This window comes from Balaenoptera physalus (assembly GCF_965194825.1).
Source record: "Balaenoptera physalus genome assembly, chromosome: 12".
Taxonomy (NCBI): domain Eukaryota; kingdom Metazoa; phylum Chordata; class Mammalia; order Artiodactyla; family Balaenopteridae; genus Balaenoptera; species Balaenoptera physalus.
In genome coordinates this window covers 11888910-11960998 of record NC_138897.1, presented here as the reverse complement: position 1 = coordinate 11960998, position 72089 = coordinate 11888910, and the positions used below count along the sequence as shown (strand labels likewise).

The 72089-nt window shown below is 34.7% G+C and overlaps 1 long non-coding RNA gene across 1 annotated transcript; it reads right to left on the bottom strand.

The window, feature by feature from the left end:
* Positions 1–20167: 20167 nt before the first annotated feature.
* Positions 20168–35020, bottom strand: LOC309639124. The gene is made up of 2 exons (XR_014251486.1): positions 26788–35020; positions 20168–23672 (listed from the first exon to the last, which is right to left on the bottom strand). It is a non-coding gene; the product is annotated as an uncharacterized lncRNA (long non-coding RNA).
* Positions 35021–72089: the final 37069 nt, after the last annotated feature.

Sequence of the window (72089 nt, the reverse complement as noted above, 5' to 3'; positions counted from 1 at the left end):
TTCTTTTTTGAGAAATTTTGACCAAAATTGCAGAAAGAACTCATCAGTCGACAGTAGGTATTTAAAATGAGAAGTCATTATGTAGAAAGATCAAGAGAGGTTGTTAATTTCCAATTATGGTCTAACCAAAGTAATGTGAAGCACACACTATGAAAAAAACAGAAAGTTAATTTAATGAGAAATAAAGAAACAAATGTGGAATATAGCTGAATCCTATTACCTGATTGGCATTAGAAAAGACCCAGGAAGTCTTCCAATTAGTACTGTCTTTTTGTGTCCTTACCTAATAGAACCACATGTTTGTGGAGTCCCACGAGCACTTGTTCTGAATTTATCTGCTGCATCTCATTGATAAACAGCCATATACTTAGTGACCAAAATGCCCAATTAACGGTTGTCAAATCTTGTAGATTGGTAGCAAAGTACACTAAATAAGTGTCTGAAGTAGAATGAAAGAAACAACACTGCTGAAACAACACCTTGTTTCATTGTGCTTCGCTTTATTGCACTTCATAGAAATTGTATTTTTTACAAGTTGCAGGTTTGTGAAAACCCTGTATCCAGCAAGTCTATTGGCATCATTTTTCCAACGTCATTTGCTACTTTGTGTATGTGTCACATTTGGTAATTCTCACTTTTCAAACTTTTCAGGATTATTATATTTGTTACGGTGATCTGTGATCAGTGATCTTTGACATTACTCTTATAGTTGTTTTGGGGATACCACAAGCCAGGCCCATATAAGACGGCAAACTAATCCATAAATGTTGTGTGTGTTCTGACTGCTCCACCAGCTGGGTGTTCCTCATCTCGCTCATGAATCACAACAATATTGAAATTAGGCCAATTAATAGCCTTACAAAGACCTCTAAGTGTTCAAGTGAAAGGAAGGGTCACACATCTTTCACTTTAAGTCAAAGGCCAGAAATGATTAAGTTTAGTGAGGAAGGCATGTCAAAAGCTGAGACAGGTGAAAAACTAGGCCTTTTCTGCCAGTTTGCCAAGTTGTGAACACAAAAGAAAAGTTCTTGAAGGAAATTATAAGTGCTACTCCCGTAAACACATGAATAATAAGAAAGTGAAACAGCCCGATTGCTGATACAGAGAATGTTTTAGTGGTCTGGATAGAAGATAAAAGCAGCCAAGATTCCCTTAAGCCAAAGCCTAATCCAGAGGAAGTTCCAAACTGTTTTTCAATCTATGAAAGCCAACAGAGATGAGGAAGCTGCAGAAGAAAAGTTTGAAGCTAGCAGAGGTTAGTTCATGAGGTTTAAGGAAAGACGTCATCTCCACAAATGCAAGGTGAAATAGCAAGTGCTGATGTAGAAGCTGCAGCAAGTCCTCCAGAAGATCTAACTAAAGTAATAAAAATGGCTCCACTAAACAACAGATTTTCAGTGCAGACAAAACAGCCTTAGTTTGGAAGTTGCCATCTAGGACTTTCATAGCTAGAGAGAAGTCAATGCCTGGCTTCAAACATTTAAAGATAAGACTGACCCTCTCATTAGGGACTAATGCAGCTGGTGACTTTAAGCCAATGCTCATTTACCATTCTGAAAATCCTAGGGTCCTTAAGAATCATGCTAGATCTACTCTGCCTGTGCTCTATAAATGGAACAACAAAACCCAGATGTTTACAACATGGTTTACTGGATATTTTAAGCCCACTGTTGAGGCCTACTACTCAGAAAAAAAAAGATTCCCTTTATAATATTACTGCTCATTGACAACGCACCTGGTCACCCAAGAGCTTTAACAAGATGTACAAGATCAATGTTGTTTGCATACCTGCTAACACAACATGTTGATACACTCTGCAGCCAATGAGTAGTTTCCACTTTCAAGTCATTATTTAAGAAATACATTTTGTAAGGCTATAGCTTCCATAGATAGTGATGCCTCTGATGGATCTGGGCAAAGTCGATTGAAAACCTTGTGGAAATTATTCTAGATGCCATTAAGAACGTTCATGACTCACGGGAAGAGGTCAAAACATCAACGTTAACAGGAGTTTGAAAGAAGTTGATTCCAACCCTCATGGATGACTTTGAAGGGTTCAAGTCTTCAGTGGAGGAAGGAACTGCAGATGTGGTGGAGGTAGCAAGAGAACTGGAATTAGAAGTGGAGCCTGAAGATGTGACTGAATTGCTGTGATCTCAGGATAAAACTTTAATGGTTGAGGAATTGCTTCTTATGGATAAGGAAAGAAAGTGATTTCTTGAAATGGAAACTACTGTTGAAGATGCTGTGCAGGTTGTTGAAATGACAACAAAGGATTTAGAATACTACATCAACTTAATTAATAAAGCAGTGGCAGGGTTTGAGAGGATTGACTCCAATTTTGAAAGAAGTTCTACTGTGGGTAAAATGCTATCAAACAGCTTTGCATGTTACAGATAATTCATTTGTGAAAGGAAGAGTCAGTCAATGCTGCAAACTTCACTGTTGTCTTATTTTAAGAAATTGCCACGGCCATCCCAAACTTCAGCATCCGACAACCTGAGCAGTAAACATCCATCAACATTGAGGCAAGACCCTCCACCAAAAAAAAGACTACGACCTGCTGACGGCTCAGATGATGGTTAATAATTTTTAGCAATTAATTTTTAATTAAGGTATGCATATTTTTTTTAGATATAACTCTATTGCTCACTTAATAGACTACAGTAGTGTATAAATATAAATTTTAAATGCACTGTGAAACCAAAAAATTCATGTGACTCATTTTATTGCAATATTTGCTCTATTGCTGTGGTCTGTAACTGAACCTGCAATATCTCTGAGGTCTGCCTGAACTCTCTTCCTTTGTAGATGAAATTAAAACTAGTAGCAACCTGGAAACACATGCTAGTTGAGACAGCATACAGAAGATAAAGCGATGAGTGTAATGGATAAATAATTGGAACAAGATCTTCTGGATTTTCATCTCAATTCTGATGCTTCCTAACAGTGATGCCCTGGGGAATTCACTTAATCTCCTTAGGTTTGGTTTTCACCTGTGTAAAATAAGGATAAAAACTACTGTGTCTACCTCTCTGGGGCTTTGGGGGGACCAGGGTTGATAATATCTGTGAAACAACTTTAGGAAATTTATAGTTATCTTTAAATAATCAGTTTTGTTATAATCATCATCATAAAGCACTCTACCGTGTACAGTGGAACTTCTTTACCAAAGCTGTGTCTTTTGTCTTTTAAGTCAGATTCTAATGTGGGCTTCACCTTTGTATTCAGTGCTAACTGAAGCAGCTTATCCCCGGAGTCTGCAAAGTCAAAGCAGAGCATAAGGAACTGCAAGTACAGGTCTGAAACCCTACTAAAGATCAGGGAACTACAGAGAGTGTAGTTCAAGGGAAAGCTACCTCTTGATCACTTTCTCTGGAGAGTGAAAAAAAGAAAAAAGAACAAGGAACAAGAAGGAAAGGCAAAAAGACACTGCCACCCAGAATGGAAGTCTTGATATAATAATGTCTGAGCCTGGCTCCTTGAGAGTTTAATCACTGCTTACTTAAGGAGGAAGCAAAAGGAAGCTGTCACCTCAGCCTCTGAACAGCGAGGTCAGAAACCTGCCTCTGCTTTTTTGCGGCAATTAATCCCATTGCGTTCTCCCTGTCAGAGATCCTCGGTGGAGGGTGGGATCAAGGGTTTTATATATAAGGAATCTTTCGCCTTGTTGCACATCTAGATTCCAAGCAGAATGTGTATCTAGTATTTTCAGCAGTGTGTCTCTTCCATTCTACTTCAAAGTGTCCATTACAGTGGATAATGACAGTATTCTTAAAGAATACTTATACAAAAAGAGGAGATAAAAGAATCTCAGCACCCAACTACTTAATTACAGATGCAATGTGTTTCGACGCTCGGTTGGCATTTTGAAAACATTTCTGTGGTACCGTCAGTGAAGCCTGAATTTAAATACTGTGGTTCATCTGAAATTTGGGGCCCATAGTGATTTAAAATCAGAAATGAATCCAGTTGCTCCAATGTTTCTTCTTGCAGCAAATATAGAATTAGGAGCAAGGATTTGGCTTGGGAAAAATAAGAACCTACCTCAGCCCATAACAAATCAAAGCAAGGCTAGTTTTATTTCCTTGTTCACTTTTAGTTGATTCTAAGCAAAAGTGGGGAAAGAAGGAGTGGTTTGATTTTGGATGGCTTTATACTTCCCAACTCTCAATGGTTTACCACATCTTTAAGCAATCACCCAATGTCACTAAACAATTTATAGCTTTGTGGTATATAGCAAAGTTACAAGAAAAAGCAATTGCAACAGTAACTAGCAGTGGCCAAAGTCACATACTTCAATATCATGAAAATGTTGAAGATAATTTATTTATGCCCTTTTAATTTGTAGGTCAGAGAAATGAGATCTAGAAAAACTAAATGACTTACAAGGCCACAAAACTGATTAATGTTGAAATCAGGATGTGAACCCGTTTTTTGACTCCTGTATCAGTGAAGTTCCCAATTTGCATTATCTGTCTCCCTCTTTTCCACAGAAATAGTTCTGTACTAATGCTTCCAAACAAGAACTCATTGCTCTATAAACATGTCACATGCACTAGGCTGAAAGAATAAACTATGGTGGTAAAACATTTTTGTATTTTTCCTATAGTGATAGGTCCAGAACAAGTGGTGAAAAACTCATTTGACGTCTTTCAAAAATATCTGTTGTAAATAAATGTCCCCTTCTGAGGTGCAGAGACAGAGTTGAAACTCTATGAACAAACGTGCCAGTAATAGTGACTGTGCTCTGTGCTGTTTTTCTGTATATTCAGTAAGGAATATATATAAATAAGCTGATACAAACTTCTAAAGAAGAAAAATAAACATAAGATGAAATTATAAAAATCCAGTAATGCTTGGAAGTGCAATAAAATATTAGAACAAAATCATGGATCCTGAAATAAGCACCAACTACATATGCCCAATCATTAAAATTAAGTTAAAAAATTAATATATAAATAATAATGTATTTTTTCATAGATGGAGGCAAAAACCAACACAGTTACAATTATTCATATGGATTATTGTGATTAAGGCGGTTGTATATTTGAGTTCCTATTTTTAGGGATGACATCCCAAAAATCTAAAAATGAATAAAGAAGTAAAAACAAATGCTTGTATAATTAAAAATATTTGGCTTTCACCAAGATGTCAAATTCTCTTCACCTGACTGAAAATCCGTCCAATAGGGAAATAGGGAGTTTATTTAAATTTTATTCTGATATACGTGTATCTTGAATCCTGTAGGTTCCTGGATACATAACTACAGTAGGCTTTAATAACATCTCCCACTCCCCACCCCCCTAAAAAATCCACATCCTAATCCCTGGAACCTGTGAATGCTACCTTATTTGGCAAAAGGAAATTTGGAGATGCAATTAAGTTAACAGTGTTGAGATGGACAGATTATTCTTGATTATCCGTGTGGGTCCATATATGATCATAAGAGTCCTTATAAGAGTCAAGCAGAAGGAAATTGACTACAGAAGAGGAGTCAATTTGACCATGGAAATATGTGGCTTTGAGCCAAGGAATGGGCAGCTGCCAGAAGCTGAGAGAGAATAGATATTCCCCTGGAGCCTACAGAAGGAGCCAGCCCTGTCGCCACTGCGATTTTATCCCCCAAAGACTCTTTTCAGTCACCTGGCCTCTAGGACTGTAAGAGAATAAATGTCTATTGTTTTAAGCCACTAAGTTTATGGTAATGTGTTACAGTAGCAATAGAAAACCAGTACAATAGCAATAGATATGTTCATTAAGAAAGGTATCATCTAATCAGAAAAATATTGAAATTAAACAATGTCCTTAGCTGGAACTCTCAAGGAAAAGTTTCACTGAAAAGTTTAGTATCTTTTTATGATCATCTTGTGTTTCTGTTGTTAAATTCATTAGAAATAGGAACTATGTAATAGGTTATCTAACCTGTGCCCTGGAGAGAAGAAAAATAGACATTGGCAGGATTTTTGGCAATTCCTCATAGCTTTGAAGATGGCTTGTCCGGGACATCTGTACATAACTTCCGCAATAACAGGCTGCTCCCAGTGGAATTTAGTTCCAACTTACAACCTTCATTGCTAATTTTTTTCTCTCTATATCTTGTAACACTCATTTAAAATAAAGCTATTATTTAAGGTAGATACAGTGCTAGGTTTGCACATGGACATTCCCAGGATTATAATGAGGGTACCTAACAGTAAATTTTTGCCAGCCATGCTGTCATGAACAATCTTTAGCAGGCCTGGAGGAGAAGATAAATGAAAGCAGGTGAGATGTCCCAAGCTCTTATTCTCACATCTGCTCCCCCAGCACCATCCCCATCTATGTACAGGGCACTCCTGTGTGGTGTTAGAAGCCAATTCTAATCAAGACTGGGAAATCTCCAGGGAGCAATAATTTGAATCGAATAAAGGTCAAGCTGTTTACAAGAATGCAAATGTGAAGTTGTCTGCTCATTTTATTTTATGGACCCATTCAAAAACTGCCCTGGGAAAGAGAACAGGAGATTAAATCAAAAGTATGGTTTAATAGGTAGAACATAGAATTCGGGGGCTGAAAATCTGGAAGGGAATCCAAGTTCACCATTTTTTACTTTTCTTTCTCATGTATGGTGGCAGATACACACTAAGGTGCACCCTAATGAGTCACACCTAGGTATAATACCTTCCCCTTGAGTGTGGGTGGAATCTGTGATTTGCTTCTACTCAATAGAATATTGCAAAGGTGATGGGGTGTCACTCCCACATTATGTTACATTATGTGAGACTCCATCTCAGCAGACCAGACAGATTCTCTTGCTGGCCTTGAAGACCTTAGGTGCCATGTTGTGAGAGGACCTGTGAGTGAGTCACGTGGTGAAGAACTGAGGGAGAAGGGCAGCTTTAGAAGCTGAGTGGTCCGTGCATGCCAGCCAGCAAGAAAACAGGACCTCAGTCATAGAGCTGCAAGGGAATGAATTCTGCCAACAATCACGTGAGCTTGGAAGAGGGCCCCTACCCCAGGAAGAAACATAGCTGGATGGCATCTTGATTGCAGCCAGGGGAGACCCTAGAGGATTCAGCCAAGCCTCATCCCAACTCCTGACCCAACAGAAACTATGAGATGACAAGTATGTGTTGTATTAAGTCGCTAGGTTTGCGGCAATTTATTAAACAACAGAAAAAGAATACAACTGTAAAATTTGTAAATCAACTTCTTATAACTTGTCAAACAATGCATGCAGAATAACTTGTGCATAGTAAAACTCAGTGATTAGTTATCAATATTGTTAATTTACTATTTTGAAAAATAAAGGATTAAAACCATGCAGGATCTATAAGATCTGTAATTCTATAATGTTTTTCATATATAAGAGTGACCATCCTTAAGCTTTGAGAAATTTGTTAAACCTCATAATTTCCAAACCAAAATAAACAATCTAATTATTCTAAAGATTTGGAAGACAAACATTTTATCACTCAGTCAATGTATGTGAATTCCACTGTTTTACGTTTTGATATATCTAGTCTTTGAGACTGAAATCACGTTTTCTCAATATACATTATTTCATGAAAATTATTTTGAAATATTCACCATAACCATAACAGACACTTGTGAGTTAATTATTTGGGGAAAAGGGTTCATGGGCTAGAAACCTAGACTTTCTAGATCTTAACTTGGACACAACTTGGCAATGGTGGTACAAACACCTATCTGTTGGCCGGGCTTTGAGGTCAAAGGCCCAGGCTTACTTCTAAGTTCTGTTGTCACTTTTTATTTGACTTTGAAAGTCACCTAACTTCTCTTGGGACCTGAATTTCCCTAACTTTAAAATGAAAGTATCCTTAGTAATTATTGTTGATGTCCATGAAGATATTTTCTAAATTGTAACCTTCCATAAAATGCTAGTTATTATTTATTATTTTCTTTTTACTACTCTTTTATAAACATAAGCATGACAAATAAGAAAAAGAGGTGAGTCTCTGATGTGTTCTTATTTTCTACAATCTCAATAATGTAGTTACCTTCTTGTTCTGTGATAGTCATTTTTAAAAGTCATGTCATTTTTTTTTCTTTTCGGACAGTTGCTTCTGAAGCTCTCGCAGCCATTTTCCTTTCCATCTCTTCAGTTTCTTTCATTCAAGTGAGAAATTCCATCAAAGAAAATATCAACCATGGTAAGAATTTGAGTTAGATGATCAGCACATTTCAAAGATTTCTGATTATGCCACTATCACAGGGAAGTAGGTATCTAGCAAATTATCAAAATCACTGATCAGGTTTTAGAAGAAATTAATTGTGCTACATATTAAAACTTGTGATACAGAGTCACAGCTTTTATAACTCCTCAAAATCAGCATTTTGTATGTTGTAGTATTGTATATAGTGTAACAAGTATTAGTAGATTTGGAAAACAGAACCTCTGTTTCGATGAGTGGTTGATAGTCATAAAGATTACTCAATTTAACTTTGAATTCAGCACCTAGGAAGAAATTTATAACCATTGTCCCTAAGGAAGAACCCAGTAAATAATGTTCTAAAATAGCACATTTCTTAAATATATGGAGGAATATGTAATTTTGGAGAGTAGGTAATGACCTGTTTGCTTTTTTGTTTTGTTTTTGTTTTAATTAATCCCAGGATCCCAAGCAATTATTGCAAAGCTCAGCATATGATGGCAATTAGGTGAGCTCGGTGACATAGAAGTTGGAAGCACAGGCTTTGTCATTAGATAATCTGGGTTTCACAGTATGATTTAGGGTGAGCTACTTATATTCTCTTAGCCTCGAGTTTATCTAATATAAAAGGTAGATGATAATATTATGTTCCTTGTAGATTATTGTGAGGACTAAATAAGATAATGCCTATAAGGTGCCTGGCCCTATACATAGTATATATGAGTAAACAACTATAATCTTGGATCACAATGGAAAAAAAAGTATTTGCTTAGATATTTCAATTTAGATAGTCCTTGTATTGGTTAAAATTAGTCTCAGGACTAGTTTTTAACAGTGGTTTAAAGAAGAGAGTTTTGGAAGGTGGTGGTTTGCTTGTCTGCTTGTTTGTATTTCCTCTGACCTACCATTCAAGGGCAGGCAGTCTAGAACTGTCTCTTGCTCCATGGTGTCTCAACCCAGACTCCTTTGCTGTATTTTCATTCCCCAAATCAACCCATGGTTCTAGATCGATTCTTCACCTACCAGCTTTGATGATCACATCCAAATCAGTAGGAAGGAGAAAATGGAATCAGAAAGGCCAGCCCTTCCCTAAAAGCGCATTCCTTGGAATTTGCACATTCCACTTCTTTCATATCCTATATTTTAGTACTTAGCCATCTGGCCACAGCTATTCATATTCAAGGGAGCCTGGGAATTGTAGTTGTTTTCAGAGAATACATATGTGTAACTAAAAATCTAGGTTTCTCTTACTTTAGAAGAAGGGGAGAATGGATATTAATAGGGGATAAACATCTAGATCACATCTGCTATACAAACTTAACCACTTCAGTTGTTGTACACTCCTAGTAAAGATTAACTTCATGTACTCTTTATGCTAGGCAATTTTTTTTTTATTGAAGTATAGTTGATTTACAATGTTGTGTTAGTTTCTGGTGTACAGCAAAGTGATTCAGCTATATATATATATATATATATATATTCTTTTTCATATTCTTTTCCATTATGGTTCATTACAGTATATTGAATATAGTTCCCTGTGCTATATAGTAGGACCTTTGTTCTTTATCTATTTTATATACAGTAGTTTGTATCTGCTAATCCCAAACTCCTAATTTATCCCTCCCCCACCCTCTTTCCCCTTTGGTAACCATAAATTTGTTTTCTATGTCTGTGAGTCTGTTTCTGTTTTGTAAATAAGTTCATTTGTGTCATATTTTAGCTTCCACATGTAAGTAATATCATATGATTTTTGTCTTTCTCTTCCTGACTTACTTCACTTAGTATGATAGTCTCTAGGTCTATCCATGTTGCTGCAAATGGCATTATTTCGTTCTTTTTTATGGCTGAGTAGTATCCCACTGTGTGTGTGTGTATATATATATATATATATATATATATATATATATATATATATATATATATATACACATATACATACCACATCTTCTTTTTCTTTATCCATTCATCTGTCAATGGATATTTAGTTTGCTTCCATGTCTTGGCTAATAATGCTGCTATGAACATTGTGGTGCATATATCTTTTTGAATTAGAGTTTGATCTGGATATATGCTCAGGGGTGGGATTGCTGGATCATATGGCAACTCTATTTTTAGTTTTTTAAGGAACTTCCATACTGTAGTGGGTGCACTAATTTACATTCCCATCAACAACGTAGGAGGGTTCCCTTTTCTCCACACCCTCTCAAGCATTTGTTATTTGCAGGCTTTTTAATGATGGCCATTCTGACCGGTATAAGGTGATACCTCATTATAGTTTTGATTTGCATTTCTGTAATAATTAGCAGCATTGAGAATCTTTTCATGTGCCTATAGGCCATCTGTATGTCTTCTTTGGAGAAATGCCTATTTAGGTCTTCTGTCCATTTTTTGATTGGGTTGTTGTTTTTTGTTATTGAGTTGTATGAACTGCTAGGTAAGTATATTTAAATTTAAGTGAACACTGTCAAGATTGAGGAGAGAGGATACAGACCTCTTCGGATTGGAAGAATATTGAAGAGCATGTGGCCATCTTTATTTTTACATACGTGGCAATGATACAAACAGGAGAGGGAAAGCCCCACTGTTGAGCACATTTTGAGTCTTGGCTACATTATATCACTTCTGCCAACATCCCTTTGACCAAGCCCAAAGTCAGGGGACTGGAAAGTGAACTCCCTCACCAGTGAGAAAAACTGCAAAGTTACACTGTAAAGGGCAGAGAGGATGCGTATTTGTGGTCAATATGTCAGTTTACCTTAGGAGCTCCTAGTGTCAAAACATAGTCTACTTCCTTTCCTCTACCTTCATATCAAAAAATCCTTTCATGGTATTAAGGCAGCAGGTGTAACAGGCATTTCATCTATCTATGTGGAATGGGGAAGTGTTTGGACCAGGTTCCAGAGAGGGAGAAGTGTCCTAATTTTCACTGAATCTGGGTCCTGTTCTGCTGTTGTATTTACCACATACTCCAACTCTGTCCAAAGAGAAAATTGAGAGATACATGGAAGGAGAGAACCTTCTTCAAACTGGGTGTCTCATAAAGTTTCATATGAATTGAATAATCATGTTATTGTAAATAGAAAGCAATTTTAGTCATGAAATGAAGTTTCCTTTTACCAGAGAGAGGCAAGAATGGAAAGAGCACAATTTGTACCATTCACTTTTTGATGGTAATAGAATTATAATTAGATAGATCAGTTGTACCCAAATACATACCATGATGTTCAGGAAAGAAAAACTCAGTAATTATGTGTATATTGTGCTACTGTCCCATTAGGAAATAGAAAATCACATTCCTAGAAGAGCTTTCAATTAACACCAATTATGTATTATCACATATCTAGTTTCTTATAGTGCCATTGATTGTTAATATGGTACAATTAGTCCTTAAGTATGTGATAAATATTCTACTAACTGTTTAACGCTGTTTGGCATTCATTACCAATGAATAGTCATTTAATTAGTGCCAACTTATTCCATGGCAACAACACAGCTGAAGTTTTCTCGCTTCTCTGTGAATATATTCAGCTTTCTCTATCTTCACCTCCCAAGAAGACTTCAGCCTTTATAGTGAAACCCATTTAAAGAAATATCAATATATGTTGACAGTGTTATAGTTTATCTTTTTAAAGATGTTATTGTTTTATAAATAAAACATTTATTTAGAATATAAAATATATATTAGAATTTAAAATATAAAATATTTAGAATATAAAATATTTTAGAATATACATTATTTCTTTTTAACCCTAACTGAGAAATTATGAACAATGTTTCTGCTTCCTTTTCATCCTTAATTCATAAACTACAGCTACTCTAAAGAAAGCAAACTAAATTCCATAATTAAAAATCAATATAAGTACACCAGGATGATGTCACCCCTTCAAAAGACAATAGAAAGTTCAAAACTTAAATGAATATAGCAAAGAAAGGTATTCATTTGACTCTGAAATAGTGTGAATAAATTATTCCTGAAACATAGTTGTTTCTCAGAGGAAAGGTAAAAGTTACTTGGCAAAGGGCAGAAAGGAGCAAATGTATATGGTCATAGAATTGTCATATTCTATCAATATAGCTGACATAAACAAGGGGTTGAAATCTAGAGAATGAGAACACAATGATTTCAGGCTTCTACTCTTATCTTCACTTCCTTTCAATTTATACTTTATTTCATGGCAGGTGTTATTATTTATAAATATCTAACATGAAGACTGACATGAAATATGAAAACCTCCTGGAAGGTGTTAGAGATTTTTAGATGATGGTCACTCTCATTAGTTTTTCAGTCTTTACAGGCGCTTTGTATCAAACCAGTCATGTCGATTTCTTGATGTATTTTACTTATTTCTGAACATCTATAACTTTACATATGTATGCATATAACTGTTATTCTAAGTAAGTAGTAAATAGGATGAGATTAGAAGCTAGTCTTTTTCTTAGATGGAAGTTAAAATACCATGCACTTTGCCCACCCCCCCCCAAAAAAAACCCCCACAGTTCTTCTAAGACAAAACAAATGGGCAGAGGAGTATACCTGTAACTTACAAGACAGTAGCAGCTCTCTTAAAGGAAATCCTCCTCAAAATACTTTCTACTGATTCTTTTACAGTCTTGTTTTCAGCTGTAGTCCTGACAAACTCATTTGTAGCCACACTATGGTGATGTGCAAGCTTTACGTTTCTATCTCACAATTTTCTTTACTATCTATCATTTTTCATATCTTGATGCATCAGTTGAATTCTCTGTTTTATCTTCCTGTTGCATATCATAAAGTTGACCTCATTGAGGACATCAGAGAAAGTCCAGGATAAGAGATAAAACCCATAAAACATTAATATATATTTGTGCACTATTTAGGAAGGGAACAATTTTCTTCAACAGTCTTTAGGGTCCCTGGTTAGGTCTGAAAATTAAACTGACAAAGACAGATTAACAGGAGAAAAGCATATATATTTATTTAATCCATGTAAATTTTATGTGACACAGGCACTGTCATAAGAAAATGAAGACTCAAAAGAATGGTCGAACCTTAGTATGTTTATGCTAGATTTGATGACAAGTGGAGAAATATTGCAGGTCAAAGAGCATGAGGTAATTGTAGCCAACTGGGGGAAACATAGCAAGGCTTGCTTGTTTAGAGTCTTCTCAGTGTCCCTTTGCCTTCAGAGATGAGGATGCTCCTTTCGGCAGGGTATAGAGAGCACCTGCCACATAAAGGCTTTATGGAGGTCAGAGTAACTTTCTTGCTTCTGCCATTTTCTCAAACTTCTTCAGCTTAAAATAGTCAGTAAGCTAAGTTGCCATATTTTGAGGTAGTGGGTCCTGAACCCCATCAATTAACATATACTATGTAAGCAAATTCTTAGCATACCTAGAAAAAGAATGAGTAATTGAAGTTACCTGGATTTTATGAAGGACATTTTAATGAAGGAGAAAGTTTTGAGGCTGGGTATTGAAGACAGGTGGAAAGGAAGGAAACAGAGGCCCTCGAGCTCATGCAGAGATAACCCTATGCCAGTTCGGTTCACCACCCCCCCCCTTCCTGTTATTTTGTTCGTTTAAAGTTAAGCACACTTTTTTTCTCCCCTTCTCTCCCCAATACACACACTCACTCACTCACAGATGACCTCTTTTTTTCTGCTTTATTGTGATGCTTTTAACCTCAGAACAAAGAGTAAGTAATTTATCTTCCACATCTGCTGTATTGGACTAAAAAAGTGTTGTAATTAATTTTAAAATAGCCAAGTACTATAAAGAAAAGACATATTTTTAACTTTCATTATATACATAGTTACGGGATTTTTTAAAATATAAAAATCCCTGTAATACCACATAACTCCCTTCAAGATAAGGAATGTGTGCATGTGTGCATGGATATGGTGTGTATATGTGTATGTGTTTGGATATATGTATGAGTATATATATGCATATGTTTAAGGATATATATATCAGGATAGTCCCTAAAAGGGTGTAGGAGAATGGACAACTCAACTAGCCAACTAGGGCAGTCCCAGCAAGGATAAGTGCACTAGGAAAGAGGCTACGTGGGGCTCAACCCTTAAATGTGTTTTTTGGCATACCATTAAAGACAAGAAAATAATACTGAGTTATACTGATTTTCAGAAAAGCGGTATCCCCTGTAGCCCTTTTGCAGGACCAGAATATAAATGTATTATTTTGGGGGGAGTGATATTTGTTTTCATATCATAGAATTTATTAGGTGATTTAAACAGAATGTTTTTTAGTTTGTCATTTAAATGCATGAAAAATGAATTCATCCTTTCATACCTCTAGGTCGATGTTACAAATTTTGAGACATGATAAAAATGACAATAATTTTCTTTCATAAATGGTTATAAGAAAACAAAGGTGATCCTTTGCAGATAAATGCCAGTTTTGCACCTAGGTTTCTGTTTGGTGCCAGAAAGCTGAGAAAAATATGTAGAATGTTCTATTAAAATATCTATTCTTTCCACCAGTCTTCATGAATGCATACTTTTTGTCTTAGGCTATCCATTTTCTTCTGTCCTCCTTTAACCTACTAAAGTTTAAAATGATTGAAGGTCATTTGTCAGTTTAAAATGATTGAGGTCAATTGTTCCCTGCAGGACATGAAATAGTTAATAATTTCTTGGAGCTTGGTGTACTTAGGCTAGGTGAAAAAGCAGTAAGACACTGGCAGAGTTTGGGAAATAAAATTCCCATGAAGAACTCCACATTCCCAGATGGCTAGCAGCACTGAAACATGTGTCCATATTCAGCAGGAGATTTTTAGGCCTATTGATGCTTCCAGGCAACTGGTATCAAAATAATAACTTTAAGTCACGGAGAAATACTGTAATCGGTGCAAATCATTTATCTGTGAAAGAGGTGCATTTATAGTGATAGTGTAAGTAAAATGGATATTTTGTGCACTTATTCCAAATTTAGTATCATAGTCTATATAGTTCTAGATATTGTTTAATTCTCCTCCAAAGAGGTAAATACATGTTCTTCTCTTGAATTGCCATCACACAGCAAAGGTAAATAGTCCTCCGGCTCACAGGATGGGTATAATGGTTAAACTCTGACTTAGAAAGAATTTCAGTGTCAGAGATTTACCCAGAGTCCTCTCCATTCAGTTGGTATAAAACATTACATTATATAACATTTAAAATTGTCTTGTCTTCCTCCCTCTCCCTCTTCGCCCCCTGCCATCTCTATCTTCTCTCATTTTTCACGTTAACTAAAAAAAAAGCAACTATCCCTACTCTAGTTGTTCCCAAAGTAGGGTTTTCTGAATGTTTGAGTTGAGACACTGTGTAGAATTGGCTAAAAGAAATTTAATGAAGGAAAATGACTTTTGCTAAGACCAGGTTTCCTAAATTTAATTTTCCACATTTATTTTTAATCATATTCTTCATTATGTCTTATGAAAAACAATGTTTTTATGTAATGCTAATTTATATGTAAATTAGCCTCCAGGATATTCTAGAAAATTATTGCTTACCCTATTATGTAATTTTAATGACATTTTAGAATTCTAAAACAACAATACCTTATTAGCTTCAAAATGGGAGACTGAGGCATTTACAAAGGAGAACGAGAGTTCTTGATAGATACCTTCCTTCAGACAGAGATTGAGAATAGCTTCTCATACTCTGAAAGTGTGGGAGGGAAATAAATGAAACATGCCGGTGAACTCACTGTTGTGCTGAAAAGTCTTTGCCACAGATGCTAAAGGTCACCTTGGATATTCAGCTGCATTTGATTGTTTACATGCTGGAGTGGGGAGGACCCACAGGTCAAAGGTTTCCAGCACTATCAGAGGCTGTGCTGCCATTTTATAACAAACATTCTGTGATGTACCTTTACCCATAACTTCAAAACAACATATGATGTCTTCATTTTCATGTCACGATGAAGAAAGGAATGCAATATCTAATAAAATAATATGCCTTAATATGTAAATAATTGTGACCAGAGCAAATGTGGATGAAAATGGCATAGGACCTTGGCTCCACGTGTCCAGACAGTCTGCTTTAAATAATCTGTGGTGCAGCCTGGGAGTTAGAATTTGTTAAGGACTTTTCAGAAGATTCTGATATATAGCCAGTGTTGAGCTGATTGGTATAAAATACATGTAGAATTCCTTTGACGGTGACAGCCATGAATCTGCTGGTATATATTGATGACTCCAATGGGACAAGCTATGTTGCATCACTGACGTGATTATCTGAAATTATGAACATCTCTTAAAGGTATTTCTAATAAAACAATGCATAATCTTCCTTTGATTTTTTAAAAAATATTCATATTAAACTCTATAATGAAGTCTGGATATTTATATGTAAATTTAATTTCTGTTCTATTATCACATGATTATACACACATATGGCACTATAATGCTGAAAAGGATATCAGAAAATTGAAGAGGAACATACTAAGATGTTCCTTAACCTAGTTGCCACCATTATATCCCCAATCATGGAGAAAAGCAGAAATACCCCCATACTTCTGCAAATAGCTCCTCAGGTGGTATTGTTGTTGAGAATCATAGGGAAAATCTATTGCATGAACTGAAAAATATATTCCTTTCTAGAGGTAAGTCATCTATAACAAACATTACTTGAGTTACCTTTTTTTCTTCTTGCTTCCACTTATATAAAAGTATTCATTGTATTTTCAGTTCCTCATTTTATGCACACCTATTTTCTTATGTTTGCTTTGTCTGAGCTAATGGCATGTTTTAAGGGCTCACTTTCCAATTTCAGCTATATGTTAGCCACAACTTTATGTTTAAAAAAAGTAGGATTATATGGAAGTCTTATTGATTCCAATGTGGAAGCTTCTTTGATTTTACAGTTTGGATATTAACCCATGCCAAATCATTGACATATTTGACATCTTACATTAACTCTAATGAGATATAGCTCATTAGTTTAAATTAATTTGTTTGGAATATATATATATATATATATATTTATATATGTAGCACACAAGAATATATATGGCACATTACCTGCAATTTCAAAATTCTGTATACCTATATATGATAGTTCTCATTTTAGTAATGTTAATTTCTTCAGTAATTAACATCATGTGGTTAATTGTCTCTTCAATATGGCTGTGTTCCTAAGAAAATGTGAGAAACAATCTGGCAAATTATCATGCACGTGTGTATCCTTCTTCCATAGATGAAGGACCAGAACTGAAATAGATTTCACACTGAGATTCTAGTATAAAATGAACTGCAGTATTCAAGACTGATTTTTATCTTGGACTAGATCCTCGGTAGTTTCTAGTTCACTTGTCATGGAAAAAAAATAAATATGTAAATTAACGTAAGAAGCCTCAATAATTAAGAGATTATAGTCATTTTTAATGTTATTGGTTATTCTCTTGTACATTAGTATTGCATTGTTAGTATCTTCCTGGTTTATAACTGATTTTGTATCTATTCTCCAACGCAGAATGCAACAAATGCAGAATGATCTACTAGAGGTTCCCACTTTAGAAGGAAAGGATTTATTTGAAATTCCTCTCAAATGGTTGTTTAACAAGTTAATTTATTGTTTGCTAGTTGGTTCACTGGTTTGTTGTTTTTCTGTTGCCTTTTTTTCTTCTATTTTGTGAAGTAGTCACAATGTATGTTAAATGCTAGCCTATTTAATAGATTTGATGAAGTGAGTTTTCCTTGGAAACATTAAGGTCTGATTAAAATACTCATCTGGAGATTGAAAAATATAATTCTGGCAAAAATGAAAGTGATTTTTTTACTAAATGGGAAGAATGCCGGCTTTTGAATCAGTCAGACAAAGTTACAAACTCTAGCTCTCTAGAGCCTAAGGATAAACATAACCTTGGCAAGTTTTATACAACTCTAATCTTAATTTCCTCAAAAGTGAAGTAAGGATAATAATATCAGCTTTATGGAGTTTTTGTGAGAATTAGAGATAATATAAAGTGCCTGATACTTGGTAGATTATCAATAAAGGATAATAAATAACACATATTCAATTGCTACCATGTGTATTTAAACATTACAATTGCTACCCAAATATGAAAAGTTATGACTTGTGAATTTATGCCTATGTATATTTTTTAAATGATAATTCTGAATGTATTCCTGTGTATATTTGGTTTAAATATAATCCTTACTTTGGTGTATGAAAATATATCTTCATTTATTTTGTTTATACCCTAACCCTTCCTAAAATTAGAATCTTAGAGATTTTTTAATTAATATATTATATATAACAGCACTATCTTTAAATAACTCATAAACAGATGATTGAAGATTTTAGGGTATTATTTAAGACATTCATTATTTAACCCTCCTACATAAAGTCCAAATATGGCAGGTTTTACTAAGCTACATAGGTAAATGTTTGTATTCATTCATTTAACAATTATTTATTAAGCACTTATCTACGAAAAGTTTTGTGCATGAAATTCCTAAGTGACTTCCATTTTTGCTTGGGAAGCAGATATTGAACAACAAAGCATGAAATATTTTATTAAAATTGTAGTAAATGTTAAGAAAGTAATGCAGGATGTTATGAGACGTTTATAATGAAGGATCTGACATAATTTGGGGGGGGTAGATAAGGCTTCTTTGAAGAAAATATATCTGAATTGAGCTAAGAATAATTTGTAGACATTAATCAGGTGAAAATGTAAGTGTTGGAGGGAGACTTTCTAGGCAGAGGTACAAAATGAACCAATATCTTGAGGTAGGAAAGAGAAGAGCAAGACTGAGGAACTTCATGAAGACTAATGGAACTGGGAAGCAGAGTAAAGATTAGAGTTGTATAAGAGGCTGATGGTTTTTCAAGGCAGAGGAAATGTAGGCTCCTGTAATGTTAAGGATTTCTTTTTTCTTTATCTCATGAGCAATACTGAGCCACTGGATTGTTTTAGGCAGGAAAAAAAGAGGAATCTTAAGAATGAAAACAGAAAGGATATTTTAGGTGTAGCTAGACAGGAGTAGAAACATACCAGAAATATGGAACTATAAAATTGATAGGAATTAATGAGTGAGAAAAAGTGGTGTACATGCAAAGGGGGAACTAAGCTCGTGGAAACCTAGTCTACACACTGAAGTTCTGTTCACACTTCTGGAGCACTGACCCTCCCTTGGGACTAGTGCTACACACATAGGTAGTATCATCTCTCCTTTGGATGAAAACCCCACGGAGAAGCCCCAAGCATATTCTCGAAGCAGGCTCCAGGCTATTTGGACAGGGAATCTGGGGCTCAGGTAGCTAACACACGGTCTAAAAGGGCTTGGGTGGCAGACTCTGGATGGGTACACACCCTTGGCCTACAGACTCCTTTCCCTGTGAAGGATGCAGACCCAGACAAGGGCTAGAGTGGGGTGCTGTAAAGCGAGGTGCCCAGAGCAAGTGCTACTGCCATCGGGGTTATTTTAGCCATTCTTCCAGTGTGTAGTGATACCACACCATGGTTTTGTATGGCATTTCCCTGATGAGATTGAGAAATTTTTCAGGTTTATTGGTCTTTTGGATATTCTCTTTTGAGGTGTAGCTATTCAATTTTTGTGTGTTTTTCTTCCTAAGAGAATGCCTGATTTTTAAGAAATTTAATTATATGAGAATATGTATATGTGTATATATATATGTGTGTGTGTGTGTGTGTGTATATTCTTGCTATAATCCTATTATTACAAATACCTTCTCCCACTTGTGGCTTTCCTTTTTACTCTCGTAATGGTGTGTCTTTTTAATGCAGTCTGATTCATCACTTTCTTTCCATATGGTTATTTAGAAACTTTTGATTTACCTTTAATACAGTGATCATATGGAAATTATACAACTTGAATAAATACTATCTGAACAATCAAGTTCAACATATTCCTTCACCAGCTTTTGCTAGCAATTCCTTCATATGTTGTTGAATTGCTGTGAATTGCTCTTAGGTTATAACTATTCCACTTGCATCCATGTGATTCACTCGCTAACCTCAGCCTACAAACACTGCATTCTTCTTCCACATGTGACACACATACATTCATTCACACCTGCTCATGAACTCACACACATATGTTCCCATATACACACACTCAAGCACAAACTCAGGTGCTTACACACTCCAATACTCATACACAAACACACACTCCCACTCGATAAATACACACACACAGTTTCTCTAGTTTAGAGCAAGTGAGAGGTTATTACTCTTAGTAGTTTTTCTCTTAAAATTTTTAAAGATTCCTTTACCTATGAAATCATATTGATTTTGAAAGTTGCTTCTATATAGGAAATCTATCCCATCACCCGCTCTGATGCATCTGCTGACATTGTCAGAGAAGCCATTATGGCCAAAGCATCAGCTATTTTCTAAAATAGACTTATTCTGAGTCAAAGAGTATTATTAGGACATGAAGTAGAAATCAAAAGAAAATGTTCATGTATTAAATTTGTTACAAATGAGTAAAATTGAATTGCAAAGGCAGTTCAAGTTATACCATGGGTTAAGTAGACTACTGACCTGTCCTGAGAATTGGACATTTTAAAACATCTCCTATAAAGGAAAATATGCCATGATTTCCAGAGAACTGATTTACAAGTAGACTTTTTAATATAGAAATAAATGTGTCCAAAAATAAACTAATTATGATCTCAAAAGTATTCATTAAATATTTAGCAAGCCTACTTTTTTGTCATTCAACTTGGAATATTATCAAGGTGTCATTTATGTTCATGAAGGGAAATATTGATATAGAAAATAAACAGGGGTATAAGAACAGGGCATGTGCTTTCTGAACTCGAGAAAAGACAGATGCCAATTTCCCATTCTTAAATCATCCCATGTGTTCATATCTCTGCCTGGCCTGTTGAATTTACTGTATGGATTTCATGACAGGTGTAAACGGCAAGGTTAAACAGGGGCGACAGTTCAGCCAGAATTTCATGGTAGATTGTTCCTAAAATGTTTGCCTTTGTTCTGTTGTTTGCTTTTGGTTAAGAGCTGGGCCCTTGAGGTTCACGAAGATATGCCCTAGAGTCTGTTGTCCTTCCAACTTATCACCTGACAGCACTGATTGTACAGTGTAATTAAAAGTCAAAGCTAGCTTTGGGGATATATACTCTGATGAAGGAGCCATCTGAAATTAGGACTTAAATAATGAAGGGTTCAGGGACACGGAGGCTGGTATTTGTTATACATTTTAATAGCAGAAGTTTGCAGCTAATTGGAGGCTAACTAAATTCCTTGGACATATTTCAAGTCACGTCAGTTAATTTTGCTCCCCAAGGAACCTGATAGGACATGCAGCTTAGTACTGCTTTTTTCTATCTTAATTACCACATTGAGTTGTGCTAATATAGATTTACGTTTGAGACATGTTCTATGATTATAACCAGGCAAACATTGTTGGCATTTGTTTTCAATTTTATGAGCTCAGACTCTCACCCAACATTAAAAAATAATTGTCAATTTACAGATAAATTGAAATATTTTGAAATCATTGAAATACCATTCAAGTGTGCAATTGGTAGAAATTTATATTTATTGAATATTGAGACAATTTTAAAAAGTAAAAATGACAACTCAAGTGTTACTTCAAAGATTAGATTTACATATTTTCATGGTTTCAATATTCAATTGATTCTAAGCCATGATGTGCTAAATCCAGCTTATAAACACACGCTCAGATAGAATGCACCAGATTTTTAAATAATAGAGAAAGCTAAAAACAAATTAATTTAACCCTGAGGAGCATTGTATACTCTTCTTTAAAGCAGAGTTTTAGTCAGGAAATTGTGTAAATTTTGCTTACTACACTTGAAATTCCTAAGATATTTTCTAAAATACTTTGCAAAGCAGGTCACAAAACCTCATGAGCTAATACCTTTGAAATAAAAACAGCAGATTTCCTGGAGTGCAAATTTTGATTATAAGATTAATTTGTATTTTAACTTTGAAGAATGTTTTTAAAACTTTTTTGTGTTAAATTTTTATCATTTTAAATAATTCTTTTTTTAACTTAAAATACTTTGCCTCCATTGCAAAAATAAAATGTTTTGGCTTAAAACTAGATTAAGACAGTTCAACTGCATACTCTTATCATTGTTTATATAGTTTGTTAGTACAGAATTATGATGTTTCATTGGAAGTCTTATGTATCATGAGACCCAGGAATCATAGCGATCACTTCCTCTGAGCCCCTGATTTCCTTCCTTCGCTTCCAAAAAGTAACAAGAAAGGAATAATGTATGAAATTAAAGCCTATAAATGCATCAATTCTTACCTTATGATGCTATTATTTTGTTCTGTCATTAAGCATGTGAAATATCATATTTTAGTAGTGTTTTTATATACCAGAGGGAACTCTTGGTCATAAGGCAATTAGGTGTAAGCAGAATAGGTTATTGAGTGAGACAAAGTGCTAAATTAAAACACACACACACACAACTGAAAATTCCATTATGGATTTAATCTAAATAATCCTGTTCAGTGCACTCACTTGTGGGCACAAACAAATAATCCTGTCTTCCTTTTCTAATCCACACACCCTATAAAATACTTCCACAAAGAAGTATTTGTGGGAAAGGAAAATAACCACAAAGACCATGGCAAAAATTGCAAGAAAAATGGGCTTCAGGAAAAATATATACCTGAGTTCAAATACCACCTCAGTGTGAGTTTGGAAAATTACTTAGTCCTTAATGTTCGATTTTCTCATCTGGAAAAAAATGGGTAAAAATACTCAGTGCAGGAAATTGTTGAAGCTCTAATGAGGTGCTAATGCAAGACTCCTGGATAATATGTTGGTCCCTTCTTCTCTTCTATGTAAGAAATATTCTATATATAAAAATAAGAACTTCAGAAATTAGAGGACGTTTAAGAGATTTATTTTCGTAAGCCATTTTTCAAAAAGACCATACCTAAAATATTGTTTGTAAAAGGCTGAAAAATATCTTTTACTTTTAAAATTCTCCAGTCAAGGATTTCTCCCACTTCGGTGGTGAGTAGCCTTCATGAGGCTCCTTGTAATTAACCGAATTATCTCAGGCTGAATTTCTCTAGTCTCTCTACAATTGATCTGGAGAAAGCGTATCATCATTTTCTGTTCAAAAGCCCTTTGCACACTCAGAGAATATTATTTGGACACTTCTAAGCTATCTGCAATTCTGGCTCAAAAATACTTTTTATAAAATCAGAGAATAACAGCTTCATGAAAAAGTCAAAACAACAAACAAAACTAAACAAAACTGACATCCTTCCTGATTTCAGAAACTAAAATACCAGAGCCCCAACTTAGAGAAGGAAAGTAGGTAAATGTATTTTTAAAAGTTATCTGTGGTCATGGCTCCCCATGCCAATATAACTAGATGAAAAGTAAGAAAAAAATCACTTTGACGTTTTGGATATTTGGGGGTTTTGTCTAATAGAAATGTAGTGTAATGGGATGGATATATCAGGTTTTGATATAAACAGATCTGGGTTTGATTCTTGGCTCCTATTTTTTTCATATTTAGAATTTGTTTAATATTGTCTACTTGTATTATTCTAAGAATTAAGAATTAAGTATCATTCTAAGAATTATGTTAAGTATGACAACTGAGATCTAGATAGACACATAGCTGATACAAAATGCCCCTCTAGATTCTATGCTTCAGATCACTAGTCTCTAGATTTTTATGGTCTCTTTTTTGTTTGCTTTACTTTTTAATTCATCATCATCTGATGTAATAGATCTCTCTCTCTCCTTTTTCTTTCCCCATTTGAAGTGGCTTGTAGGCAAGACAGAGCAGATGCTTCCTGTTTGAGAGTTATGGTAGCAAGGAGCCATTGGATAGGAAATCTCACTGCTCTCATTGGTTATTAATTTCTGTAAGGACTAAAGGCCTACAAAATAGCACAATATTTCCCTTCTTTTCCGTCCTTCTGACTTCTAAGACTCTGGTATTATTATGTCTAAATCACTATACCTGTTATATTTAATAGTTTATTCTAGGTATTTATTCTAGGCATGTGCCTGTTTGCTTATTTTTTTGTTGAAGTATGTGTTGATTTAGGTGTTGGTATCTTTGATAAATCTGACAGACAACTTAGTTTTGTCTTATTTTAAAATAATTTCTCTTAAACTTTTCCATACAATTTACAATAATATATTGGGTACTTAACATTTTTGTGTTCTAGAAGACAATACATTATCTTTTTCTCATCCAAATTTAACCTCCATATTGCATGTCTGTATAGATCCCACTATTTCAATTCTGCTAACAACAAAAAGACCATAGCTCTACCTACAAAACTCTTGATTTATCTTTAACAATATCTTTAGCTGTGTCATATAATTTAAATTGTGCTTTAATTTCTCAAGAGCTGTAAGTTCCAAATAAACAGGCCTAATTTTCAAGAAAAGAGATAAAAATTATTGGAAAATATTCCAATTTTTAGTGAAGGAATATGAAGAAAAATAAACAGAATTTTCTGCAGTGATATCAAACATTTTCTTGGTATGAAACTGGGGTCAGTTCTTTATCTCAGGCTTTTCTATATATTTCCTGTCATTTATTTGAAGCTATTATTTAAAATCCATGATTGGTACAAGTTTACTTTTCATGTCAAACAACTTTTCTGGCAATGATTAAAAATATATTTAATTTAATGTGGGAAATTTTGATAATCCACAGTAAGCTTTGACTCTTCCCCTAGATATTAATATTTTGTGATCAAATGTGGGTGTATTCTTTACTATGCATTCATAGAGGTGCTTTAAATTTACCATTCATGGATTTTAATTACTTTTAAGGCATTTGCTCTTCTTAGTGTTTCCAAATCATGCACCCCTTCTCTGCTATTCCCTTCAGGAGACAGTCCCCTGGACTCCTCCTACTTTACCAGTGTGTAAAGAGCAGATCAAAATCCACCTCTACTGGGTTTTCTTCCTTGATTCACTGAAAATGCAGCCACATCCAGAAATGATTTCTCCTTCTTTTGAATTATCATGACAGTGCATTTGGTGTTTCCCTTAAGGGTGTTTTTCATGTTGGAAACATTATCAAACTCTCTTTTAGTGTGTAAGCCATTAAGGGGCCATTTCTTATTTAACGTGTATCTCCTAGATGCCCTCATCCAATGCTTCATACATCGTGGTTAGTAAGGAAATTTTGGTTGAAATAAATCATAGCAAGAGTAATACACTAATATTTTTAAGACATCTTGAAAAGTTATTTAATTCACATTTATCTAGTCATCTATTTCAAGAAACACACAACTGTAAATCAAATATCTTTCCTTAATATACAAAAACATTTAAAGAGTAGACAAAATCTTGGATGAATACAAGACTCTTTATTAAAATATGTCTATATTATCAGATTTGGGTAATTCCAAAGAATATAAAACACTGCATATCTCATTTTTCTGGCAGGATATTCCCAAACACACTGCCGTATCACTTCGAAATTTGAGGACCAATGAAGTGATACTTACCATATCAACGTTTTCAATCTACAAACAACAGACTCTGCTTTGTAAATCCAACAAATATTCATGGGAAAATCTATTGAAATTTAACATAGAGAAAAAATTAAATTTGACCTCAAATGTAATTGTATGCTTGATCAGAATCCAGTGACAAAAGAGAAAGAAAGATAGAAGCCAACACAGATACACACCTTTTGTATTAATATATACCAGTAAATATATATTTTAATATATAATAAATAAATGTATTTATTTATTTTTGCATGTGAGGTTCTGGAGAGTGGCGTTTGAGACAAACACTAAATCAGATAACTCACATGAGGCACTACAGCACTGAAGGAATTATCGTAGATAAGACAAAAGTGCAAAATGAATTTTCATTTACACAGAATTTTCATTTCTGTGTAATTGTAAATCGTTTTGTTCTGGAGCAAAAAGATATAGCATTTAAGAGAAAAAAGGCAAGGTTGATGTTGTTTCAGTTGGCAAATAGGATAGTCATTTTTTCCCTGCATGGTACCATATATTAAATATTTAAAACACCATTATATCAGAGTGTGTTGCTAAATAAAAGGGTGAAATTTTGAATTCAATTTAATTTTATTTAAATATAGTTCACAGATGTTGATAGGACAGATAGTGGTTAGGGTTTTCAATACAAACATACTATGGACGTGGTGAGAAGCCAGCTTTATATTTCTGTGAAATTATCTCAATGGATTATGTATATCGTATATATTTTTTAAAGTGACGGGACTAGAAATGAAGCCTGTGGATTGAAGAGCCAATATATCAAAATATATAAGCTTGAATATTAACCCACTTTCATCAAAGTGACAGATGGTTTCTAGGCCAATTCCTTTAGTCAGTGATATTACCAGTGCAATTCCAGCAGAACTGTTCCAGAGAACAACTGCCTCTTACATGCAGAGGATGGAGAGTGGGTGTCTGCAATTTCAGTTTTGAGATCAAAGAGCCACCGCCACCTGCAGTGCTACTCACCACCCATAGGGAGGTAGAGAGGGTTTTGGCATGGTTTTCTTGGCCATTGCGAGAAAGTTTTCATTTTTCTTCTCAAATGTTTTCCATATGTAAGTCGATTTTATATTATAATTTTTAATAATAGTCTTTATAATAACTCTCAAAAGTGTTATTTTGATAGAGCTGTGTACACACACAATCACATTACATCCTAGTGGATATCAGATATTGAATGCAAAATATATCGATCAGTATGAAGATTCCATTAAGTAATTTTGTCTAAATTATAGCAGTTGCAGCAAAAATTGCATTATGTAGTTATATCACTGATTCAGTCAAAAATTAATAAATAACCCTTCTTTGAAATACAATATATTAACATTTTTTTCTCAACTATGCTTTCATTTTCCCTCATATACCTCTTTGTCTTATTCTGCCTCTCTCTTCTACAGTTCCCTCTATATTGTCTCTTTAATTCTCTGCATGGAATACTGCCAAGAAAAGCCTAGGAAGCTTCTAAATTTCCCAGAATCTCAGGATGAATTTCTTATACTTCATCATGAATACCACCATTAGACACTTCACAATTATCCCCTTCTAGTCCAGGCAGCTTTATCAAATTTACTGTATTCTGAGTTTTCCCGTGTGTATAGGGCCCTTCTATGTATAATGCCCTTCCCAACAAGTAAACTTGACCTGAGGGTAGCTAAATTCTCACCTTCCACACTAAACTTGTGTGATCTCACATCCTAAATAAAATACTACTTGACCTCCATAAAAAACACAGCATTTTTTCAACATCTTCTTAACTTTGGATTAAAGGCAATATAGCTAAGACTCCACTGATTTCCGAGATTGATTTGGCTGGCTGATCAAGTATAAAGGTGGCTGTCTCCTTCTCCCTTCATTGCTTCATGTGTACACATGAGGTCAATAGAAAGGAAAGTTTTCTCAATAAACAAGCTCTATTCTTCAGTCATTGGACCTGACAACAGCCATCTCCTGCTAGAGCCACCTTATATGTTCTCATCAACAATGAATTGGCATAAATACATTCATTGTTTCATTAGTTTTTACTTACTTTAAAATTATATATAATTTTAAAGATATTTCAAATCACTTATATAACTTTATATTCACTGGCTTGTTATAAGCAAGCATGTTTAAGAATTATGCTATAAAACATGATGGGTAAATTTCTGATATTTTTTCTAACATATTTTCTAAGCGTTGTCACATTCATAATTGGTTTATTAAAATTTTACTTAAGACAGCCACAAAAATTAATGGATATTTATACATGCTTAAATCATTCTCAACATAAATGAGCTTTCAGTCATTCTTTATATATTTTTCCATAAAGGTATTACAATCTACTAGTAGTTCTAAAAATTCTACTTATGTGTACCAAAATTGCATTTGGTCTCTAAGAATTGCTTTTATCTCAACTACATTTCCTTTTTCATTCCATAAATAGTTGTAATATGTTATAACTTTTCTATGACCTGATTTCAATACTGAAAAATTTTTATCTGAAATATAGTTTTGTTCAAATTATTCACATGGGTCAACAACAACAAAAATTGATATTGAATGCCTACTAGGTGCTGTTCTAGGTTCTGATTTTTTTCTTTACAACTATTTTCCAAACTTGTAGTAATGTTGCTATTTTACTTTTATAATGTAAAAATGCTTATAGTATTCTAATAGTTCTTAGGGATGGGGAAAGTAGGATGTCATATTTTATTGTTACATCAATTGATTTTATTTTTTATTTATTCATCACCCTATATACCACTTTTCTAAACTGTGAGTCAGCAGTTAAGTGATGTCGCTCTATTTTTTCACAGGAGATTTTTTTGTACCACTAAATACAACTCTAGATCCAAGAGTTATTTCTACATTGTTCTATTCATTATAGCATGTGCAGAATTTTAATTACCACACAGAATGCAGATTTCCCCCAAGGGCACCCACTGTGGAAAATGTTTACATGTAATCATAATAAATCTTCTTATTCTTATTATTTAAAACATCCATCATTAAAACTTTGGGTTTTCCTGAAGTGCTATTCCTTCCAGATCTCATTTCAGAAAAGTCATGCATGAAGAGAACAATAATAAAACGAGTCCAAAAAAATTTTAGTTAAAAGTGATGAAGACATTTTCATAGTCTGCCACTTACCATTGTCTCTGCAAGCCAAAGACATTTTTTATGATTTTACAGTTATCTAATTTATTGTTTATAATATAGGGAAGTTCATTTATTCTCTAGGTATCTGAGCTTTAACTATCTTGGTGAGATTTTTATGAGTCACCCAACAAATTTAAAACATTTTAGGAAGAATGGAGAATGAAATAGAGAAATAAAGGGAGTCTGAAAAATCAGAAAATAGGAATATAGTTCTGGTAAAGCAACTTTAAGAATATATATATAAAATCATGAGCCATCCATCCTTTAAAGTAACAACAATAATCCGCAGTAAAGTTCTAGTTTCTCTTATCAAGCTACTTTCAAACACAAACAGAAATGATAAACAGTAATTTAGTGTATCCAGTTTACTAAATACTAATGATAAATAAGCACACAAAAAGCAGATACTTTTAGTTGCAAAGTAAGCACTTTCTAATGTTATTAGATTTGAAGACACTATGTCTAAGCTCCACAAAACCACCTGAAAGTTTAGAATTGCATAAAATATAAAATGTTAAATTTTTGCTTGACTTTGAAGAAACATATAAACTACAGCTGGAATATGTGGTGTTATAATGTTAATAACCTTGGGTAGGAGAGCAACCAATGTCCACCAGTTTGTCAGTTAAAGGCAAGAATTCCCAGGTCTTTTTAAAAAATAAATTACTCTTCCATTTCTCATTTATTAGCGGAATTTTGTAAAAATTCTAGGTCACCTGATGAATTAGTTCATTTATTTTAATGATATATATACAGCAATCTATGAAAGATAAAAATCCTGTAAGCATTGTGGGATCCTAAGTAGAAATGGTAATCCTGACAGCTATCTAGTAATCAAGCTTTGCAAAGCTGTGACTTGGAAAATTTGTTTTACTTTTCCCTCTTATGAACATTTTCAATTAAATATAAAGAATTTTTTTGCTTCACATGGTGGTTTTAAACTGGTATTTCATCATTTGAAATATGGCACTGGCTCTGGGTTATTTAGTATTTATTAATAATTTCCATTTTGACCTTTCCCAGGTTTTGCTATTTATTAGGTGTTTTTGCACTATTGCAGAGATGACTGAACAGAATTGGGGAATTTTTTTTGCCCTTTTTTAAAACTTCATACTTTAAATTAATTTTACATTGACCTTTAAAGTTGGTATGTAGCTATGATTTGAAAGTTCTGTTTAAAAACCACCCTGCTGAAACATCAGACAGTCCCAAAAGTTCAAAACAGATTGGCCAGCTGATGGCTGAAAGCGAAGGAAACGAGGCAGAAGAGAGACCTGAGAACAGAGAAAGGAGCCAAGATATGTCAGGGCACAGGGAGATCTTCAGCATATTTGTCATGACTATTTTTTTTTTAACATCTTTATTGGAGTATAATTGCTTTACAACGTTGTCTTAGTTTCTGCTGTATAACAAAGTGAATCAACTATACGTATACATATATTCCCTATGACTATTTCTTTTATAATTCCTTACTGACTTTGGAAAGCAGGAAACACACCATGTGTAAATAAATTGTATTTGATGGAAAGTGACTTCTGAACACATCTGGGTATATATGGAGAGTGGGCGTTTTATTTTTCCATTTGTTTATTCTGCCTTGAATGGATCACCCTGTTTTCATTTAGTTAATTTCATAAAATAAGACATCTTTGATCCAGGTTAAAATCTGAGGGATCTTCAGGTTTTAGGGATGCAGTCACTGATTGGTTTATGTCTTATGCTTGGTTTATACTTAGAGTTCTTTTGTCAGTAGTTACAAAATGGCTTAAACAATAGAAGCTGTCTGACCATGAGGTCAGAAGGATTATAATTCTTTAATTGCTTGCGGCCAGTGAAAGCATAGCCATGCCTAATTGTGTTCTGCTGAATCCCATAAGATAGCAGAGGAATGCTCTTCTCCATTTGGAATTTTTCCTGACTGCTCATATTTCACCAAGGCCTTGGCATCTGCAAGAAACTATTTGTTACCTGCATTTTCTAACGGGCAACAACATTCTCTTTTCCTTCATTAAAGTGTCATCCAGTGAAAGATGAAATCTCATTTTTAATCAAGCAGCAAAGTGTAGCTGATTATATGTAACAAAAGAGTTTGATTTTGTTTATTGAGCTATTTAAAATAAAAAGGCATCATTGACTGAGATGAACTATAGTGTAAGTAACCCATGCGTAGCCATAAAGTGGCCAATTACATGACGCACGGTGCCAAAGTATTCAACTTTCATCAAAGAGCTGTATTTTTTAAAAATTTTAATCCAATGGGCCCTCTTTCTTCTTCTATCTTTGAAGAATGGAGAACATATATTTAGTTAAGCTTGGAAATGTGCTGTTGAGCCATGATTGCTAAAATATTTGACAAAACTGAAATATGTATGTGGTGTCTGCAAAAAATTCATAACTATTTATTTATACTGATTCTGGGTTTCAAAAGTGAATTCTCCAAACTTTACTAGTGTATTCTGCCAGGTATTGTGCTAGGTACTTAGGAAGACACAGGTATAAGTCACAACGGCTCACATATGGAGCTTCTGTCCTCAGGAACATAGCCTAGGGGCTGCGTTTATCCTCCGTTAGTATTTGCTCTTTTATGAAGAGTTAATGTTGGGTATTAACTTTGGGAATATGGATTTATGAAGGGAGGTGAATGTCATCTCTATTTGACTGAAATGACTGTCCTAATGGCAGAAAAGACATCTAATGTCTTTTGTCATCACGGTTATATTTTCTTTTTAAAAATAATTTATCGAGGTGAAATTCACATAACATAAAATTAACCCTTTTAATATGACGTTAAGGAGCATTTAGTGCATCCACAATGTTGTGCAACCACTATCTCTATCTAGTTCCAAAACATTTCTAAACCCATTAAGAAGTTTATCCTCATTGCCCTGTTCCCCCCCCACAAACCCTAGCAGCTACCAATCTAAGTTCTGTCCCTATGGATTTACCTATTCTGGACATTTCATGTAAATGCAGTCATATAATATGTGACCATGTTGTGTCTGGCTTCCTTCATTCAGTATGTTTCAGAGGCTTATATTTTCTATGCATTGCTAAATTATACTCATCCTCAAAATGTTTTAGGGTGGACATAACACAACCTATTTGTTCAGATAGACCTGGTCCAAATCCTGGAGTTTCCATTCTCAGTAGTTGGGATATAGTGCATGTTATTTAACCTTTCTGGACCATGTATTCTTGTGTGTAACTAAGAAAGAAATATCTGTCTTTTAGGATAATTTTAGGAAATAAATGACAATGTTTAAGAAGTCCTAGAACATAATAGGCCCTCACATGAGGTTTATTCCATTTGGCTGTAACAGAGATAAAATTGTTGCATTCTCTTCACAATTCAATGATTTAAATGATAATCACTCAGAAATATTTCTGTCAATATGTATTGCCATGTAGGTAAGTAAACAATAAATATCACTCATTTTGCTTATATAAATTTTTAAATTTTGATTCCATATCTATGAAAGTATTCTAACACTTTTACATCATAAATTTCAGTAAAAGGATAGATTAATGGAAATTACCCTTAAAAAAGTCACATCACCTCCATGCTTGGGTTGCAGCCCATTTTGCCTGAATTGTAATATTTTTTTTTCATTCTGATCCATTTTACAAGATTTTTATGTTAACAATGATGAAATTCTTCCATGGAAAGCAGTGTACTTCTAAGGACAGAAATTTCAACAAAAGCAAAGCCATGTTAGGTCACAAAGTTGTTTCTGCCTTATGTGGAGATTGTTATTCAAAATTACACACACAGTTAAACTGCTTTTACCAAAATTTAAAAATTTTAGTTTGTAGGCTTGATTGAGACATGAAAGACAATAAAGTTTTATTTTTATATACTGGAGAGCTGATATTTGAATATGAACGTGGCCAAGGCTCAGCCAATGTTATTTATGACTCCATAGTAGTTCAGAGCGAAAAGTCTTAAACGTAGACTGCAAAAATCAAGAACAAACACCTAGTTATCTGTCCTTATCAAAAGGAGCTTGTCACTGACTAAAGCAAAATGACATTTTTCAAAAGGCAGGGAATGTTTTCTGGAAGTTTTAAATAAGTGACTCTTCCCACTCTGTCCAGGTATCTGTCTCTTTGGTCATTTCTCGTTCTCATTGGACAGTTCCTTGGTTAAATTTCGTTTGTATTGCTTCCTTTCTCCTTATTGCTCTATTTTAGCTCATTCCTTATTAGCTCTTGACCCATGTGACCCATTATATTTGTGGAAATTTTATCTGTTCTAGGTCATTTTACATCATAATGTTATTGAAATAAGTCTTATCTGAAATTCCTTTGAAGTTCGAGAAATGAAATATCTACCTGTGCACTGTTTTATAGGATTTTATTATGATCCTTCCTTACGGAATATTACACATTCTCTCTCTCTCTCTCATAAAGAGCAAAATAAACTTGCATTCCCTGATTTCTTACCTAGAAAGTAAAACATGATTTCCCTCTTAGTTTGGTTGTGTACTATCACTTCTCAAGTCACTTTTTAATGAAATGTCATTTCTGTGGGATGAATGACCATCTATAATCAAGTTATATTTCAAAATCACAGTCCCTTCATAAAGTATTTAATAGGTTGATTTTTAGGGCTTGGAAACTAGTTATGGAACATATTTACTGTTGGCATTTACTCAAACCTCCCAGCTCAAAAGTTTGTTTCTAAAATCAAAATAATAGCAGGCCATGTGACTGTATACAGTTAGTAATATAAAGTGTGTGATATATCTTCCGTATGGATGCACCAGATGCATACATCTTAAAAATATGTTAATTTTCTCCCCTGGAAAACTATTTTATATATTCCACACCATACTTCATTAAATTATGTGTGATGATAAAATACAGGTCCAGTTTTAAAATCAAACTTCAAAGGAAGATTATGCTAAAACTCAAATGTCTGTATGCTTATTATGCACTTGTCACCAATCTAAAAATTATTTAAAGGTTAGTTTTCTAGTATAATTGCACAACTAAGAGTCTAAGGTCATCATAATGCTAGAGAGTTGAAAAAAATAGCCTTCTAGCCTTGACAGATACAAGAGAAAGAGAAAGGAAGGAACTAATTTGAATCGTATATAAATACAAAGTAAAATAAAATAAATGGTCTCTTTCATGGTACACAAGCAACAAGATAAGCTTTGATGTCCCAAGTTAGGAGAAAAAAAAATTTTAAAGAATTAAGCTGTCATTTTGAATTGTAGCCAAAGAATATTCTCCCTTCTCTTTGGATAAAAAGTACCAAACCAGGAAGAGTAAGATGTGAGTCTGAATTGGACTAACAATAATATGAGATTTACCAGAATTCCATAAAAGTGGGATTATCTAATATTTTAAAGACATGTGGTGAGGACAATCTTAATACCAGAACTCACAGAAAAATACTACTACTTTATTGAAATTATTCCTAAATTATGGATTCTGGATTTTAAATCCAAGGGCATTTCACAGTTGTATCCTTTATGGAACCTTATCATAATCACAGGAGGAAAAATATCACACTGTCAAAATTGCCTTGCGTGATGAGGCACTTATCTTCCCATGTTCAGCTACCTTCTGCTGGTTAACCTTGTCGTGGAGGGCGCTGCCGAGACCACCAACCAAAGGAAACCCACAGTAATTACACCAATCCAGTGAGAAACGGAGTCGCTCGAGGCAGGCACTTTTAACCCCACAATCAACATTCTGCGACTCAAGGAAAACACAAACATGACCCTGCTCAGACAAATTAGGCATGAACAAATGTTTCACATTAAGTGAGTTAAAGGACCTTGCTGAAAATTACAAAGGCTGCTTAGGAAAGCAATGGATCCCATTATGGAAGCAATAGGTCTCAAAGAAAGCAGCGTGTTAGAGATCCATGTATAGTTGGAGGAGGTAGACACCTTGGTAAAGCAGTCCCCCTCCCCCATCCTGAACACAATGCTTCAACACCGCAATATCTGGGAGGAGGAATCCAAGCCAGCCCCCCTCCTGACTCTTTTCTCCCTCCCTCCATCCTCACTACCTTCTTCCTCTCTACCTCCCACACCCTTGATTCCCCCTTTGTCACCGCCCTCCTGCCTGCCTCTCCTCTGCCCCCTCCTCTCCTACCCCCCTTCCCCCAGCATCCACGTGGGACCCTTGCTCTGCTGCAGGCAGCGCTGGGCGCTAGGACCATCCCCGACAGGGTGCGACAAGCTCACCCGTGGAATGACACGGCCGTTTTTTTCTTCACGATCCCCTTGACTGGGCTGGGCAACCCCCCAGGAGCCTCGGGGACCAGCTGGGGGGGAGGCGGGTCCCCGGCTTCATCCCCCACCTCATGGATCTCTTTGGACTGCCAGATCGTCTTCACCACGACGCTCGCCATGGCGTCGTGGGGGACGGGGGGCGGCTCCCAGGAGCTCCTTCCTCTTGAGACTCTCCACCTACACTGACCACTGACCCTCAAGGTCCCCTGTCCCCATAAGCCTGCCTCATAAAGGACCCAAGCACTGGGCCCCAGTAAGGGGGGGACACAGGGGTAGCCAAACGTGACTCAGCACGTTCCCCCAGGGGGCTCAGTGAACTCTTCTTGTTCAGGTTTCTAGTTCTGCCCTGATCAGTCCCTCCCCTTCAGAAACACAGTGAAATGCATTCTAGTCCAGAACTTACAGTGGAAGGACCCACTGTATTAATTCATCATGTAATACGCTGGATTTGTCACTTTCCCAGGATCTGGGGGACGGTGGGGGTTGAATACCAGCGCTGGAGGATCTTACATTCTGTTGCGGGGTTGGAAGGGGACAGGCAGGCAATAGAAACAAACCAAAAATACCAGATGTCCAAATGTGATATAAAGGGAATCAAAACTGGGCGATGGCCATGTGGACATTTGTCAAAGCTTGTCGATTTGTGCACCCGGGATTTGAGCCTTTTATTGTGCGTGAATACTACCTATTAAAAAATCTAAACAAGAAAAAAAATGTAATTAAAAAGTAAAATACTGCTTTCTATTACCTCAAGCAATTTTACTATGAAAAACCAGGAGGAAAACAATCTTACATTTCTCCCTGAGTTTAAAAACACTCCATTGTTCTGGTAACACCTGACTTGAATTCATCTACTGCACATTACAGAAGATACGTGGACATTTATACCTCCAACAGGAATTATTTCCATATTAGGGTAAATCGGCTTGAGACACAGGTACTTCTAAATAACAATCTTTGTGAAATATATTATTTTAGTACGCATTTTCCCTGCCTTCCACTTCATTGGCAGGTGGGTTAGGAGTTACTATTCTTTAGACACGAATGAGACTGGGCAGTGCTCCATTTAAGTCTTTCCCCTGCTTCAGTGATAATGTAATTCATAGGAAATTCCTCCTCGACTCTGCTTCGTAGTATTTTCTAATGGCTTGCTACACTCTGAAAAAGTGTGCAGTTTTATTCAAGCCCATTCTGTTGTGGAAAAAATAAAATTGAAGTGGGAAGAGCAGAAGAAAAGATATATGTAGCAAACAAGCGTAAATATGTCGATAGAGGGGCTTAACAGAAAATGAAGTCAGCAGGGGCCCACTCCATGCACCACCATTATAAAATATAGGATAAATCACCACCAACCTATGTTTTGCAGGTTTCCATTAAGGGAATCTTTATGTGTGAGTAAATGGCCTGTAAATTCAAGCCTTTTTTTGTGGTTTGACTTTAAAAGGTGCCTGTTTTATATCATGTGTTTTATGCTAACATGTTGGTGTATTTTTTAATGGTAAACTAAATCCGAAAAAAGATCCAATGGAGAAGAATTGATTATACAATCTATCCCAATTTCATCGGTTCCTTGTTGGATATAAGCTATATAGTCTATAAACGGCTCTGAATTTTTTTTCTTTTGATCAATGGGCCTTCTTAGATGAGCTATAAAACCATTAACCTTCTTTTCCATTTTTCATATTTCAGTTAAAAAACCCTCATGATACACTTGTTGCCTCTATCTCTTAATGAAATATAAATTACTCATGTATGAAATTCATTGAATTTATGTGTCAAAGTTTAAATAATTTGGAATTAATGAGCCCATAAGTATAATTGATACAAATACACACTGTATAGGTTTAACTAAAAGTCTCACAACTGACCCACATAAATTTCATTAATATAAAATATACTAATAGTAATTTATAATTAAAAGGCAAATATAGGAGTAATGAAAACTTATGTGACCCACTCAGAAGCATACTGATGATACCCAAATACTAGAATCGCTGCTATTCTTGGGCCTGTGGGTGTAGAAAGGGAGATGTATGTTTGTCAATCATTGTGTGGCCGCTAAATTTCTTAATAGCATGTTTTTTCAGCTTTCTTGAAGTATCACTGATAAATAAAATTTATAAATATTTAAGTTGCACAGCATAATGATTTGAGGTACTCACGCATCGCGAAATAATTAACACAGTCAAGCAAATTAGCACATGCGTCATCTCACATAGTTACCATACTGTGCGTATGTGTGTGTGTGTGTGTGGTGAGAATACTTAAGATATCCTCTCAGCAAATTTCCAGTATACAATACGGTATTGTTAACTATAATCGCCATGCTGTACATTAGATCCTCAGCGCTTATTTATCTTATAACTGAAAGTTTATATTCTTTGACCATCTCCCCACTTCCTCCAATTCCAAGCCCCTGGAAACCACCATTGTAGTCTCTGTTTCTGTGAGTTCAACTATTTTTAGGTTCCACATATAAGTGAGAGCATACAGTATTTTTCTTTCTCACTCTGGTTTACTTCACTTGGCATCATGTCCTCCAGTTTCACTCATGTTGTCACACTGGAGGGTTTCCTTCTTTCTCATGGCTAATATTCCATTGCATTTTATACCATATTTTCTTTATCCATTCATCTGTCTATGGACACTTGAGTCATTTCCATATCTTGACTATTGTGAATAATGATGTAATAAACTTGAGGAAGCAGATATCTCTTTGAGATCCTGATTTCATTTCCTTTGAATTTATACGTAGGAGTGGGATTGCTGAATCATATGGTAGTTCTATTTTTAATGTTCTATTTTTAGTTTTTTAGGGGAAACTCTGTACTGTTTTCTAAAATGACTGTTCCAATTTACATTTCCATTAACAGTGCACAAGGGTTCCCTTTTCTCCATGCCTTCATCAACACTTATCTCTTTCCCTTTTGGTAACAGCCATCCTACTGGGTTTAAGGAGATATCTCATTGTGGTTTTGATTTGCCTTTCCCTGATGATTCGTGATGTTGAGCACCTTTTTACATACCTGTTGGCCACTTTTTATGTCTTCCTTGGAAAAATATTTGTTCAGGTCCTTTGCCCATTTTTAAATTGAGTTATTTGGTTTTGTTTTTTGCTATTGAGTTGTATAAGTTCTTTATATATTTTGGATATTATCCCCTTATTAGATATGTGCTTTGCAATATTTTCTCCCATTCTGTAGGTTGCCATTTCATTTTGTTGACTGTTTCCTTTGTTGTGCAGAAGAATTTTAGTTTGATGCAGTCCCACTCATTTATTTCTGGTTTTGTTGCCTGAGCTTTTGACATCATATCCAGAAAACTCTGATCTTTTCCCTGGGGACACGTCACCTCCTATAAACCATGTGTTCCTTCTATCCACAGAGTGCAGAAAGCTTACAGAGAAATGCTGTGTCTAGTGGATTTTTCTTGCAGTAAGTTATTATTATTATTACTTTATTGTTTAACCTAACCTTGGCTAGCCTATGTGAAGTTTTCTTGCTGTCTTTTTCTCTAGGAATTTCTCAAGGTACTTCCTGTAAAAAGTCTGTAACTACTCACCTTATCCTTTAATTTTATCTTACTTGCCACTCTTCGGTGTGTAATAAATTTCACTTGAACTCTCACGGCTAAATCTGGACTCTGGACTCCCCCATTCTAAGTAAGCAACCATTAGTTTAGTCAGTTAGAGTTCCGCTATTTAATTCTTACCATTCTAACAGATTTGAAGAGGATTATCTTGCCTTTCAAGGATTTCTTTGAATTTGGCCAAAATTACATTGTAATATTTGACTGTTCTCCATAGAATTTTGGTTGAGATCGTGATGATCTAATATTTTCCTTCCTGATAACTCAGTGTTCTTTTGTGGTTGTTTTGTTTGGCACAGGAGAGAGAATTGCCAAGAAATACTTTTTCTCTACTGTAGTAAACAAAAATGGTGTTCTTAAAAATATGAAATTTACTGCTAGAATCAGTGAAAGAGTTTTAATGGTTCTATATTCTTTTGTAAAATAATATTAATTACTTGCGCCATATAACATGAGCCAATTTTTATACACACTATCCCTAAGCTTATCCTTAAAACTCTGAAAATTATGTCAGATATTTCCTATTTTATAAATGGAAGCACTGAGGCTCAAAGAAACTACCTTGCCAGAGTCTAATTAATAATTAAGATATCATAACTTGATAAACACATAATTTATAATCTTACCCAAACTTCCTCTTTGGTCTAATTTCTTCTTACTCTTTCACGTGCATTATCCACTCTTGATACAGTGAATAAAAACAGTTACTTGCCTTTACATAACACCTAATGGACACATAACTAGTAGCTAGTATTTTCCCTTCTGCTGCATGTCCTATAATTTTAATAACACAGCCAAAAGCCTTTTTCTTTTACATAATCAGAATGTTCAGCTTAATTTGTCCATCTACTCGATATAAGCTACCTTGTTCATTCCTTGGAACTTTTTACACTGCTTTTAATGAGCAGGGTATTTATGTAATAATTGTTCAGACAATTATTATGTCTAGTAAGGATAGAAGGGACTTGGTAGAAGTCCCAATTATTGTGTCTCTTTTGTCCAAGTTTATTGTCATTTTTGGAGCTTTTAAAGATTTGGTTAAAATAATTTAATTTGTTAAATTATTGTCCTCTTTTGATATTTTTATGATTTGTACCATTCCTTGTCTTCTTTGCTGGTCTGGATATTTTGTTTCTTATTCTATAAACTTTTTCATCTCATTCTTTTCTAACTTTGGTCTTCTATATCAAAATCTTGAGTTTTCAATGAGATGTTTTTCCCTGCCGAGAGGGCAGATGAGATTTGAAACTTGGCCTGCTTTTATTGATATCTGTCATCTAAACATCGAAATACAAAATCAACAATCTGTAGAGCTGTTTTGAGTTAATTTTACCTTATCCTTTTTCCCAAGAGTTATAAATACATGAGCTGCTTACTATGAGCTGAGAATAAAAAGAGGAGACTGGAGTTGTTGATGCAGTGTGTTTGCGATGTGGTTGTCTGGCAAACGGAACACTTCCATTTTCATCCTCACTTTCTGACTAACTGGGATCTTAGTCAATTAAACACTCTGGTATAATATTTCTTTACAGAAAAAAATGAAAGAGCCTGGCTTAGATTACTCAGAGGTCCCTTCTAGTTAAAAAAAACAAACAAACAAAAATAAAGAACCTTTAGTTCTATTTTTTTTGGTGTGTGGAAATCTTTGAAAACTGAGTTTAGCTGAAAAATGTAAATATAAAATACCATGTGTCTGGGGCAGATGATGAATCCAGGCTGGAATGAGGGTTTAGTCTGGTGCAATTAGGTGGAGACTTCAGTGATAAATACAGATAATTTTACTATAATGGGCAGAGAATCATTCAGGGTTTTGAACTGAGTACTGACCAACAGAAAATGAAAATGATACTTTAATATTTGGGAAGTGTGGTGCAATTGAATGAGAAGCAAGTAGAAGCAAATAGAACAGTAAGGTTATCAAGTATTATCTGTAAAAACACTCATAAGGTTAATATACAATGATTTATAGCATTTATTTTGCAAATAATAAAGAATTTTGAGTAAATGATGGGGAATAGTACCTAAGCAAACAGCATGACACAGTTTAGAAAATCATGAGCTGTAGTGTATCACAGAGGATCTTCTTCAAGAACTGGGCTCCCGCCCACTCAAGTAAACCCCTTTAGTAATAGTATATTAATAAATATTTCTACCTCTTTTCTCTGTCCCCTAAATCTACCACCCACAATACCAATAACAGGCAAAGATGCTAAGAAAAGTCAACTGACAAAAATCAGCCAAACAGTATTCTGTCTTAGGAATCTGGACTACAAAAAAAGAATGACTTTTGTTATTAAGTTTTGGATGGTTAAACTGGGAAAAATCATAGTCATTTGCAGAGGGAAGCAAATATTACCTGGATAAAACAGGCCAAATTGAGACTAGATTCAGCATGGTGTCACTCTAAAATTAAAAAAATTACAAATCCAATCCAAAAAGCGTAGAAAGGCAATATAACATTTTAATACAGGTGCCTTTGGGGGCCTGACAAAGGAAAGATTTTACTGCATAAAAAAACTAGGGACTTCCTGATAACCGCACTTCTACATTCTCTCCCCAAAGGGACACTGACCACCACATCCATAGCAAAAATCAGTCCTCCTCTTTCTCCCCTCATCATTTTCCAAAATGATTCTGTGCCATATGAGTGCCACTTTATTATTAAAACTTTCCTCTCCAATACCATTCATATGTAAAATATTCTGGTTTCTCAAGTCTTCTTCAGACTCTTCTATCCCCCTCCGTTTTGAATAAACACAAGGAAAGCTCTACAAGTTGTCAAATTTGCAAGGAGTACATGTGTCTTAGTAAGCTGCAGCAGGACATAAGAGGCTGGGCATTGGGGCAGCCAATGTTGCAAACTCTCATAATATGCTACATTTGTTTTACCTGATCCTGACCCACTGAGGACAATATGTCTAGGGTGAGAGGATACAGTAAAGCAGATGCACAGGGAGGAGAGACCATAACGCTTGACAAGGAGAGAAAAAAGCTCTTTTCATTTATGATTCTCATCCATACTTACTTTCTTCCTTTTCTGAGACCCAGCTACACATCCAGACTTGGGGAAAGTGAGACCCTGGATTTCTCATTTAATCCCCGTCTGTCTTGCCTTGTTATTCACACTTAATCAGAAAGTTACTCACAATAAAAAAAAAAACACACAAAAAAACCCCTCAGGCCAACTTCCTCTACATGGAAACAGTCTAAAAGTGCATCTTTCAAAAACGCAGAGATGCAAGTAATTCACGAGCTAGAGCAGTTATTCTCCAAATTAAAATAAACTATTAGCTGTACTTAAATCAAAAGGGAAATAAAATTAAAACTAAGAACAGAAGGAGGGAATAATTATGTCATATAAATAATTTCTCATAAGCTTTAGTACCTACATTTCAAAGCAAATATACTTTTTATATAAATCATGTAATTATGAGACAGCCTGACTGAAAAAATTAATATAAATAGTGTAGCAATAGACACTCATTATTTTTACATCCTTTCCTAATATGATACTTGAAAAATTCAAGAAATTTTATCTTAAATGTTTGTTTCTTTTATCATTAGGAAACTAGAAAATGTCATTATATTGCTTATATAATGTTTATATGATAAGTTTGCATGACAAATTTTATATAAGCTTATATATTGTTTATATTCTTAATTAAAATTATAATCTTCATAGAAAAATACTTTCTATAAAACTACCATATTTATCATCATAATATCCTATTTTTAATCCTCTATTAATATTTAAAGTTATTTTGTTTGTCTATTTTCTATATCCTCTCACCTGATTGACGGTTTTGCTTCCTTATTCATTGCTTTTCTGAAACATATTATAGACTCAATATCCAAACAGTCCTAAAAAGATAATAGAAAAAAGTCATTGTGTGTTTCTGTTGTTATACAATATAAGGATACACTATAGCTTATGACATATTCTTGCAAAAATGTATAAGACCTAACCAGAGATTTAGATTTAATTTCCAATTTACAGAAGATACAGAACATTTAGACACAAGTCAAATACAATGTGGAAACCATAAATAAACATAGAATAAGAGACATCCATATGACAAATGCCTGGAATCCCCCCAAATTCAAAGTTTTGGGTACAGTGAGGAAAAGGGGTGAGCAAGATGAAAAGGCAGCATGGGCCGTCTGTAGATCAGAGGTTGTTTCACCCTGTGGTCAGCCTATTCCTGGAGGGGACTCTTAAGGAGGGGCTGTACGCCAGCTCAGGCTGAGGGTGCGTAAGGTTCAGGGACCTGAGTAAAGGAGAGAAGCTTAAACAAAGTTACTTAGCAAGCATTTGTTCCAACTGATCAGTGAGGACCAACTAGTTCAGTGAATCATTTATGAGGCAAAAAATGGGAATTTGGAGGGTCTGTGTCTGGCTCTGTCATAGAAAAGCATGAGGACATCTGTGAGTCTAAGTTATGTGGGCAGGGGTGGTTCTTTGTAGTAAGCCATTTCCTGGGACACAAGGGTGTGTGTGGGGTGTGTGGGGGGTGTTCTTTAACCATTGTTGTTTCCCAGAATCACAGGGCTCAGACAAAATTCATCATTGTCATGCCTCAAATGGCCTTTATGGGACTGGCCACATGATGTACAATCGAGACAGAGAGAAAACAATTTTAAGTGGAACAAAGAGAACAGAGAGAAGGAGACAAAAACACACACATGTTAGACATTGGGCTGAGGCTCCCATGCGGTGGTGTATGGATATTTCTTCCTTCAATAGGGCTCTGGACTTAAGGACTTCTGGGCAATAGAATAAAGCAGAAGTGATGGCGTACAACCTCAGAGACTAGATCATAAAAACGCTGTGCGGTTTCCGGCTTGTCCTCTTGTTTCTCTCTTGGATCAGTCATTTTGGGCAAATGCAGCTCTCAGAGCCCCACGTGGAAAGGAAAACAAGGCTTCCTGACAATAAGCAGTGAGGAAATAATGTCTCCAGCCAACAGCCATATGGGTGAGCGAGCTTAGATCCTCCATCCTCATCAAGTCTCCAGATGGCTGCAGTTTAGGGCGACATTTTAAACACAATCTTATGAGACCCTGAGTAGGAAGTACCCAGTTAAGCTGCTCCTGAATTTCTGACCTCTGAACCTGTGAGATAATAAATGTTTAAACTGCTAAATGTGAAGTAATTTATTACTCTGCAATAGTTAACTAATCCAAGTCCTTTGAAAAAACACTAGTTTGATTTTCTGCACTGGATTTGCTAATCTTATCCCCCAAACTGTAATATAATGTTTCTGAAATCAAGAATGTTGACTTCTTTTATATTTTCTAGAGCATCTGCAATTCCAGCAGTCTTGTATAAAAGTGTTCAAAAAATTCTTCCTTATTGCATGTATATTAGGAGAGCCAGGACCAAAATCAAAAGTGAAGAGAAAAGCAGAAACATAAAGTAAAAGGAATAGACAGAAACAAGACAGAAATAGAAAAAAATAAATATGCACAAGAAAATGTAGGGAAATGTTCAAAGTCAATAAAATGTGTATCTTTGATTATAACTGGTAACAAACTTAGTTCACATTATTTTTGTTTTAATCTGAGGCTTTTTGCATTTCACTTTGTATCACTTAATTTTTTTTTACTTGCCTCAACTTCAACAATGAAAATTTAAAGATCCAATGATTGGTCTCAGATACAAGTAAAGTAGTAGATAAAATATTTATATTCACAATTGAAAGCTGTGTTCTTTTAACTTACTGTTTAGAATTGACATATAATTTTTTTTAAAACAGTAATTGTCTCTAACTCTTAATGTTTTTTTTTCTAGTGGACAAATCATAATTACAAGATCATCATTGATAATAATCAATAAATTGGTGGCATTTTATAAAAATAGAGGAGCAATAACTTTGCCAGTGTTCCCTTGGCAGTGTTTGCACTGGAGACTAGCATTCTGTTTGGGAACTGATTCACTTTACTTGCTTTTACGGAGCAGTAGAAACAACTCCAGTGCAGGGTCAGGTCGGGGATTTTTAGGGTAAGAGTGGAGGTGTTGAATACCCTGGCTTGCTTGAATATATATGTAACTTCAAATTTCTTTTATTTCCACAAAACTTACAATTAATTCTTTGGTATCTCCCTGTTGTCATTTCTTCATAACCTTATGCAAAGAGGTTAATAAGGAAAATTGTGTTTTCTGAAATGATTAGGTTAGCAGCACAGATAGAATAGAAATAAGTGCTACCTCTGTTCCAAATAGAGCAGTCTTAACAAAATTGCTGAAAATGTTAAAGACAAATAATTCAAGCACGTTCTGAGGACTCAAACAAGAAAATAAATATAAGCAGAGAAAGGTCATTAGGTAATTTCTAACCATCTTAACTTGTTTCAACTGTATCTATTTTGATGCCTTAATAAAGGAAATCTTTACTGATGATAGGACACTGTGAAATGTGTAGTGAGAGGACTAAACCGAAGGAAAGGGGTCCAGTGAGTTACTTTAGAGTTAACAATGCTGGACAGGTAATTTCCCACGTACCCTCCAGTTGTTTTCCTAGAACGAACATAAATGTTAATTTGTATGTTCACCTAATTAACATTTTGTGTGAGTACTTTGTGGAAGGTGAAGTGGTAAACACAAAAAAACAAGACATAAAAAACTGTTTTGTGTCTCGTTTTCTGCGTTTAGATAAGATTTTCCCATAGAAATGACCATATGTTTGTCTCCTAATAGAGCTTCATGCTCTTCCTTGCTTTCTGTCTCCAAGGAAAGATCCAGCATTTTATTTGGCCAGAGTTCTACAGAGTGGATTGAACTCATTCAACGGGAAGAGTTGCTTTTGGTTTGCAGTTCCCTGGGACTCCATTCCAAGGCTCTCCTCCTCATGAGTTTGAAGTCAGTTAGTCAGAGAACCAGGTCTAGCTTCAAAAATCTGCCCTAGTTGGAAGGCACATGAAACATGGGACTTTGTCCTTTGTGAAGGGCACTGGGGAACAATCCTGTGTGCATGATCGTTCCATAGTTCATTATGGAAGTTCATTTCCAAGTTCACTTTCTGGACCAGATTTTTCTCACTATCACAGGGTGGTTATATTGAAAAAGGCAAGATTTGGTTCTGATCTTAGAGAATAAGACAGTGTTCAATCTAGACTAGTTCAATCTAGACAGTGTTCAATCTAGACAATCTAGTTTATACCGCAACCCTAAGCTTAACCTAAGCATACGTTTTTCTCTGTAATGTTTATTCCCAAATATAGAAGATTACCAGCTGAAGTCAGTGCTTCAGTTTGAAACTGATTATAGAGCTCTATGTTAGGTGGGGAAAAATTAAACCCCACAAGCTGGTCCATTAATTAATTTCAAATGGTAGCTCTGAGCACATCCTTCCAGAATCTAATGATGCCATTTGAAGACTATTTTCCTTTTCTGCTGTAACCCTGAAACTAAATGCACATTTTTCTTACTGACTAGTTTCACTAACAAGACCAAAAGGTAGCTAAAGCCTGTCTCTCTATGAGAGAAAATCATCTCTGATCAATAGTTCCACTCGCATCCTCACTCTGTAATGTATATCAGAGCTCAAACTACAAGAGGCTGAGTGACCCGCTGCCATCCACCGCATGGCCAGGAGCCAGTGAGCCACTTAGTGACGCCCTCTCTCCTCACTGCCAACCTCTGAAGGCAATTTTTGCATCTAAACATTGGGAGTTTCTTCTACCTCCCCTACAGGAAAGAGATTTCACTCTGATATTGTTACAAAAGAAAATCATTCAAGAATCCAGCATGTTTACTTTCTAGTCAAACATTGCTATCAAAATGTTTATTCAAAATGACTTGTAGTGTGAATTATTCTACTCCAAGAAGTACAGTGTAATTAAAAATAAACCTGGAAAGGTAATATTAGAATTCAATACAATCCAAAATGACCCTATATGATGCTATGCTTTGTTTCATTCTTAATAGTGTATTACACAAAATCAAAAGCAGCATTTGCTCTTGATTGAATGAAAAAGCAAAAGTTTAAATTATGAGATATTTCAAGTGACACTAGCTGCGGACAGGCTAAAGTAGATAAAATGCTAGTAAAATCTCCAGACAGCATTTGGAGGAGAAAAATAGAGTATAACCAGTAAAAGAGCATATGTTTTGAATACAAATGAAAATTGCACACCCACTTCCTCTGCCTCACCAATAATAAAGCAAATGTTCTTGCTGAGCATTACTTAAAACTTGCTTAAATTATCACTTCTAAGTCATCAAATTTATTTACTGTAATAATGGAAACAATTCGCCTAGCACCAAAATTTGTTTGTGAAAAATAATCAAATAATTTTCTGTTTTTTTCTGTGGAAATAATAAATTTCATGACTATCTATATCTGGTATATTGGTTTTGTTTCATACTAGTTTATTTAACAGTTAAAATGTTGTTCATGGTATAAAATGGAAAACTGTATCTGATTCTAAATAAAAATTACCCACTGCCTCCCATTGCTCCTTGGTCCCTGCAATGTGAGAACCTACCCCTTGATTCAATGTGCAGAGAAAAATGTTTCCTTTCTTCTTCAAAGTTCTGCTTGAAATGTTATTCAACTTTAAGTGGCAGGTTCCACGGCCAACCAGATTTCTTACCGTTGATTCAAAAAGTGATTCTAATACACAGTGCTTGCTGTATGTGGGTATATATGTAATCACCTCTTATGTTTGTAACTTATGATGAATTCAGTGGAAGAATAAGATATATCCTATTTCTCTGAAATGACACAGTGCGAGATTTAAAATAGTTGTGCTCACTAAATAATGTTATAATGTGATGCAGAGTATTATTCCATAAATCTTATTAGTAAATAATATTTCATTGTATGAATAACCCAAAATATATGGATCTACTGTACTGAAACAGGGTTCAGGTTTTTTTGCTATGTGTGGGTGCATGTGCATGTGTGTTTTTAGTTATTGACAGTGCTTCCAAAGGTACATTATTTTACATGTCATCTGATGAATATGTGCGTATTCTGTGGCATGTGTTTATGTGTGTGACCTTTTGCATGTATACATGTTTTATATATGTGTATATATATTTGTATGTGTGTGTATATATATATGCCTATAGTTAACTGTTTTCTTGTAGTATATGTGCATGGTCAACTTTACTAGGCAATGCCTAATGGATTTTAATGTGGCTGTATCATTTTTTCCTCCTGTCAAATGTGGATAGTGATCCCACAAGTACCTATTCTTGAAAACACTTGTTATTATCAGATTTTAATATTTTGTTCATATGGTGAGTGTAAATTTTATTTTGCATTTCTTGTTTAACAAGATAGTTGAGAGTGTACTCACATATAATGATTATTTGTTTCCAATTCTATGAAGTTATATTTATACCTTTTATTCACTTTTCAGCTGGTTTGCCCTTTTTTTCTGATTTGTAGAAAGTTTTTTTTTTTTTAATATATATATATTCTGGATGTAAATAATTTGTTGGTAAAATAGGATGATAGTATTTTACTTTGTTTATGGATTATGTTTTTATTTTTTGTTCTTTTATGGTATTTGTTAATAAATATAAGTTTTTAATTTAAGATTGTTAAATTTATTATTTCCCCTTTTTTACTTCATCTTCTTTAAAACATCCTTTTAAACCTTATTGTAGAAATATCTTCTATTTTAATCTAGAAACATTTCTTTTATCTTTTAAATTTAAATTTCCCAAATTATTTTAGTTATGTGAATTGAAAATGTCAATTCATTTCAACTGTATTAAAAGAACTATTATACATGATTTGATTTCTACTCTAATATTTGTTTCTGTTTTCCTATTTTTTCCCTATTTCTTTCTTTCCTCATTTTTGGCTGTTTATTTGGATTGAGTTCCCACTCAATATTTCATTATTTTTCCTTAACTAACATGAGAGTTACACATACTATTTTTTATTATTTTGTAGTTGCCTTTGGAATTTTAATACTCATATTTAACTTAAAGCATAAATGATATCTTTTCCTTTTTCCCAGACAATACAAGGACCTGAGAATTATTCTACTCCAAACCCCCTTCTCTCCCCTTCCCCTCCCCAATAACACGGAGCTGTTCCCTTTTAATCCTGGATTTTAGTTCTTTCTGCCTTGGATCCTTTACTCACAAAACCTAGATGTTATCTTCATCATTTGCATTCATGCTATGTTTAACATTTACGTTATTTACCATTATTTCATACATTTAATACTTTCTTCTTGGTTCACTGAGACCCAACTTCTATTTATTTCACTTTTTTTTTTTTAAACATCTTTATTGAAGTATAATTGTTTTACAATGGTGTGTTAGTTTCTGCTTTATAACAAAGTGAATCAGTTATACATATACATATGTTCCCATATCTCTTCCCTTTTGCATCTCCCTCCCTCCCACCCTCCCCATCCCACCCCTCTTGAGACCCAACTTCTAGAATCCTACATATTGACAAATAAACCCAGGCAGATGCTGATTCCATTGTTGTTTACCCTTACAAACTTTTCTGTTGTCATTTCTTACCTCTTTTTTTTTTTTTTTTTTAATTTCCAAATGTTTAGCCATGACTTTTAAGCTCTCATTGTTAATATATTATACAGGTGGAATTTTACTTGACATCTAGTTTACCATTTTGGGAAAAATGGAAATAAAAACAGTTTTTTGAAAAAAAAAAAAGGAATGACAAGAAGAGTTTTCAGAGAATTAGTTGTTGCATAAGGTGCCAATATACATAAATTATTTGAAAAATTTAGAAGACAAAATAACTTGAAAATTTTAGCAAAAGGTGATATATAAGTTCCCCCAAATATCTATATGACCCATTGAGATAGGAATTATGAATGCAAGAGGTAGTGTATACAACTGGGCATCATTAACAGACAGAGGAATGTCTGTAACAATGGCATCTTAGGAAAGGTAGAAAGACATGGGTTTATGAAATTAAAATAACTCTTTATATATTTGAAGGCCTGTCACGATGAAGTAAATTCACCAGTAAACAGCGTTTCCTCTAAGTTGATTGGTATTTTTTTTGACTTGACTGTCATAACTTTCACTGAGTTCTTTACCTGACAATGACTTGATATCAAGGTTAAAGGATGGGATTTTTAAAAGCCCACTCATATACATTCAGAAGGAAATAGAGTTGAAAGTTAAATGTTTCTCATGGGAAAAATCATTCTTTTAATTTTCTGCCCACTAAAGTGTTGCCATCACATGACATTTTAATACACAGTTAACCAGAGGATGGAAATGTTATGATTTATCATGACAGGGTAAATAAAGCAATAAGAGCAAATCTAATTTAAGAATGCGTCATTGAGCATGCCTTTTCACTCCTGCTTGATAGCTACCCAAAATGATCCAACGAAACATGAAAGCCAAGATGCATTAAAAGTGAGAGACTGGCTTTGGAGCACTAAAGGCCTGTTGTGTACTTAGGGGTTCTGCAGCCTCCTCCTAAATCACTGACTTCTGGCTGAGATCTGGGAAAGGCTTCTCATATCTTCTTAAGCACTTACACTTCTTGCTGCTCTTTGAATCAGCTGATTCTTCTAACAGGAACCCTGGATTTGAAATGTATCTCTACTGTTTACTAGCAGGGGGTTACTGGACAAATTCCCTAACAAGCCACGCCTCCATTTCTATTTCTTTAAAAGGGAAATACAGATCATGTCGAACGAGTAGAGTTTTGGAGCATTGAATGAGATAATACATGCAAAGCATTTATGGCATTGTCTAGTAGTTATAAAAGCTCAGTAAATATTAGTCATGTTATTAATATTAGGCTTACTAGTTATATTAAGCTGAAGTATAAGCTTAAAAAATGCCTTAAATAAGTGCAGTCACTAAATTTAACACCTTGCTCTCAAACAGGAAAATAATATGAAAACATGCGGCTTGTCCTCCAGGCTGCCAAGTAACTAGATTTAAGAGTAAGTATTTAAAATTCCATGTTAAACATATGGAACTCTTAATGGCCCCATATATTCAATCTGTCTAGGGTCAGTATTTATTTTAAAAGACCCAGAGGTGGCTTAAATTTTCATTCTGTTTGCTTTCTCCCACTCTACTCTCATTTGTGTAACAGTCTTCTTTTCAAGATTTTCCTGATAACCTTAATTTCTGTTTCCAAAGACCAAGAATGAAGCATTATCACGAAGAAACAACAACAAAGAAACCAAACAGGCTTTCTTTAGGAATTCCGCTTGACTTCTGGACCAAAATACTCAAACTGCACATGGATTTTTTAAAAAAGGGGTTTACTTCTTCCCCTTACAAAAGACTGTTTTGTGCCTGAAAAATGCATAGTAAAAACACTTTTCAAAATAGGCCCAATTGTGTTACTCTGGTGGGGTAGGGGTTCTTGTTGAGAGCCTAGGGCATAATTGTGGCTTTTTCACATTCTATCAGTGATTGAAAAATGTGATAAGATGATGTTTTCAGGGAACCCCATGGCATTAGTGTTGCAGCTTGAAAAGAAATATAGAGCGAGGAAAGATGAAGGACAGCTGACGTGTCGTGCTCACTGAGCGCCAGGCATTCATTTATACATCAGCTCTATGAGAAATATTACTAAATTCATTTTTCACAGAAGAAACTGGAGGTTACAGAAGTTGCTCAAGGTCCCATGGCCAGAACTTGAACCTAAGCTTTGGACTCACATTAACTACTGCTAATTCTAATTACGCTAATAATATTTCTGTGAGTAGCCTGCATTGCTATTGAACAGAAAACCACAGAAGCCTGTGTAGCCAACTTTAATGAGTTTGCTATCTTGTGAAAGTATTATTTCACAAGATCTCATTTTTCTCCTGCAGTTGTGGTTGAGCAAGTGTTTCGGTTACAAGTATATAGCTTACTTTACTTCCAATCTCTTAATAACATAAATGCAGTAAACATTCTGGATTCACTGAATTTATCACCAATCTTTTAATATCTTGACCTTAAAAACTTTATGCTTAATGTGGAATAGGAGTTGGGTTTCAAACTAAAGTTTAAAGGACTAGTTCAATTTTTCAAGAAAAGGTGTGAAAATACAAAGTAACTGAAATCACTCATGTTTGTGACACACATTAAAGCTCATGAGGTTTTCCAAAATGAACAACTCTGAAAAGAAACTGAGAGCAAATGCCATCCACTATGGTATGTTTGGTAGTGTGTCACATCCTCCAGTGTAGGAGTTACTTAGGTGTTAATGAGGTGCATTGCGCTATTATATTTACGTCTTACATTGCAATGACACCTACACCCTGGTGGCCTGGCAGACTGGGTTGTCCATTCTCTGCACAGGACTTGGCACAGGAGAGACTATTTGTCCGTCTTTCCAAAAGAAATGAATGTATAGCTGACAAATGAAGGAATTTCTGAATTGTGTGACTATGAGCAGATATATTTTGCTTTACTTTTCTATGCTTTTCAAATTTTTTACCCCCAAGCGTCTATGATTTTTATATAGTAGTAATAATCTTTATTTTAAAGAGTCAGTTTGCTTAGAGAAGTGAGGGTGTAGGGTGAATGTCACTGAAGAGATTACGCACATTTATTCCCCAAAGTTTCAAACCCACTAAAGCTGTGATGCTTGGTAGTTCAGTTAGCTAAGTTTCAACCCCAAATCTCCTCATTAACATTCCATACCAGAGATGTAGCATGAAGGAGAGCTTCCATTTTCTAACAGAAACATGAAAAGGAAGGGAGATGGAAAGAACCGTAAGAAGGAAAACACTTCGTTATAAGGAGAAACATCCTCAGTTACAGTTCTTGTTCCTTACAAGAAGAATTTAGGCATAATTATGAAAACATCGAAAAGTGTGTATTTTAAGACTGTTTTCACTCTGTAGGCCATTGATGAGGAGTGTGAGGTTTATCCTGAAAAGATTTTAAAAGTTACTCAATCAACAACACAAGGTCAAATATAATGAAACATCTTATGCATTTGTAAACTTCTAGGGGTGTTTTGTAACATTACTTTTCATTATCTTCTCTGGATTGACTGGTCCCTCTCCCATTATTAAAGAATATCAAGGTCAAACATTTTGCCACTGCCTTTGATGAATCTCTCTTATACTCCAGAAATTCAACAGATTTCTCTGTGTGTGCTTATAGACTATTGTCTGTGTGTGTGCGCTCCTTAAAGTGAAAAAACAAAAATATTAATATTTATTTATGTATTTATTTAATTTCATATTTTTATCACTAGAGTTGACAATTAAATACTTAAATCTTTGTGATGAGCGAATGAAAGAAAATTCTGCCTCCCTTGATAAAAGGGACAGTGAATTTAGATCCTGGAAAATTTTATGGTCTTTAAACATATCTCTGAGATTAAATGCCCACAGAACTTCTGTAAAATGGAAGATTAAGTAAATCGGTTAAAGTCACACAACTAGGAAGTGGCAAAGCTCTGTTTCCAACTGAGGCAGTAGAATTCCAATGCCCATTCCCTTTACCATGATATGACGCTAAAGTTGCAGATTTTTTGTGAAGATTAAATGAGACAATGTCTATAAAATAATGTTACATATTTTTTTAAAAGTAAATAATTGATAATAAATTTTATATTATTATAGTTACATTAAAAATAACTCCTGACATGCTAGAAGGAAATGTTTAAGGAATACAGCAAAAAGATTGGCCTAACCAGGGGACACAGGATGCATAAGAGGATGTTAAAGGTAGTAAGTTAAAGTTCAAAATGCCATTGGGCCAGATAGTGAGGCTTTTAAATGCCAAGTTTAGTAGCTTTTACTTTTTAAATGCAACCTAGAGGGATATCTAACATATTTTGTAAAGATGCAACATGGTGAGTTCTATACTTTAAGAAAGAAACTAAAAATAGAACTACCATATGATCCGGCAATTCCACTCCTGGGTATATATCTAAAACAAAACAAAACAAAAACAGTAATCCAAAAAGATACATGAACCCCAGTGTTCATAGCCGCATTATTAACAATAGTTAAGATGTGGAAGCAACCCAAGTGTCCATCAACAGATTAATGGATTAAAGAAGAAGTGGTATTACCGTCCCATAAAAAAGAATGAAATTCTGCCGTTTGCAACTGTGAATGGACCTAGAGAGTATGCTTAGTAAAATAGGTCAGATGGAGAAAGACAAATACTGTATGTTATCACTTATATGTGGAATCTAAAAAATAAAACCATCGAATGTATATAGCAGAAACAGGCTCACAGGTATGGAAAACAAACTAGTGGATACCAATGGAGAGAGGGAAGGGGGAGAGACAAGATGGGGGTATGGGATTAAGAGGTATAAAATAGATAAGCAACAAGGATATATGGTACAGAACAGGGAATTATAACTATTATTTTATAATAACTTTAAATGGAGTATAAACTGTAAAAATACTGAATCGCTATTCTGTATACCTGAAACTAATATAATGTTGTAAATCAACTATACTTCTATTAAAAAAAAGAAAGTTGTAGAAACAATATACAACATGGTTGGGGAGGGTAGGCAGGAGGAGGTGGCAGGGTAACCCATTAATTTGCCATTGTATTGATACTAGTTGAAGCAGGGTGTGTTTACATGGTTAGTGGCAGTGGAAATGATAAACAGAGGAAGATTAAAAGTGTATATGAATGGAACAATGTATAATGAATCAAGAATATAGAAGCAGGGTTAAAATCAATTGAGTGCCTTTTCTATTCCAGATTTTGCTAGAAATTCTACATTCTGTCATCATACCAGAGTTTAGGATATATTTATGAGATTCATTTACTTCCCATTGTACAGTTGAGAAAACAAACTCTCAAAAAGTTAAATAGGTCTACATCATGCAACAAATACAAAGCAGAAATAGGAGTGACATGTAGATGTTTGTCTTCAAAACTTGAGTTACTCCTATCACCCCAAGTACCCCATGTCATACAATATTGGAGAAAACAAATGTAAAATGAATAAAAAATCTCAAATTTGTTTACCAGGAATGATGGTGGCAATTCTAAGCAAAGTAGGTGATGTAGGAATTGGGGGTGTGTATTTTGATGAGACAGTGATAATACAGAGATGACAGCAGGAATTAGAAAATTCCACTGCATACAGCATATAACTAACTGTAGCTACGTGATATGATGCCATTAATCATTATTATGTCTAAGTCCAAAAATTAAGACGATTTCACGTATCACTATGTGTAGTAGACCTTTGACAAAAAAAAATATTGTGATGTATTTTACCTTGATCCAGTAACATAACTCTCTCCTCCCAAAATATAGCATCGTCCACTTTGAAGAATTTAAGGAACAATTAATCCTTTTATTGCCATCACCAAGTCTGTAAGAGACTATGTATATAAATCCTGCCAGTTTTCATCAAACCAAATTACTAATTTCTGTGATCTTAGGAAACTATGAATCATCTTTGACAAGCTGAATGATGTAGAAAATAAGAACATGAAGAATGCAAGATTTAATGTAAGTTTCCTGACATGGAATGAGAATTGAATCACTATAATCCCTGGGTTCCAACTTTTCTCTCTTGCTTTTAGCTTCTTGCATCACATGGTATCAGTGTTTGCTCAGATGGTAGGATTATCATGTCTGATCTTCAAGAAGTACAGTCACTAACTTACCATTGGTATTCCTACACAGCATGGTACTGCATGATAGTTAGGGTCATGAGAATTGTTCATGGATCTAGAGAACCTAAGGCCTAAATTGCTAAGTCAGACTTAGGCTTATGCATGATCTACTGTGAGAATCAGTGAAACCTAGAATTGGCATTTACCTTCCTCACCAAAATGCAAGAACATTTCCTAAAGTTTCGTGATCAGTTGTCATTAACCTGTTTTTAATCACCTGTAGATCCCTGATGTCTTCAGCCAATGGAGGATGCCAGTTAGATAAGATATGGGCTGAACTTCAAAATTCGTTCCCTTTCTCTCTGAATGTCTTCTTTCTTTGGTGTTATGTCACATGTATTTCCTTAAAGTTCTTGTAAATTCTATATTCTTGATGTCTTGGAGTGATTGAACACATACACACACTAAAATTTATTTAAAAATTTGATAGCCCTACTATCAGCCAGATTTGAAGCTAGTTATAAGTCAGTTATTAACATAATAAAAATATATAAAATTGGACAACATTTATATGGAAAACCAATGCACTGAAATAATCCTGTAACCCAAAGATTTAAATTCTATCCAATGTTGCCATTAGGGATAAGCCATTTTATTTTTCTGAGTTTCACTCTTCTTTTCAGTGTGATGTGAAAAGAAAAATAGTAATACTCATTTCCACAGGTTGTTGTTAAGAGTCATACGAGTTTATGTAAGCAAATGTGCTAAAAATATTATAACATTTTCCTTATTGTTAATATTATTTTTATTTATACTTTGCCTCTTTCTATAAAAGTTTGAAGTGGCTTATGAAAATATTCTAATAGCACATAGAAATGTAAATCATATTTAGACATTCAAAACAAAGAATGATAAAAGTCAGAAGGATAAAGCCAAGATGAATGCATTATTACTATTAATAAAAGCATAGAAAGAAATAAATGAGGGGTAATTTGAGTTCTTCAATTTTAAAAGCATTTTACTTGCCTTATTTTGTTATAGCTCTATTTTGTACACCCCTAGGATTGTGCAGTCTGTAACAAAGGTTGGTTAATGCATCAAGTAACAGCATTATTTTTTTTCAATTTTTCCTTTATGTTGATGAAGGACAGTTATTTTATTTTTTTAGTAGAAGATAAAATCAAGATCATTCTAATTTCTAATAGCTTAGGATTTACTATCATGAAAATTACACAAATAAAACTATAGACATTGCATTGGTTAAGCCACGTACTATTTTATTAATATGTGATGTCAATTGAATGCCCATTTCCAGAAATGTAACAACTGCAAGGGATGTAGATGCGAACCCGTAACAGATGTTTGCAAGATTTTTTTCCCCTACTTAGAACATAATAAACATATGGAATGGCCTATCAGGCACAATTGCTGAGGCAAAACACAAGGATCATTCAAGAAACAATTAGATTCTGTTCTAAAGAAATGGAATACTTTAAAGGATGAGTCCTGATGGGCCTATCGTCCTGATGAGCAAATAGCTCTAGCTAAATCCTTTATGATCTTATCTCCATTTGAATGTAAATATCACTGCAGTGTAATCATATCTAGAGTTGGGAGTGCTGTGGAGAGTTTCCTTCTCTGCAAGAAAAGCAAGTGTGTTGACAATATTCCACATCTATGTTGTAAAATGCCCACATGTGGTAACTTTGTTTTCATTCTTTTTGATATTAAATGAAAGGAAGATGTCTCTCATCATCGTAACATCTTCATTTTTTGGATAATGTTTAGTGGGGCTAAAGAGTGATTTTTTTAAAAGAGGAAAATTTTAGGAGTATTTCAAGGCACGTACTCCGAACTGCATTAGGACGTGAATTAGGGAAATTTATTAGGGAGTAAATAAAAATTATGAATGTACAAGAAAGAATTCAACACAATAGCATACGCAAAATCTAAGAGAAGAAATCTTTGGAAATCAATGCCATCTTTAAAGTGGTTTGCCCTCAGAAAGCTAACTCTGCTGTAGCATGACTGAACATGGCCCTGAGAAAATTTTATTTTATTTATTACTTTTGAGAACAATAGTCTATCCTTATTGGGAAAGGCAGTCTTTTGACACCCTGGGTGGCTGCGTAAGAATGGGCTTTGGGCCTGGAACACTTCCCTACCTAGAGATAAAGAGCCCTTGTAGTCTGTGCTGGGCTTTTCGCCTAGTGTAGAAATAGCTTTCTCTGTTCTGGACCCAAGCTGTGCTCTCATATTTGTCTTCAGTGCTTGCTTCATACGGCACCTGGCCAGTCCCAGTACTACCTCTATTCTGTGCATGGCAGGAACTAGGTCCTTTGCCTGCAGCATAAGAGGGGTGCAGGCAGGCCATCACCCTGAGAACATTGCTGGGGGAGACCCACTGGCCTCGGGGGACTGACCCTCACTATTGAAGGTGATCCTGCTCTGTCTCGTCTCTGTGTGAGTAAAGCATTTTTTCATGCAAAGCTTGTGTAAGTCTTGCCTTTCTTGGTCATCCCACACCATGCAGCGGGTTGACATCTTGGATCAGCTGTTCCTGGTGGCAGGCATTGTTATGTTCTTTGCTATGCTCCATGAGGTGGGACTCCTCCCCTGGAGGTGGAAACAGGTGTTACTTGCTTGAGTTCCACAATACTAAAATTAAACACACTTTTCTTCCTTTTTTTGTCCCAATGCACTTTTTTTTTTTAATTTAATTAATTAATTAATTTATTTATTTTTGGCTGTGTTGGGTCTTCGTTTCTGTGAGGGCTTTCTCTAGTTGCGGCAAGCGGGGGCCACTCTTCATCGCAGTGCGCGGGCCTCTCACTATCGTGGCCTCTCTTGTTGCGGAGCACAGGCTCCAGACGCGCAGGCTCAGTAGTTGTGGCTCACGGGCCCAGTTGCTCCGCGGCATGTGGGAGCTTCCCAGACCAGGGCCCGAACCCGTGTCCCCTGCATTAGCAGGCAGATTCTCAACCACTGAGCCACCAAGGAAGGCCCCCAATAAACTTTTTTTAGAAACCTATAATTTTTTTACACCATCCTAGAGAATAGAAGGTATTCAATCTATATTCCATAGCTCTCTATTAGGCATAATGACTTGATTGAATAATTTTGTGTAGTATATATTATAAAAATGAATAACTTTGTGTTTTCCAAAAATAAAAATAATAATTGAATGTGTTTTTCAGACTACATATAGTACTAACATCCTAAGATTCAGCTATGCTCTCCAGGAGCTGTTAATTATTCCTTCTCTTTTCCTGTTGGGGATTAACTTATCTATTAATGTAAGATCAATACGTATGATTGATGTATTGTTTTAGACAGCCATAATAGATACATCTTGAGAAAAATATTCAGTAATCAGACAAAAGATATTTGCTCTTCAATAAATCATGAAAAGTCAAAGTTATTTTAATAAATATCATTTTTATATTATCATTCACATGATAAATGGTGACCCTCAAAATAGTAATAATTTATAATATATTCTGAATTCTTCATTTTGTTGCTTACTGAAGTTACCAAACAGACCAAAACAGGGACATTGGAAAAGCATGAATTGTATTTCCCAAGTGATCTTAAATTGACCAACTTAGTACTTGTGCTTAACATTTAAGAATAGAGGGAAGAAATTTTAGTTTTAGCTTACTCAATAAAAATTGTTAGTGAATGTGTGTGTCTCCCTACGAGAAGTTACCTTCTTGAGAGAAAGGGCTATATGACCTAATCAACTCTGTATCTCTGACGTGTAACATGTTATCACAAAATGCTTATGGACTAGAAATTAATTGTTAACACAGATTTGCTTAATTTATTGATGTATCCTTCTGAAGCATGCACTTTTATCTTATTAAGCTTACACAAATTAGATGTTAAGTGTAGAATGGCAAATTTTAAGACTGTCCTTGAACATTTGCTTCTCACAATTTAAATCTACTTTGGCGCAATGAAATATGGCCCTATAGGGCTTTCTAGTTTCAATGCACACAATCTCATCCACTGGATGCCCTTTAACTACTAATTGCTGTGCATTATTCACATTCATTTATGTGAATTTTTGGCTTACTGTCAACAATTAAAACACACACACACACACACACACACAAACATAGAGTAAAGCATGGAGTGTATTTTTCCAAGATTAAATCTTCAAAGCCAGGCTTTCCTGGTAGTGCAGTGGTTAAGAATCCGCCTGCCAATGCAGGGGACATGGATTCAAGCCCTGGTCTTGGAAGATCCCACATGCCACGGAGCAACTAAGCCCTTGAGCCACAACTACTGAGCCCGCGAGCCTAGAGCCCATGCTCTGCAACAAGAGAAGCCACCGCAATGAGAAGCCCGCGCAACGGAACAAAGAGTAGCCCCCAGTCACTGCAACTAGAGAAAGCCCACGCGCAGCATTGAAGACCCAACGCGGCCAAAAATAATAAATAAATAAAATAAATAAAATTTTAAAAAACAATGTAAAATTGAAGCCAAGAGATTTATTTAAAAAAAAAAACTTCAAAGCCTTGTATGAGGTATATCTATAGGATATTGGATTGGTATATGTATCTTGACTGATCTCAAACATAATTTCTATTTTACAGGTGAAAATTTTATGCAACTTGATTGCTTATTTAAGTAGATTTAATAAAGATATATTGTGCACCTAATAGTCACATAAATTTGGATCACCTGCTAGTAATTGTACAATTAGGTTAAAACATTTTTTTCCTCTCTTAATAAGTTTGGGACTTTATTTTTATTAATAGTTACAATGTGCTTCTTAAATTATAGTATTATAAGACAAGCTCTTGTCATGTAATTAATTTTTTGTAATCTAGTGGTAAATTTACTAAGTGTCTTGACACTCACCATTCATAGAACTAAAAGATTATTCTACATTAGTTTTCTTAATATGCTGAAACAGGGTATTTACTTCCAAATATGAGATATTGCCATGAAAATTACCGAGATTAACCTGAGCAGATCATATGAGTACATTTTAAAATATGGTTTCCCATTGAAAGGTTTAAAGAAAATTTTATTTTTAATAAAGTATAGTTTAAATTAAAATTTTAAATTAATATATTTACAAACATAAAATTGTAATGAAGTCTCTATGCTTATAGTGCTTATGCAACTTTAAAACCAATCCACAGGTACATTAAGTATAAGCAAAATAAAAATACCAAACCAATCAAAATAAAGTTTGCAGTATTAATGTGATCTGACAGATGTTGTTTTGGGTGGGGCTACAATTCGGTTACCATGTACAATACAAGGTGATTCTGCCAGCAGTGACCAAGATGAGATAATGATTCATCTAAATCTGGACATCCATACTATTTGTATGCCACCATTTTGCCATTGCCTTTCTCCATTGCTACCTATATGTAATATACTGTGAGATCACTTAGCCATCACTTGATCCAAAGACCTGTCAATATTAAAGTTGCTTCTATTCTTGTATCCTAGATAATCCATGAGATAATGAGAACAGTTTTATTGATGTGATATTAAACCCAGTTGAAAATTCCATCACTGAAATCCTGTGATGGTTCTCAGAAATAAGACATCCAACCAAGTGATAAAAGTTTTATTTATGTAATGGGAATACCATCACTCTTTCCATTGTGGACCCTTCATGTCTGGCCCTAACAGGAAACTACCACATCACTCTCATTTCTCCTCCCATTCATCCTTAAAGAAGGCTTAGTTATTTATTGGTCTGTTCATCTGTTGGTTTATTTATATAGTATGTATCTATTTATTTATATTAATCATTGAGAGAAATTCTTCAATCTTTCTTTAGGTTCCTAGTGTAATTGCAATCATGAATCATTTTTGAGAAACCAATGACCCAAAGAGTTGCAGGTAACGCTCCCTCCATCCTTGATCCCTACAGGTAGACATACAGATTCTGAGTCAATAAACACCCTGAAATGGGAAAAGAGAAAGGTTCATCTCTCAGAAGAAAAAAATTGGTTAATCTCTCAAATACAGTATGAAATCTTACAAAGAAAAACTCTATGTACCTTAGCTAGAGAAAAAGAAGTTAAATACTTAAGAACCCTGAAATTTCTTGCACTGACATGCTTTTAGGTATCTAATATCTACCTACAGGATATATGCCTTCTCAAGACTTTTCATTGTTTTTAGTGTAGATATTTAAAGTTTAGCATGCGTACAAAAAAAGTGCAAAAATCATGGGTACATCTCAATTAATTTTTACAGAGTGAGCACATTCATGTACCCAGTATTCAGATCAAATCACAAAAAATACAAGTGCCCGGGAACTCTCTCCCCCCCACACTAACCAAAGATGCCTCCTACTAATTAAATCACAGAGGGTAAAGACTATTCATTCACTTCTGACAGCATAAATTAGTTGTGCCTGCTTTCATACTTGATATAAATGAATCATACAGTATTCGTGCTGTGTCTGCTTTCTTGTACTCTAAACTGTACCTGTGAAATTTATTTATTATCTTGGCGTACAGTTTATTCTCATTGTTGTCTGGTATCTGATTATTTATTTGGTTTATTTGTTTATTTATTGCCTTATCACACTAGGGTATCTAAGTAATGATGTTTTTCTTGTTATTAGTAATGTGTGTTTTCTTCTTTTAGTGATTAGTCTTGCTAGGGGGTTATCAATTTTATTAATATTTTCAAACAATAAAGTTTGGCCTAGGTCGATGTTCTCTGTTGTGTTTGTGTTTTCTATTTCACTAATATCTGTTCTTCTTTTTATTTATTCCTCTTTTCTAATTTCTGTTAACTTGATATGCTTTTTAAAAATCCAGCTTCTTGAGATAAAGATTCAATCATGAATCATTATAAAAGCCTCAAAATCTATCAGGCATTTTCAGGTCTTCATATATACAGATATGTGTTTATATGTATTACATGCTTTATATTTCTCTCTAAACAATTTAGAATTTCATGAACTTTGATATGTCATAACCACACTATAATTCTGATTTCTGTGGTGATTTCTTCTTTTATCCATGAGTTATTCAGTAGTATGCAGTGTACTTTCCAAATAATTGGGAATTTCCTAGATATCTTCTATTATGGATCTAGGAAAAGTACTCTGAACTATATCAATGTTTTGAGATTTATTGAGACTTACTCTATAGCTTAGCAAATAAATGGTCAAATTTTTTAATGTTACAGGTGCACTTAAAAGAAAATATATTCTGGCTTTGTTGTGTGCAACGTTCTATATATGTCAATTAGTTTCATGTGTGTTAATTGTGCTGTTTATTGCTTCTGTGTTCTTCTTGTGTGTGTTTGTATGTGTGTGGCTGCTATTTCTCTCAGCGCTTTGAGGGGAATGTTAAAATCTGACTATATTTATGGATTTGTCTTTCATTCAGTTCTCAATTTTGCTTTATATATTTTTAAGATAAATTATGAGGAAACAGAGTAATATTTCTTCCTTAGCACCTAAGTTGGCTGATAAAAATACAACAATAACAGCTTTCTTTTGGTTAGTGTTTTCATGACAGAACTTATTTCATGCTTTTTGTTTTTAACTTTACTGTGCTTCTTGTGAACCATATATAGATTTTGTTTTTGCTGTTGTTTAATTCAGTTTGACAATGCTAGTCTTATGATTATTTTTAGCCTAGTTATATTTAAAGTAATTCCTGATATATACAGGTTTATATTACTATTATTCATTTTCTCTTTGACCCTCTAGTTCATGTTTACTTCTCTCCTTTCCTATTCCTTTCATATTAGACATTTTATAGTCTATATTTTCTCTCTAGTATTAATTACACATTATTTTATGACTTCTTAGTGTTTTTCATGCAGATTAAAATATGAATACTTTATGAAAACTTGATTAACTACCCTTGAACAATAATATCCCTTTTATAATTTTCTCAGTAAAGTAAGAACTGTAGAACATTTAACTCCATTTGCTCCCTTTCCTCCATTCATGCTGTTTCAGCCACTTTTGCTCTACATATATTTGGGTCTTCATAGAAGAGCATTATTGTTGTTTTAAACACACAATATTCACTTTCTTGTAATTCAGGTATGCTGGCTAGAAATTCTCTTTGAATTTCTCAGTAAACTTTTAATTTTACTTTTATATTTGAAGGATATGTCCGTTGAGTACAGTTGACCCTTGAACAACATGAGGTTGAATGGTATGGGTTCGCTTATACCTGGATTTTTTTCAAGAAATACATACTACAGTACTACATGAACCACAGTCAGTTGAATCCATAGATGCGGAACCACAGGTGTGGAGATCTGACTGTAAAATTATGTGTGGATTTTTGTGTGTGTAGGGGGTCAGGACGCCTAACCCCCGCATTGTTCAAGAGTCAACTGTATATAAATTTAGGTTAGAGATTATTTTCTTCAGCACTTTAAAAATGATAATGTATTGACTTCTGGTTCTAGGTTTTGTTTTTATTATTATTTTTTGATACTGTTGTTGCTTCTCGTAACTAATTTGAGCCCCCTCTCTGGATGATTTTAAGTCCTTTGTTTTTAAGCAGTTTTACTAAGATAGTCCAAAATGTGACTTTCTTTGTGCTGTTTTGGGCTCAGTGAGCTTCTTGATCTATAGGTTGATATTTGTTCTGTCTGTTGCTACTTCACAAACCACTCTAAAATGTAGTGGCTTAAATTAATGACCATATTATTAGCTCATGTTTGTGTGGGTTGATTGATTACAGCTGGGGATTCCTTTTGTGAGTCTTGTCCAGATTTTCTTATTATGTCATTACCTGCAGATGGTGGCTGGGTATGGAGTCATTTGGATGCTAGAATACTCCAGTCCAGTTGGGCTGTCCAAAATGATTTCTTCACTCACATATAAGGTGACTTGCGCTTCTCTGTAAAATCATCATTTGCCTCTGGTGTCCTGGCCTCCAGGGCCTCTTTCCAGCAGGGTAGCTGGAATTCCTATGTGGTGGGTCAGTGATCCTAAGAACTCAAAAGAAGAAGACACCATTTTAAGGCCCAAGCCTGATGTTGGCACAGTGACTGTATTGTCACATTCTCTTGCTTAAGGAAAGGCACAGTTCTGGTCCATATTTAATAAAGGAGGGCAACACAGGGCATGAATATAATGATGTATAGTTCTTTTGGGGACCAACTCTGGAGACCCCTTTCACAATATCTTTCTTATTTTTTGGAATTTCTCTGCCATTATCTCTTTAAATTTCATTTCTTCCCCTTTCTCTTGCAAATTTCCACCTGGAACAGAAATTGTAGGTATGCTATACATTTCCTCTGTGTCTGACATTTCTCTTTTCTATATTTTCCATCCCCTTTATTTTCTTTTCTTCGGAGTGTTTATCTTCTATTGACATGTATTCAGACCACTAATCCTGTGTTCTGCTGTGTCTAATCTGTTGCTAAATCCATCTTTCTTAATTTTAAAACATTTATTTTTTCAGTTCTAGATTTTCATTATATTCCTTTTATGTATGTCAGTATTCTGGTATAATTCATCACCACTTTACCTTCTCAACCTTTTCATTTATTTTGTTTTAACAATTTGATCATAGTTCTTTTAATGTTCTCTTCTGCTAACTAAATATCTGTAGTACTATCTCTGGGTCTGTTTCAATCATCTCTTTTGTTCCCTTGGTTTTGGATTTTACGGACTGCTGGCTTGCAGTTTGGGCAATGTATAGTTCTACCTCTGGTTTGCCCTCCCATTGGCCCCAGTCCTCTCGGTGTTTTCAGATGAGCACTTGGCATTGTCTCCAAGACGGTTTACTGGATGTTGAACCAAGTAAGTCATTATCTCCTCAACAAGGCTAGACTTGCTCTGTTCTGCTTTACAGAGGCTTTCTGTTGAGCCTTTTTAGCCTCCTCATCCTCCATGCAACTTTAGAGAGGGAATCTATATATTTAGAAGCCATCATGTTTCCATTTTCTCTTCCCAGTCCCCTGGGACCACCACAAGCTCTGTTAATTTTTCTCCTCTCAGCAGCAGACCACTCTGGGGGCACAGCTAACATTTTCAGCCTATCAGCAAATCCCCTCAGGGAAAACACTTCTGTGAAAGCTTAGTTTTCAGAAGGTCTTTTCTCTCTGGAATATTGCCATCTCTAATGATCCTGGTTTCAGTACTTCTCTGATACCTTGGACATGATCTTTATATTTTATCCAAATTTTCTAGTTGTTTATGGTGGAAGCATTGGTCTGCTCCATTTAACTCTTCTTTACCAAAATATTTAGGTGTCACACACTCTTGACTGCCCGCCTGCCCCATTCCTCAAGGGTCTCTGTAATTCCCTCTACTCCAGGACAAGCTTAGTACACAGAATGAGTGTTTGATAGGCTCAGTCTCCCACTAGACTGTATGCTTTTAGAATAGAGAAACACTGTATTATTCATCTGTGTTTTCTCGTATCTAGCACTTGGTATCTGAGAAACGAATGAGAGTATTTTCTTTCTTTAATATACTGCTGAGTCAGATGGATTTTTTGGTAACATATTTGAGGTTATAAGCTAAATATCTTAGAGGCCAAAATTCCCATAATTATATATGACATCCCCATGTTGATCATCTTGGGATATGTTCATTCTAGAGCAATCAGATAATAATACAATCATCAACACATGTTGCTCACTGTTACTTCAGTTGTCTTTTAGCAGCAACTTTTAACCATAACCTCCTCAAAATTGAAGCAATTTTTTTCCTCTGGATTCCACAATAACTCAAGTGTTGTCACTTGACATCTCATCACTGATAACTCTTAACAAAAACATGGCACCCTGAATGGTAGGGAAGAAAATATCCTAAAGAACAAGGTACACTATGAATTAAAGATTATTTGTTTGGTTCATTTTATATGTATGGTTTAATGATTTACCAAAGGAATAAATAATACGTTTTGTTTAAGTAAAATGTTGTTGTTGACATATGTATTATTTTAATTTTTCCATTCCACAATATAGAAACTTTATAATGGAAAAGAAACATAATAGTTATATAAGTACAAGTAAAACCACATGAAAATCACAAAGTTGGAAAACTACATGAATTATTAATCCTGACCCTTGTAGAAAATTAATAGTTTTAAAATAATTTTTGAACGTAACTATGAATGAATATGATAAAATGATAATACATATTATTCAGTGTAGTTTTAGAATGAACTTTCTGGGGCTCTTCAAAAACAGAAATACCATGCATTTTCAGTTGTTCAGATAAATATATGCATTCATAGTTGAAAACAACAGGCAAAATTAAGATGAATATCAAAGAATTTTTCTATTCTTGGGATCATGATAAAATTTTTCTACCTGGTTAAAGTAAAATGGAGATGAATTTTGCTGCTCATGGAAGATAGGGCTAGTCTAGCTATGGCCATGTTTTTTGAGGCCCCTCTATGTGGTTAATTGACACTTATGAGTGTAATATTACACTCAACATAATGTATGTTGTGATTTTACAGATTATTGTTTTCATTCTAAGGGACACTTTAAAATATTGATTTAATTTTTTATTATAGTGACTTTTAGATTATCTAGATTCTTTGTTGACTATTTTGCATAGCACTACTGGGCTAATATTAGATACATATTTCATATAGCATCCCATACTTTTAATGTTAAAACACTGTAGAAAGAAAAAACTCCCACTGTTTTTTCATCTTTACTTCCTACTTGAGTAATTTCAAAGTGATTAATATGTAAACATATATGGAATTTATCTTATATATTTTGATTCATCTGTTCATAACTGTTATGACAATACATTCAAAGAAAACGGTGTGACAGAGAGCGTATTTGAGGAAAATAACACAAGAAAATAAAGCAAAGGGTATTTGTGATAAATATGACAGCTCTAACTTTCAAAGGAAAATGAAAGTAGGGGATTTGTCCTTGAAACTGGCATTATGACCTTTTATTTTATAACCATTTACTCTATGTTAAATGAGAATATGGCATATTTCCTCTCAGGTTAAGGGAAAATAACAGCTTTAGACATTATCTTTGACCCTCCAACTATAGAGGGGATATGAATAATGATGAAGCAAGGAGTAGAGAGCATTTTAAAATAGCCTACTATGTCTCAAATAGGTGCATTCAACTATTAGTGCCAAGAATAACTTCTTGTAAGTGAAATATTTAGCATAGGTCATTTTCAAAAGTGGATACTTTTTAAAAAAAGCTATAATATAAAATCGTAGGGCTAAAAGGGACGTTGTAACTTGTTAGTCCAAGTACCGATTTTGCAGAAAAGAAACTGACGCCTGGAGATATTAAGTGATTTTTCCCAGCCATTTAATACAGAGCATGATGTGATACATTAGCCTCTGTCCCCCTGTCTTACCACAGGATTGAGGTGACATGTAATTACATTATGTTATGCACTTTCATTTCTAATAACACCTAGAAATAGATTAAGTGCCATATTATCATTCTGTCTAAAGTATGTGTGAGTTGGTAAGGATGAAAAATCTATTTATTAACATATGGCCTAGACAATTAAATAAAATAAATAGCAAATCTCTTTTTATTGCCATCTTCTAGATTTAATATCCTAATTTTCTGTTTTACTTACAGGTACCTTTATTTCTTTTAAGTTGTCTACACTTACAGAATAAGGAAAGGTAAACAAATAAAAAGTGCATAACTCCAGCAATAATAACCATTTGTCTAAGAAGAAAGCACCTAGAGGTGCTTAGATAGATGTCAACATTATAGAAGAGATATTATTACTCAGCTGAAACAGTGTGTGCATCAGGAGAGGTAAATGAATACTTTAAGTTCTTAATATAAGGATCATTTGTATTTGCTAGATCATGAGTTACCTTTAGGAGATTAACTGTGTCTGCTCACTGTCATCCATGCCAGCCATCTCTTGTGTTACTCAGCGTGACCCTTGAAGCAACACCAGCAGCATCACCTGGGAGCTTGTTAGTGCAGAATCCCAGGTCCCAGCCCCGACCTACTAAATCACAATCTGCATTTTAACCATTTCCCAGGTTATTTGTGTGCACTTTCAAGGGTGATAAGTCCTGACCCAGACCCCATCAACCTTCCCCACCTGCTTGCTGACTTACTATCCATTTCTAGTTCCTCTAGCACAGAGACACCTGAGCCTGTTTACTGAAAGAGAACTTAATAGCTATCTATCTAAACCTTTAGTTGCACCTGTGAGGGGCGAGACTGGTGTGATCTTGGCCAAGGTCAGATCACATGCTGACCTATCTGGGACTAGAGACAATGAACTTGATCCAGGAAATAGATGCCTGTGTGTAAGCAGGTGATATTGTTCTTCCAGTCAATGTATCATTCCCTACAGATGGCTCTAAATAGTCAAACAGGGCTCTTGCTGACTTAGCTAGATACAGACATGCAAGGCCGTTGTGAGAATGCCAGCACCACATTGACCTATGGCATCTGTGACTTTAAAATGGACTGCTCTGAGTAGTATACAAAACAATAAAAATAAAAAATAAACACTGTGACAAAAAATCATTTTCACAAATAAGTTCAATGGCAACTACTGATATCTTAAATCTCACCTTTAACATTTCATTAATGTGAAAATTTAGCAAGAGTTTGGCCTTGTTGTATTATGCTCTCTTCTATAACTCTAAATCAAAAGTTTTATTATTCATAGGTGAAAATTTTGCTTTTGAAGTCAGACTTCTATGTATATGTGGGCTGGACTTTGCATATATTGTTCATAGTATTTACTAACTTGCTCACTGATACTGTATAATATAGATAATAAAGACATTGAGACAAAGAAAAACACAGATGATTTTCATTGTTCATATTTATAGTAGGTATAGACATTGAGAATATGCTTAGCTTTTTAACATCAAAGTATATTTTTTCAAAATAAATGCCTATCAATGGAGAGAATTTCCAAGAAAACAAAAGATTCTGATTCATCTTACTGATAATATTGTCAGGTAACTTAAATGCTAATAGACCGTAATGTTTATAGGAAAAGTCAGTCCTCTAAAGTATTAACTCTTAAAAATGAAGATGGCACATCTACTGAGTCTTTGATAATATTGACTATTTACACAAAACAAATTCATATAATTTTACCTCAATTACACACAATTCTAGACAATGAAAGACAAGCTTATACCACTAATAAAATCAACATTGATAACAATAAGTATTATGACACATGAAACTCACATGCAAGTTAAGTTATAGAGAAGAAATGGCGGCCATGATCAGTGTAAGACTCACAGAACCACTTAATACATCTTTCCAAAAGAGACAAGCCTCTCCTATGAAATAAATCTACCCTGTCCCTCTTCTTGAATGATCTTAAAAGAAAATTTTATATTGGAAAAGCATCCAAAGCCACTATATAGGCCTTATTTGGTCAGAGAGAAGGAATAGAAATACATAGACATATTTTTAATTCTCTAGATTATGTTTATTAAATATTTAGTGCTGATCAGTTTATTTATGTGTATATATTCATACAGAGAAACATAAGTAGAATAAAAGTATATTTTTAATTTCCATTTTGCCATATTTACTATATTTGATTTCATTCTTATAGATTTTCAAATTCTAATCTTAAGCACAACAATTATTCATTTTGTTTCAGTCCTCTAGGGCTATGTAATATTGTTTCTTCTAAAATGACCTTGATACATAAATTCAATAAATTGATAAATACTTCTGTTAAATAAAAATATATCAACTAATTATAGTATTTAAAATTATCATCTAAATTATCTAATTAAATTTTAAAAAGTAAATCATTTTAGAAAGTATAATACTTTGCCTTGTAAATTTAAATTCCACACAAGGTTGGCTAATTGACCCATAATTGGTCAATTATAGGTATAATTATATGCAGTTGCTGTCTCTTGCATTCACATATAATTACAGATGACAAATATGTATACACTGAAGAAGTAACCATTTTTAAAAATAAAGCCCTTAGTTTATGTCTTCCAAGGGCATGTGGTTATATGAAATTCTAACTGGCAAGCACGAAATGTTTTATACCCGTTGAAGAAATTTTAATCACCCAGAAAAATACTTTCTATATAATAACATAGAATAAGGAACAATTACTATCAAAATTTGTATCTTTCTAAACATCTTGCTCTATGAAAGCCAACTTAACTGAAGAGTGGTTCTCACCTTTAACACAGAGCCAATTTCTTGTTGGATTGATGTCCTACCTAGTTGAACTCTTGACTGCTTTGCTATAATGGAATGTTAACAAGGACAACTGACATAGTGAAATGAGCTATCGCCACTAGTGGTCAGGGTGTGTTCTAGAGCAGTCACAGAGCAAATCTAAAATGAATAGCTTACAGAGGAAGGAAGAGGGAAATATGCTATTCAAACTTCTCAAACCTTATAGATAATGGCCTTTAGGACATCAGAGAGACTTTCTAGAATTAGCATTTTTTTGACATAACGTAAATCAACCCAAAGTAGCAGTAACCTTTGTTATCATGCAGCTTACTGAAATATAAAGCACCTCAAAACCACACTGATTAGCAGACAAATACCTTCTGTTTCCACACATGCTAAGTACTTATTGATTTGGTTTCACCTGCTAGTGGTCATTAAGGCCTGAAAAAAATAATGACCACAACACCATAAATCATTATCATGCTGAAGCATTGATTAAGTACCTTCATATACATGAAGGCATTTGGTGAAAGCATACAAGGCAAATCATGTAAAAATAAGAACAGTTGGAGGATGTGATGATGAAAGAGATAATGTGTTTGCAGATGTGGATTAAAGCAGAAAGCATTGCTCTAAAGGCTCTGTGTGGAATCACTCGAGTCTAATGGAAGAAGAGCAAGCACACCCAGTGTCTCAATATGTGCTAGTGTTTGGCGGGGGATTTATCCAGGCATATCATCAAATATGGTGTTACATCAAAACTAGATCTGTCTTCAATATTCTGTGCATCTCCACAGAAAATATTAGAAATATATTTGTGTTGTGTTTTGGTCTTTTTTTGTTTTTTATTGTTCTAATTTTCATAAATTGGCTAGAAAATTTAAAAATCTGAATGAGACACAATTTTTTTGTTTTGTTTTGATGTTGATTGGGCTCTTAATCCTTAAGAGGACATGGGTTTGTCCAGAATGTTCTGGCTTCCTCCTAATCACAGGCAAGCAGAGGGTCCTATGAAAATGACAGGAATTGATCAGTTAGAATGAAAAAAGGAATTCATTTTTAAGGAGGTTAACATAACTTTCAAAACCACAAAAAATTGCAAAATGCCTTATATGTGCTATCCCTTACATGATTTTCCCTTGACAACCTGACACTAAAGAAGAACTACATGATTTCAAAGAAACCGCAGCTCAGCCCTAATCTTCAAAGGAGCCAGAGGGCACTCATAAGGGCAGGGACTTTTTCTTTCCACTCTGCACCCTCACTGGCAAGTGCAAGACCACACACCTTTGAGCTGATTGAAGAAAAGCAAAGCTAACTATTTGCTCCAAGAATCAGACTTTGGCTTTAGGCTACAGCTCAGAACAGAAGTGATCTCTGCTGAACAGAAAGTTAAACAGATGCAATCCTCAGTGACAATCAAGAGAGACAACACTGATGCAGGAGAAAAAAATTCTAAGGGCAAGTCGACATTCAAGCAACGGCACAGACATTGAACCCATAAACTAAACGAAGCATTAACAGGTTATACAATTCCAATTTGAGTTTGGGGATGAGTGAAACTTTTTGTAACCTTGACTCGAAGAAATATGCAGACCAAACTGAAAATGGAAATCAAATCCTTGCAAACCACTGTTTCACCTTCATCGATATGGTTAAGAATTTGACCTTCAATGCTAAACAGTTGTCTGTATCATGGGAAGAACATATCAGGATCAACGTTTTTATGTTTCAAAAATGAATGCCCTGACTCATGATTAAAGCAACTAGTGGGTAGAATCATACTCTTCAGGCTTCTAAAACTTATTATTAGTTCAAAAAATTATTGGCAAAACTTCCT